General features: G+C 48.3%; 1 protein-coding gene across 2 annotated transcripts; it reads right to left on the reverse strand.

The window, feature by feature from the left end:
- Positions 1-10651: 10651 nt before the first annotated feature.
- Positions 10652-45389, reverse strand: COPS3 (COP9 signalosome subunit 3). 2 transcript variants are annotated; one of them, XM_063934833.1, is made up of 12 exons: positions 45162-45389; positions 42054-42183; positions 41511-41623; positions 41367-41416; positions 40714-40806; positions 37547-37726; positions 37304-37444; positions 35563-35736; positions 35186-35272; positions 34232-34345; positions 33734-33814; positions 10652-10945 (listed from the first exon to the last, which is right to left on the reverse strand). In XM_063934833.1, exons 1-12 carry the CDS (start codon positions 45214-45216, stop codon positions 10892-10894), a joined length of 1272 nt encoding a protein of 423 aa, XP_063790903.1. In that variant the 5' UTR covers positions 45217-45389; the 3' UTR covers positions 10652-10891. The 2 variants fall into 2 exon arrangements, with proteins under 2 accessions (XP_063790903.1, XP_063790902.1); XM_063934832.1 differs by having other exon boundaries at positions 45147-45389.
- Positions 45390-72089: the final 26700 nt, after the last annotated feature.

Below are 72089 nucleotides of genomic sequence, written 5' to 3' on the forward strand. Positions count from 1 at the left end.
TGTAACAAGTCCAGACGTAGTGGGAGCGGCTAAAGATCACCTGCGAGTAGTCCGCGGAGATCTGAGAACCAAGCTCTCCGAGACCAATGAGGCGCCACTAGTATGACTGTGACGGACTCTCTTTGGATCCGTGTTAGCAACCGGGGAAGCAGCGGAAACGGTGGAAACAGATACACGAGGCTGTACGGCCACGCGATTGTGAGAGCATCCACCGCCACTGCCTTTGGATCTCTCGTTCTGGACACATACTGGGGCGTTTGTTGATTGTGGCGAGATGCCATCAGGTCCACCTGAGGGTAACCCCACCTCTGGACCAACATGTGAAACACTTCTGGATTTAATGCCCATTCTCCTGGATGAAAAGCCCGACGGCTGAGATAATCCGCCTCCCAGTTGTCCACTCTCGGAATGAACACTGCCGACAATATCACCTGGTGGTATTCTGGGCAATTGAGGATTCAAGCTACTTCCATGCGGCTTCTCGTTCCTCCTTGTTTGTGTATGCGACTGCCGTCGCGTTGTCTGACTGCACCTGGACAGTCTGAGCGCGAAGCATGTGTACTGCTTGTCGTAGTGCATTGTAAATTGCGCGGAGTTCCAGGACATTTATATATACAGCAATCTGTTGTGATCCGCCCAGAGACCCTGGAGCTGACAATTTTGAACTACAGCTCCCCAACCTCTGAGACTCGCGTCCGTCGTTAGAATTATCCAATTCCAGCCGCCGGCTGCGGTTAAATTGTGTACCTTGAGCCACCAGAGTAGAGACACCCTTGCCTTTGGCGACAACCTCACCCTGTGGTGAATCTGCAGATGCGAGGCCGACCACTGTGCGAGCACATCCAGTTGAAATGGACGTGAGTGAAATCTTCCGAACTGAAGCGCTTCGAAAGCCGCCACCATTGTTCCTAATAGGCGAATACACAAATGTACCGAGAGTGTGCGTGGCTTGAGCACTCATTGTACCAGATGGCGAATAATCTATACTTTCTGTTGTGGTAGGTAAATTCTTTGATTTACCGTATCGAGAATCATACCTAGGAATTGAAGTAGTTGAGACGGAATTAGATGTGATTTCTTGAAGTTGACACTCCAACCGTGGTGAACCATTACATTGTACTTTTGCAGCGCCTGTTGGAGGAGCATCTGTTGAGACGGCGCTTTTATGAGCAGATCGTCTAAGTACGGAACGATTGTCACTCCCAGGGATCTGAGATGAGCTATCATCACAGACATCACTTTGGTGAATACCCGAGGCGCTGACGAGAGGCCAAACGGTAGAGCCTGAACCTGGTAATGGTTGTGGCGCATTGCAAAACGCAAGAACCTCTGATGAGGTGACCAAATCAGAATGTGTAAGTACGCATCCTTGAGATCTAGCGCAATCATGCATTCTTGTGGCTCTAAATCTGCAATTACTGACCTCAGAGATTCCATCTTTAATCTGTAGTAAGTGACTTACTGATTGAGACTCTGACGGAGCCATCCGGCTTCGGTACCCCAAACAAACTGGAATAATAACCCTACCCTTGTTGGTGTACCAGGCCTGGAATTAAAACTGCTGAATCCAGCAGAGACTGAATGGCAATTTGCCGAACCGCCTTCTTGTCGTCCGACAGAGGCAGGTCTGTCTTGAAAAAACGCAGTGGCGGGAGACAGCTTTCTTTTAACACTAAATTGCGGATACATACATCAGTGGGTGTCTGGAATCCCGGCAAATGTAACGTCTGAAGGCGCGCTCCCACTATTGGAACTCCGAGATGACCTGGGAGCCCGTCAAGCCACTGGCTTGTCGGTGACCTTAGCGCCCTGACGTTACAAGGCGTGGCTGTTTCTCTACCACAGCCTTGAGAAGACTGAAGTCTAAAGGATCTGAACGTCGGGCCAGAGTATTTCCGTCTCGGTACCAGTGGAGGCAATGGCAGGAAACTAGACTTCCCCCCCTCGTGGCCCGAGAAAAGCATTTGTCCAATTTAGGACCAAACAACTTCTGGCCACCGTATTCTTTGGACCTCTGACTCCGCTTGCCAAGAACGCAGCCAGAGTACTTGTCATGATGTAACTAGCGACGATGAAAAGCAAGAAGTGAGCCGACAGCCGGCAGCCGAAGCTGTACACAGATACTCAGCAGCTTCTCAGATTTGATTAGCGATAAGTATAACGTGATCGTCATGTAGAGCAGACTTGACTTCTGTTATCCATACAAATAGCGCCTTAGTGACCCAAATGCCCTTCTATCTTACGTCTGAAGGGTCTTTATAAGGTTTGACACAGACGAATCCACCAATGGTGGATTTTCCAATGTAGATGTCACTGTGTGGAAACGGGTAAGTAGACTTAAATCTGTGAGGTAAAGAACCGGTTATGCGGTTCTTTCGTGTTTCTACTAACATCTTATTAAGATATTCCTAAAGAACCCCATTGGAGATCTCTGTCATTTAGTAAATACGACTTTATTATATGTCAGAGGCTCCTTAGTCTCTGTAAACTTCAGAGACTGACGCACTGGCCTGATGAGATTATCAATGTCTGGGCTGTCAAAAGCTGCACTATCTGACTGCTGGTCTAATTTGCCCTCCTCACCCTTATTTAGCGTCTGGCATAGAATTGTCAGACTGCAACAAAGCAGAAACGGGTAAATTATAAGACAAATTAAATTTATCCCTTGTACCCAAAGTGAAGTTGGACCTTTGCAAAGGCTGAGACTCCTCCGTTAGATCTGGCGGTCTCACCCGAGACTCCGATCTTGCCGCTCGTGTCGAGCGGCGGCCAATTCTAATTGCAACCCAGCCATTACATTTGCTTAACATAGGATCTGGGAATGAAACCGGCTTCCGGAGTGGAAACCTACAAAACATACCGAACATGTGGTAGATTTATGTACAGACATTGCAGTAAAACTTATTTTTAGTCTTTGCTGGTGCCTTACTCATTATGCAGACAGACAACACAATAGACAAAGACAGACACTTGCACGACTCAGTAAAATTGTTACTTAAGGTGTGTAAATATATATATATATATATATATATATATATATATATATATATATATATATATATATATATATATATACATATACACATACACATGGCCGAAGTGCAGTTCACATGGCCAGCCTATATGAAACCTGAACCAAAAATTCCCACTAACACCCCTGCGCCTCCGGTGGAGTAGAGATGTAGGACAGGAACGTTCTGGAATTACAAACAGGAAGAAACAGGAAGCATGGTTAAAATGGCCCCCATGCCATGCTTACACTGATAATCACAGGACAGGTTACAATACAAGCCTCCTGAATGCAGTTTAATATAGGCTCAATAGTCTATTAATACAACCTATGGTGCATATGGCAGCCTGTCATACAGGCTATTCTTCCCATATAAGTTTTTTTCCCTTGCAGCAGCGCTGTAATCAGACTTGTCCCCCCCCCCCCTCCCCCTGTGCTCCCTGTAGCGCTGTGTCTCAGCGGGGAGCGTTGCCGGGAAGCTGATCTTGTCATTGCAGGGAGGCGGGGGACGCTTATGAAGATAGCAGCCGAGGGAACATTATGCAGACAGCGGAGTTCGGCTGGCCGGAGCGGCGCGTAGCGGCTTCCGGCGGCGCTAGCTGAGCTGCGGCGGTTCTCCCCCTCTTAGCGCTGGTACTTTGATGGACGTACAGCGCTGACGAAGCGGCTGGGCCAGGCGGACGGAGCGGTTGGGGCGGGCTGTATCAGCGGCGGGTGCGGGCGGCGTTATAACACGGACCCCACACAGCGGGGCGGCAGCGTGCGCTGACCGCCCCGTTCACCCCCAGCATACCTGGTCTCCTGTAGGGAGGGCTGCGACGGGGCTTCTTTCTGTAAGCTCCGTCCAGCTCTTGCAGCAGGCAGTGAGCTGCGTGTGGCTGTGAGGGTGCTCTTAGTGAGGACCGACACGCCATGCACTGCTCCGTGCAGCGACACTATCCCGGACCCATGTTTTTAGTAGAAACTGGGAAGGGATGTGTTTAAGTAGTAATAAAAAAGGTAAAAATTAAAAACAAAAAAATAAGATTTTACTTACCGATAAATCTATTTCTCGTAGTCCGTAGTGGATGCTGGGACTCCGTAAGGACCATGGGGAATAGCGGCTCCGCAGGAGACAGGGCACAAGAATAAAAGCTTTAGGATCAGGTGGTGTGCACTGGCTCCTCCCCCTATGACCCTCCTCCAAGCCTCAGTTAGGATACTGTGCCCGGACGAGCGTACATAATAAGGAAGGATATTGAATCCCGGGTAAGACTCATACCAGCCACACCAATCACACCGTACAACCTGTGATCTGAACCCAGTTAACAGTATGATAAAACGAAAGGGAGCCTCTGAAAAGATGGCTCACAACAATAATAACCCGAATTTTTGTAACAATAACTATATACAAGTATTGCAGACAATCCGCACTTGGGATGGGCGCCCAGCATCCACTACGGACTACGAGAAATAGATTTATCGGTAAGTAAAATCTTATTTTCTCTGACGTCCTAGTGGATGCTGGGACTCCATAAGGACCATGGTGATTATACCAAAGCTCCCAAACGGGCGGGAGAGTGCGGATGACTCTGCAGCACCGAATGAGAGAACTCCAGGTCCTCCTCAGCCAGGGTATCAAATTTGTAGAATTTAGCAAACGTGTTTGCCCCTGACCAAGTAGCTGCTCGGCAAAGTTGTAAAGCCGAGACCCCTCGGGCAGCCGCCCAAGATGAGCCCACTTTCCTTGTGGAATGGGCTTTTACCGATTTTGGCTGTGGCAGGCCTGCCACAGAATGTGCAAGCTGAATTGTACTACAAATCCAACGAGCAATCGTCTGCTTAGAAGCAGGAGCACCCAGTTTGTTGGGTGCATACAGGATAAACAGCGAGTCAGATTTTCTGACTCCAGCCGTCCTGGAAACATATTTTCAGGGCCCTGACAACGTCAAGCAACTCGAGTCCTCCAAGTCCCTAGTAGCCGCAGGTACCACAATAGGTTGGTTCATGTGAAATGCAGAAACCACCTTAGGTAGAAATTGAGGACGAGTCCTCAATTCTGCCCTGTCAGAATGAAAAATTAAGTAAGGGCTTTTATATGATAAAGCCGCCAATTCTGACACACGCCTGGCTGAAGCCAGGGCTAACAGCATCGTCACCTTCCATGTGAGATATTTTAAGTCCACAGTGGTGAGTGGTTCAAACCAATGTGACTTTAGGAAACTCAACACAACATTGAGATCCCAAGGTGCCACTGGAGGCACAAAAGGAGGCTGTATATGCAGTACCCCTTTTACAAATGTCTGAACTTCAGGCACTGAAGCCAGTCCATAGATAGTCCTGTTTGCAGGAAATGGAGGAAACGACCCAGTTGAAATTCCTCTGTAGGGGCCTTCTTGGCCTCACCCCACGCAACATATTTTCGCCAAATGCGGTGATAATGTTTTGCGGTTACGTTCTTCCTGGCCTTGACCAGGGTAGGGATGACTTCATCTGGAATGCCTTTTTCCTTCAGGATCCGGCGTTCAACCGCCATGCCGTCAAACGCAGCCGCGGTAAGTCTTGGAACAGACAAGGCCCCTGCTGGAGCAGGTCCTTTCTTAGAGGTAGAGGCCACGGGTCTTCCGTGAGCATCTCTTGAAGTTCCGGGTACCAAGTCCTTCTTGGCCAATCCGGAACCACGAGTATAGTTCTTACTCCTCTCCTTCTTATGATTCTCAGTACTTTTGGTATGAGAGGCAGAGGAGGGAACACATACACTGACTGGTACACCCACGGTGTTACCAGAGCGTCCACCGCTATTGCCTGAGGGTCCCTTGACCTGGCGCAATACCCGTCTAGTTTTTTGTTTAGACGGGACGCCATCATGAACACTGCTGACAGTGCTATCACATGATTTTCCGCCCAGCGAAGAATCCTTGCAGCTTCTGCCATTGCCCTCCTGCTTCTCGTGCCGCCCTGTCTGTTTACGTGGGCGACTGACGTAATGTTGTCCGATTGGATCAATACCGCCTGACCCTGAAGCAGGGGTTTCGCTTGACTTAGGGCATTGTAAATGGCCCTTAGTTCCAGAATGTTTATATGAAGAGATGTTTCCATGCTTGACCACAAGCCCTGGAAATTTCTTCCCTGTGTGACTGCTCCCCAGCCTCTCAGGCTGGCATCCGTGGTCACCAGGATCCAATCCTGAATGCCAAATCTGCGGCCCTCTAGTAGATGAGCACTCTGCAGCCACCACAGAAGAGACACCCTTGTCCTTGGCGACAGGGTTATCCGCTGATGCATCTGAAGATGCGATCCGGACCATTTGTCCAGTAGATCCCACTGAAACGTTCTTGCATGGAATCTTCCGAATGGAATCGCTTCGTAAGAAGCCACCATTTTTCCCAGGACCCTCGTGCACTGATGCACTGACACCTGGCCTGGTTTTAGGAGGTTCCTGACTAGCTCCGATAACTCCCTGGCCTTCTCCTCCGGGAGAAACACCTTCTTCTGGACTGTGTCCAGAATCATTCCTAGGAACAGTAGACGTGTCGTTGGAATCAGCTGCGATTTTGGAATATTCAGGATCCACCCGTGCTGACGTAACACTACCTGAGATAGTGCTACTCCGACTTCTAACTGTTCCCTGGACCTTGCCCTTATCAGGAGATCGTCCAAGTAAGGGATAATTAAGATGCCTTTTCTTCGAAGAAGAATCATCATTTCGGCCATTACCTTGGTAAAGACCCGAGGTGCTGTGGACAACCCAAACGGCAGCGTCTGAAACTGATAATGACAGTTTTGTACTACAAACCTGAGGTACCCTTGGTGAGAAGGGTAGATTGGGACGTGGAGATAAGCATCTTTGATGTCCAGAGACACCATATAGTCCCCTTCTTCCAGGTTCGCTATCACTGCTCTGAGTGACTCCATCTTGAATTTGAACCTTTTTATGTAAGTGTTCAAGGATTTCAGATTTAAAATTGGTCTCACCGAGCCGTCCGGCTTCGGTACCACAAACAGCGTGGAATAATACCCCTTTCCTTGTTGTAGGAGGGGTACCTTGATTATCACCTGCTGGGAATACAGCTTGTGAATGGCTTCCAAAACTGCCTCCCTGTCGGAGGGAGACTTTGGTAGAGCAGCCTTCAGGAACCGGCGAGGGGGAAACGCCTCGAATTCCAGTTTGTACCCCTGCGATACTACCTGTAGAATCCAGGGGTCCACTTGCGAGTGAGCCCACTGCGCGTTGAAATTCTTGAGACGGGCCCCCACCGTCTCTGAGTCTGCTTGTAAAGCCCCAGCGTCATGCTGAAGACTTGGCAGAAGCAGGGGAGGGCTTCTGCTCCTGGGAAGCGGCTGCATGGTGCAGTCTTTTTCCTCTTCCTCTGCCCCGGGGCAGAAATGAGTGGCCTTTTGCTCGCTTGTACTTATGGGAACGAAAGGACTGAGTTTGAAAAGACGGTGTCTTTTTCTGCTGATGTGAGGTGACCTGGGGTAAAAAGGTGGACTTTCCAGCCGTTGCCGTGGCCACCAGGTCCGATAGACCAGCCCCAAATAACTCCTCCCCTTTATACGGCAATACTTCCATATGTCGTTTGGAATCCGCATCCCCTGACCACTGTCGCGTCCATAATGCTCTTCTGGCAGAAATGGACATAGCACTTACTCTTGATGCCAGGGTGCAAATATCCCTCTGTGCATCACGCATATATAGTAATGCATCCTTCAAATGCTCTATAGTTAACAATATATTGTCCCTGTCCAGGGTATCAATATTTTCAGTCAGGGAATACGACCACGCGACTCCAGCACTGCACATCCAGGCTGAAGCGATTGCTGGTCGCAGTATAACACCAGTATGTGTGTATATACTTTTTAGGATATTTTCCAGCCTTCTATCAGCTGGTTCTTTGAGGGTGGCCGTATCAGGAGACGGTAACGCTACTTGTTTAGATAAACGTCTGAGCGCCTTATCTACCCTAGGGGGTGTTTCCCAACGCGTCCTAACCTCTGACGGGAAAGGATATAGTGCCAATAATTTATTAGAAATTAGCAGTTTTTTGTCGGGGGAAACCCACGCTTTATCACACACCTCATTTAATTCATCTGACTCAGGAAAAACTATTGGTAGTTTTTTCACACCCCACATAATACCCTTCTTTGTGGTACTTGTAGTGTCAAAAATGTTCAATGCCTCCTTCATTGCCGTGATCATGTAACGTGTGGCCCTACTGGACATTACGTTTGTCTCCTCACCGTCGACACTAGACTCAGTATCTGTGTCTGTGTCGACCCACTGAGGTAACGGGCGTTTTAGGGCCCCTAACGGTGTCTGAGACACCTGGACAGGCACTAATTGATTTGCCGGCTGTCTCATGTCGTCAACAGTTTTTTTGCAAAGTGCTGACATTATCACTTAATTCTTTTAATACGATCATCCAGTCAGGTGTCGACTCCCTAGGGGGTGACATCACTAACCCAGGCAATTGCTCCGCCTCCACATCATTTTCCTCCGCATACATGTCGACACACACGTACCGACACACAGCACACACACCGGGAATGCTCTGATAGAGGACAGGACCCCACTAGCCCTTTGGAGAGACAGAGGGAGAGTTTGCCAGCACACACCAAGCGCTATATATATATATATATATATATATATATATATACATACAGGGATAACCTTATTTAAGTGTTACTCCCTTTTATAGCTGCTGTTTTTATTATTAGCTGCCAATAGTGCCCCCCCTTCTCTTTTTTACCCTGATTCTGTAGCAGGTCTGCAGGGGAGAGTCAGGGAGCCGTCCTTCCAGCGAAGCTGTGAGGGAAAATGGCGCTTGTGTGCTGAGGAGATAGGCTCCGCCCCTTCACGACGTCCTTATCTCCCGCTCTTTTCTGGAAAAATGGCAGGGGTTAAATACATCCATATAGCCCAGGAGCTATATGTGATGTATTTCTTTTTGCCAACCTAAGGTATATCTGTTATATTGCGTCTCAGGGCGCTCCCCCCCCCCAGCGCCCTGCACCCTCAGTGACCGGAGTGTGAAGTGTGCTGAGAGCAATGGCGCACAGCTGCAGTGCTGTGCGCTACCTTAGTTGAAGACAGGACCGTCTTCTGCCGCCGATTTCACCGGACCTCTTCGCTCTTCTGGCTCTGTAAGGGGGCCGGCAGCGCGCCTCCGGGACCCATCCAGGCTGAACCTGTGATCGTCCCTCTGGAGCTAATGTCCAGTAGCCTAAGAAGCCCAATCCACTCTGCACGCAGGTGAGTTCGCTTCTTCTCCCCTTAGTCCCACGATGCAGTGAGCCTGTTGCCAGCAGGACTCACAAAATAAAAAACCTAAAATAAACTTTTATTCTAAGCAGCTCAGGAGAGCCACCTAGCCTGCACCCTTCTCGTTCGGGCACAAAAATCTAACTGAGGCTTGGAGGAGGGTCATAGGGGGAGGAGCCAGTGCACACCACCTGATCCTAAAGCTTTTATTCTTGTGCCCTGTCTCCTGCGGAGCCGCTATTCCCCATGGTCCTTACGGAGTCCCAGCATCCACTAGGACGTCAGAGAAATATTCAAAGAAAAGTGTGGATCCCCACACAAGCCTCTGTTAGTGCATGAGCACAGAAAAAACACTGAGGTACTCTGGGATATGTAGGGGTGGAGAGTTCTAAATTTAAATATTCAGTGCCCTGTTTCTTGCGGAAGCCGTCCATATCCCAAGAGTACTCCAGTGACCCCTAGTGGATGAAAAAGAAAAGTACAGAAGGAACAACCTGCTGTCACATAGGGCCTAATTCAGAGTGGATCGCAGCAGCAAATTTGATAGCAGTTGGGTAAAACCACGTGCACTACAGGGGGGGGGGGGGGGATATATAACATGGGCAGAGAGAGTTAGATTTGGGTGGGGTGTGTTTAATCTGAAATCTAAATTGCAGTGTAAAAATAAAGCAGCCAGTATTTACCCTGCACAGAAACAATATAACCCACCCAAATCTAACTCTCTCTGCACACGTTATTTAGAGCAGTTTAAAGCGGCCGGTAGTCTAACTGTAAACATGCAGCTTTATCAGTATCCTCACAGTTATAATGCTGACACACTTGTGTTGCCGTATAACTAATGCTTTAATTACCCTAACAGTGTCGGCACTGAGGTGCCAGGATTAAGGTGCCGACCAGAAAATGGTCTACAACAGGCATGTCAAACCCGTGGCCCTCTGTTGTGAAACTACAAGTCCCAGCATGCTTTGCCAGCATACCTTCCACTGATTAGCTGGTAAAGCATGCTGGGACTTGTAGTTTCACAACAGCTGGATGACTATGAGTTTGACATACCTGGTCTACAATGTTGTCGCCATAACGTACAACACCCCATTTCATAACACAGAAACTGTTACAATATATACTAAAAGTAAAAGCTTTATAAATGGTAATCCAGAAAGTCCTATTTAGTGCCTACTCCTCCAGCCTCCTCTCTAATCCTACGGTCGCAGTGTTCCCCAGCACGAAAGAGGAAGTCCACGCTTTAAATATTTCTCCACAATATAGTTCAGTTCTCAGTGTGCCATAGTGATCCCATGGTTTAACTTAAATGAAAGTCCTACATCTGGACTGTCTTATTTATGTGTACAAGAATCTCACATGAAAGAGCTTCTGCTATAAATGAAGTGGTTTTCCAGAGACAAATTCACAACATACTTTATTTTGTATAGGTTGTTTTTCCATTCCGGAGTATAACTGAACGCATACAGGACTGAGAGAAAACTTCATAAATATTGGTTTTCATTTTTTTTAGTTAAAATGTCCAGGCAGAGAGTTGGTGTTTCTCCCAGTTTTTTATTGAAGATGTGTTTTATCAGAAAGTTCTGCATTGCTGACAATCCACATTGTGAACCTCAGGGGTGCAGGGTCCTCTCCCCCCTTCAGGAGTAGCTGGACGGCTTGCTTCCTGAGTCGTCATCTTGGGAACCCATGCTCTGCAACACACAATAGTGCCGGTTACACACAGGAGGATCTGTTACTTGCAACATGTAAACTGTGTGCTGATGCCTCTTTATAGAAGTACTAGTTAACACATAGGGGTATATTTACTAAGGTCCCGATTTTGACCGAGATGCCGTTTTTTCATCAAAGTGTCATCTCGGTAATTTACTAAACTCAAATCACGGCAGTGATGAGGGCATTCGTAATTTTTGGGTAGTCCATGAAAATAATTACGAATGAATACACCATCGGTCAAAACGCGGCTGTTTAAGTATGAATCTCGGTCATTTACTAAGAAGTGCAAAGCAAAAAAAAATAAAACACTGCCGTGAAAAATTACAACTCGTAAAAAAGTGCTAAAAAAAAAAAAACAGACCTGCTTTTTTAATCCGTGATTGTATAGGCATGCAGGGATCCATGAGATCCGTGCATGTATATCAGTGGGAAGGGGTGGGAAAGTGGTTATTTTCTTAAAAAATATTGCGTGGGGTCCCTCCCTCCTAAGCATAACCAGCCTCGGGCTCTTTGAGCCGATCCTGGTTGCAGAAATATGGGGAAAAAATTGACAGGGGTTCCCCCATATTTAAGCAACCAGCATCGGGCTCTGCGCCTGGTCCTGGTTCCAAAAATACGGGGGACAAAAAGAGTAGGGGTCCCCCGTATTTTTAAAACCAGCACCAGGCTCCACTAGCTGGACAGATAATGCCACAGACGGGGGTCACTTTTATATAGTGCCCTGCGGCCGTGGCATCAAAAATCCAACTAGTCACCCCTGGCCGGGGTACCCTGGGGGAGTGGGGACCCATTCAATCAAGGGGTCCCCCCCCCCAGCCACCCAAGGGCCAGGGGTGAAGCCCGAGGCTGTCCCCCCCATCCAATTGGCTGCGGATGGGGGGCTGATATCTTTTCATTTTCACAAAAGGCTATTGTTTTTAGTAGCAGTACTACAAGGCCCAGCAAGCCTCCCCCGCATGCTGGTACTTGGAGAACCACAAGTACCAGCATGCGGCGGAAAAACGGGCCCGCTGGTACCTGTAATACTACTACTAAAAAAATACCCAAAAAAAGACAAGACACACACACACCTTGAAAGTAAAGATTTATTACATACATCCACACAAACATACAAACATACTTACCTATGGCCCCACGCAGGTCGGTCCTCTTCTCCAGTAGAATCCAAGGGGTACCTGTTGAATAAATTATACTCACCAGCTCCAGGGTCCCAGGCTCCTCGTAGCATCCATTTGTAATCCACGTACTTGATTAAAATAAAAAAACAGAGAGCCGAGCCACGCACTGAAAGGGGACCCATGTTTGCACATGGGTCCCCTTTCCCCGAATGCCAGCAACCCACTCTGACTTCTGTCTAAGTGGGTTTCTTCAGCCAATCAGGGAGCGCCACGTTGTGGCACCCTCCTGATCGGCTGTGTGCTCCTGTACTGACTGACAGGCAGCACGCGGCAGTGTTACAATGTAGCGCCTATGCGCTCCATTGTAACCAATGGTGGGAACTTTCTGCCCTGCGGTTGACCGAAAGTGACCTCACCGCTGAGCAGAAAGTTCCCACCATTGGTTACAATGGAGCGCATAGGCGCTACATTGTAACACTGCCGCGTGCTGCCTGTCAGTCAGTACAGTGGCACACAGCCGATCAGGAGGGTGCCACAACGTGGCGCTCCCTGATTGGCTGAAGAAACCCACTTAGACAGAAGTCAGAGTGAGTTGCTGGCATTCGGGGAAAGGGGACCCATGTGCAAACATGGGTCCCCTTTCAGTGCGTGGCTCGGCTCTCCGTTTTTTTATTTTAATCAAGTACGTGGATTACAAATGGATGCTACGAGGAGCCTGGGACCCTGGAGCTGGTGAGTATAATTTATTCAACAGGTACCCCTTGGATTCTACTGGAGAAGAGGACCGACCTGCGTGGGGCCATAGGTAAGTATGTTTGTATGTTTGTGTGGATGTATGTAATAAATCTTTACTTTCAAGGTGTGTGTGTCTTGTCTTTTTTGGGGTATTTTTTTAGTAGTAGTACTACAGGTACCAGCGGGCCCGTTTTTCCGCCGCATGCTGGTACTTGTGGTTCTCCAAGTACCAGCATGCGGGGAGGCTTGCTGGGCCTTGTAGTACTGCTACTAAAAACAATATCTTTTCATTTTCACAAAAGGCTATCAGCCCCCCATCCGCAGCCAATTGGATGGGGGGGGACAGCCTCGGGCTTCACCCCTGGCCCTTGGGTGGCTGGGGGGGGGGGGGGGCGGACCCCTTGATTGAATGGGTCCCCACTCCCCCAGGGTACCCCGGCCAGGGGTGACTAGTTGGATTTTTGATGCCACGGCCGCAGGGCACTATATAAAAAAGTGACCCCCGGCTGTGGCATTATCTGTCCAGCTAGTGGAGCCCGGTGCTGGTTTTAAAAATACGGGGGACCCCTACTCTTTTTGTCCCCCGTATTTTTGGAACCAGGACCAGGCGCAGAGCCCGATGCTGGTTGCTTAAATATGGGGGAACCCCTGTCAATTTTTTCCCCATATTTCTGCAACCAGGATCGGCTCAAAGAGCCAGAGGCTGGTTATGCTTAGGAGGGGGGACCCCACGCAATTTTTTTAAAAGTTTAACAGTGTTTATTTAAAAAAAATAAGAATTTACTTACCGATAATTCTATTTCTCGTAGTCCTTAGTGGATGCTGGGAACTCCGTAAGGACCATGGGGAATAGCGGCTCCGCAGGAGACTGGGCACAAAAGTAAAAGCTTTAGGACTACCTGGTGTGCACTGGCTCCTCCCCCTATGACCCTCCTCCAAGCCTCAGTTAGGATACTGTGCCCGGACGAGCGTACACAATAAGGAAGGATATTGAATCCCGGGTAAGACTCATACCAGCCACACCAATCACACCGTACAACCTGTGATCTGAACCCAGTTAACAGCATGATAACAGAGGAGCCTCTGAAAAGATGGCTCACAACAATAATAACCCGATTTTTGTAACAATAACTATGTACAAGTATTGCAGACAATCCGCACTTGGGATGGGCGCCCAGCATCCACTACGGACTACGAGAAATAGAATTATCGGTAAGTAAATTCTTATTTTCTCTGACGTCCTAGTGGATGCTGGGAACTCCGTAAGGACCATGGGGATTATACCAAAGCTCCCAAACGGGCGGGAGAGTGCGGATGACTCTGCAGCACCGAATGAGAGAACTCCAGGTCCTCCTCAGCCAGGGTATCAAATTTGTAGAATTTAGCAAACGTGTTTGCCCCTGACCAAGTAGCTGCTCGGCAAAGTTGTAAAGCCGAGACCCCTCGGGCAGCCGCCCAAGATGAGCCCACTTTCCTTGTGGAATGGGCTTTTACAGATTTTGGCTGTGGCAGGCCTGCCACAGAATGTGCAAGCTGAATTGTACTACGAATCCAACGAGCAATAGTCTGCTTAGAAGCAGGAGCACCCAGCTTGTTGGGTGCATACAGGATAAACAGCGAGTCAGATTTTCTGACTCCAGCCGTCCTGGAAACATATATTTTCAGGGCCCTGACTACGTCCAGCAACTTGAAGTCCTCCAAGTCCCTAGTAGCCGCAGGTACCACAATAGGCTGGTTCAAGTGAAACGCTGAAACCACCTTAGGGAGAAATTGAGGACGAGTCCTCAATTCTGCCCTGTCCGTATGAAAAATTAGATAAGGGCTTTTATAGGATAAAGCCGCCAATTCTGAGACACGCCTGGCTGAAGCCAGGGCTAACAGCATTACCACTTTCCATGTGAGATATTTTAAGTCCACAGTGGTGAGTGGTTCAAACCAATGTGATTTTAGGAACCCCAAAACTACATTGAGATCCCAAGGTGCCACTGGAGGCACAAAAGGAGGCTGTATATGCAGTACCCCCTTGACAAACGTCTGAACTTCAGGAACTGAAGCCAGTTCTTTCTGGAAGAAAATCGACAGGGCCGAAATTTGAACCTTAATGGACCCTAATTTTAGGCCCATAGACAGTCCTGTTTGCAGGAAATGCAGGAAACGACCCAGTTGAAATTCCTCTGTAGGGGCCTTCCTGGCCTCACACCACGCAACATATTTACGCCAAATACGGTGATAATGTTGCACGGTTACATCCTTCCTGGCTTTGATCAGGGTAGGGATGACTTCATCCGGAATGCCTTTTTCCTTCAGGATCCGGCGTTCAACCGCCATGCCGTCAAACGCAGCCGCGGTAAGTCTTGGAACAGACAGGGTCCCTGCTGGAGCAGGTCCTTTCTTAGAGGTAGAGGCCACGGGTCCTCCGTGAGCATCTCTTGAAGTTCCGGGTACCAAGTCCTTCTTGGCCAATCCGGAGCCACGGGTATAGTCCTTACTCCTCTCCTTCTTATGATTCTCAGTACCTTGGGTATGAGAGGCAGAGGAGGGAACACATACACTGACTGGTACACCCACGGTGTTACCAGAGCGTCCACAGCTATTGCCTGAGGGTCCCTTGACCTGGCGCAATATCTGTCCAGTTTTTTGTTGAGGCGGGACGCCATCATGTCCACCTTTGGTTTTTCCCAACGGTTCACAATCATGTGGAAGACTTCTGGGTGAAGTCCCCACTCCCCCGGGTGGAGGTCGTGTCTGCTGAGGAAGTCTGCTTCCCAGTTGTCCACTCCCGGAATGAACACTGCTGACAGTGCTATCACATGATTTTCCGCCCAGCGAAGAATCCTTGCAACTTCTGCCATTGCCCTCCTGCTTCTTGTGCCGCCCTGTCTGTTTACGTGGGCGACTGCCGTGATGTTGTCCGACTGGATCAACACCGGCTGACCCTGAAGCAGAGGCCTTGCTTGACTTAGGGCATTGTAAATGGCCCTTAGTTCCAGGATATTTATGTGAAATGACGTTTCCATGCTTGACCACAAGCCCTGGAAATTTCTTCCCTGTGTGACTGCTCCCCAGCCTCTCAGGCTGGCATCCGTGGTCACCAGGACCCAGTCCTGAATGCCGAATCTGCGGCCCTCTAGAAGATGAGCACTCTGCAACCACCACAGGAGAGACACCCTTGTCCTTGGAGACAGGGTTATCCGCTGATGCATCTGAAGATGCGATCCGGACCATTTGTCCAGCAGATCCCACTGAAAAGTTCTTGCGTGGAATCTGCCGAATGGAATTGCTTCGTAAGAAGCCACCATTTTTCCCAGGACCCTTGTGCATTGATGCACTGACACTTGGCCTGGTTTTAGGAGGTTCCTGACTAGCTCGGATAACTCCCTGGCTTTCTCCTCCGGGAGAAACACCTTTTTCTGGACTGTGTCCAGAATCATCCCTAGGAACAGCAGACGTGTCGTCGGAATCAGCTGCGATTTTGGAATATTTAGAATCCACCCGTGCTGTCGTAGTACTACTTGAGATAGTGCTACTCCGACTTCTAACTGTTTCCTGGACCTTGCCCTTATCAGGAGATCGTCCAAGTAAGGGATAATTAAGACGCCTTTTCTTCGAAGAAGAATCATCATTTCGGCCATTACCTTGGTAAAGACCCGGGGTGCCGTGGACAATCCAAACGGCAGCGTCTGAAACTGATAGTGACAGTTCTGTACCACAAACCTGAGGTACCCTTGGTGAGAAGGGCAAATTGGGACATGGAGGTAAGCATCCTTGATGTCCAGAGACACCATATAGTCCCCTTCTTCCAGGTTCGCTATCACTGCTCTGAGTGACTCCATCTTGAATTTGAACCTTTGTACGTAAGTGTTCAAGGATTTCAGATTTAAAATAGGTCTCACCGAGCCGTCCGGCTTCGGTACCACAAACAGCGTGGAATAATACCCCTTTCCCTGTTGTAGGAGGGGTACCTTGATTATCACCTGCTGGGAATACAGCTTGTGAATGGCTTCCAATACCGCCTCCCTGTCGGAGGGAGACGTTGGTAAAGCAGACTTCAGGAACCGGCGAGGGGGAGACGTCTCGAATTCCAATTTGTACCCCTGAGATACTACCTGCAGGATCCAGGGGTCCACTTGCGAGTGAGCCCACTGCGCGCTGAAATTCTTGAGACGACCCCCCACCGTACCTGAGTCCGCTTGTAAGGCCCCAGCGTCATGCTGAGGACTTGGCAGAAGCGGGGGAGGGCTTCTGTTCCTGGGAAGAGGCTGCCTGCTGCAGTCTTTTTCCCCTTCCTCTGCCCCGGGGCAGATATGAGTGGCCTTTTGCCCGCTTGCCCTTATGGGGACGAAAGGACTGAGCCTGAAAAGACGGTGTCTTTTTCTGCTGAGAGGTGACCTGGGGTAAAAAGGTGGATTTCCCAGCCGTTGCCGTGGCCACCAGGTCCGATAGACCGACCCCAAATAACTCCTCCCCTTTATACGGCAATACTTCCATATGCCGTTTGGAATCCGCATCACCTGACCACTGTCGCGTCCATAACCCTCTTCTGGCAGAAATGGACAGCGCACTTACTCTTGATGCCAGAGTGCAAATATCCCTCTGTGCATCTCGCATATATAGAAATGCATCCTTTAAATGCTCTATAGTCAGTAATATACTGTCCCTGTCCAGGGTATCAATATTTTCAGTCAGGGAATCCGACCAAGCCACCCCAGCACTGCACATCCAGGCTGAGGCGATTGCTGGTCGCAGTATAACACCAGTATGTGTTTATATACTTTTTAGGGTATTTTCCAGCTTCCTATCAGCTGGCTCCTTGAGGGCGGCCGTATCAGGAGACGGTAACGCCACTTGTTTTGATAAGCGTGTGAGCGCCTTATCTACCCTAGGGGGTGTTTCCCAACGCGCCCTAACCTCTGGCGGGAAAGGGTATAATGCCAATAATTTTTTAGAAATTAGCAGTTTTTTATCGGGGGAAACCCACGCTTCATCACACACTTCATTTAATTCATCTGATTCAGGAAAAACTACGGGTAGTTTTTTCACACCCCACATAATACCCTTTTTTGTGGTACTTGTAGTATCAGAAATGTTCAAAACCTCCTTCATTGCCGTGATCATGTAACGTGTGGCCCTACTGGAAAATACGTTTGTTTCCTCACCGTCGACACTGGAGTCAGTGTCCGTGTCTGGGTCTGTGTCGACCATCTGAGGTAACGGGCGCTTTAGAGCCCCTGACGGTGTTTTAGACGCCTGGACAGATACTAACTGATTTGCCGGCTGTCTCATGTCGTCAACAGTCCTTTGTAAAGTGCTGACGCTATCACGTAATTCCTTCCATAAGACCATCCAGTCAGGTGTCGACTCCCTAGGGGGTGACATCACTATTACAGGCAATTGCTCCGCCTCCATACCATTTTCCTCCTCATACCTGTCGACACAACGTACCGACACACAGCACACACACAGGGAATGCTCTGATAGAGGACAGGACCCCACTAGCCCTTTGGGGAGACAGAGGGAGAGTTTGCCAGCACACACCAGAGCGCTATATATATATACAGGGATAACCTTATATAAGTGTTTTTCCCTTATATAGCTGCTGTATTGATTTATCTGCCAAATTAGTGCCCCCCCTCTCTTGTTTTACCCTGTTTCTGTAGTGCAGGACTGCAGGGGAGAGCCAGGGAGCTTCCCTCCAACGGAGCTGTGAGGGAAAATGGCGCTTGTGTGCTGAGGAGATAGGCCGCCGAGAAGGGGGCGGAGCCTTTCTCCCGCTTTTTTAAGGAAAAACTGGCAGGGGTTAAATGCATCCATATAGCCCAGGAGCTATATGTGATGTATTTTTTGCCATCTAAGGTGTTTTTATTGCGTCTCAGGGCGCCCCCCCCCAGCGCCCTGCACCCTCAGTGACCGGAGTGTGAAGTGTGCTGAGAGCAATGGCGCACAGCTGCGGTGCTGTGCGCTACCTTATTGAAGACAGGACGTCTTCTGCCGCCGATTTCCCGGACCTCTTCAGTCTTCTGGCTCTGTAAGGGGGCCGGCGGCGCGGCTCTGGGACCCATCCATGGCTGGGCCTGTGATCGTCCCTCTGGAGCTAATGTCCAGTAGCCTAAGAAGCCCAATCCACTCTGCACGCAGGTGAGTTCGCTTCTTCTCCCCTTAGTCCCTCGGTGCAGTGAACCTGTTGCCAGCAGGACTCACTGAAAATAAAAAACCTATACTTAAACTTTTTCACTAAGCAGCTCAGGAGAGCCACCTAGTGTGCACCCTTCTCGTTCGGGCACAAAAATCTAACTGAGGCTTGGAGGAGGGTCATAGGGGGAGGAGCCAGTGCACACCAGGTAGTCCTAAAGCTTTTACTTTTGTGCCCAGTCTCCTGCGGAGCCGCTATTCCCCATGGTCCTTACGGAGTTCCCAGCATCCACTAGGACGTCAGAGAAAAAAAAAAAAAATGAACCCCAGCACGGATCACACAGATCCGGCCGAGATTCATTTTGAAAAAGTCGGCAGTGTTTTGCTAATCACTGCCGTAAAAAACAGAAAAAAAACACGAATGACATCGGAAAACCCGAAAAGGCAAAATACGGCAGCTTAGTAAATTAGTCGTAATCAATTCAAAAAGTTGCAATTTTACACTGTCGATGTCATTCGTGATTGATCTTTGACCTTTTTCGGAGAAATATACGAATTTTAGTAAATATACCCCATAAAGTCTGGGGCAGATGTATTAAGCATGGAGAAGTGATAAAGCAGAGATAAGTGCAAGGTGATAACGCACCAGCCAATCAGCTCCAATATGTAAACTGACATGAGCTGATTGGCTGGTGCGTTATCACCTTCCACTTATCACTGCTTTATCACTTCTCCAAGCTTAATACATCTGCCCCGTTCCTTAGGATGTTACAAGCTATATGTGGCATTAAGTAAAAATCCAGAGAAATGCAACTTTAGACTGTATACCAAAATGAAACAGAAGTGATGCCAATTGTATAAGGTGGCACAGATCTCCAGTTACTGCTGCTTTTCTCAAGTTCCATTTATAGGCAAGTGACAACCTTGGAAAAGGTAGTGGGATGAATCACAGAAGTCAGGGACGTGGTATAAGAGTTCCACATTCACTATGGGTCTAGATCAGAAGTTCTCAAACTTGGTCCTCGTGGGCCCACACAGTGCATGTTTTGCAGGTAACCCAGCAGGTGCACAGGTGTATTAATTACTCACTGACACATTTTAAAAGGTCCACAGGTGGAGCTAATTATTTCACTTGTGATTCTGTGAGGAGACCTGCAAAACATGCACTGTGTGTGCCCCCGAGGACCAAGTTTGAGAACCTCTGGTCTAGATACTGAGTTAAGAATACAGTAAGAAAGAGCAAGTAACTTTGCACCTTGGTAAAACCCTATTGCCCTGCAGGTGGGGCATATGCAACATGTGCAGAGAGATTTAGATCTGGGAAGGACGCGTTCATAATCAAATTTAAATTGCAGCGTAAAGCTAAAGCTGACCAGCATTTGTGAGCTACACGTAAATGCAGCCTGCATTTACTCTGCATGCAAGAAAAATGTATTTGCATTTCCTGCACTGCAGTATTGTGTGTCCAGGTGCACAGTTACTCTTTCTATATTCCCTACTCAAAATCAGGCCTGTGTCCACATTCAGAATGTGGACACATGAATGATTGGGGGGTAGTTGGTTGGTTAGCCATAGCCCCACGGCTAACTAGCCGCGCCACCCCAGGCGGGTTAGGGAAGGGGACAGGGGATGGGTAAGATAATTTCCCTTTCACCAGTCAGCATTCTGAAGGTCGGGATACCGGTGTCGGCCATGTGACCGCCAGCATCACAACCACCGGTCAGATGTATCACACCCACATAATGTTCAGGAAATTGTGAATGTGAACAATATGGGGGGAATTCAAAAAGAGGATTTTGGTACTTACCGATAAATCCATTTCTCAGAATCCTCTAGGGCAGTGGTTCTCAAACTCGGTCCTCAGGACCCCACACAGTGCATGTTTTGCAGGTAACCCAGCAAGTGCACAGGTGTATTAATTACTCACCGACACATTTTAAAAGGTCCACAGGTGAAGCTAATTATTTCACTTGAGATTCTGTGAGGATACCTGCAAAACATGCACTGTGTGGGGTCCTGAGGACCGAGTTTGAGTACCTGTGCTCTAGGGGACACTGGAGCTTCCTTAGACATTAGGGGTGTGAAGCTTGCAACCGGAGGTGTGGCACAATCTAAAATTAGTATTGTCTGCACAGCCGGCTCCTCCCCCTTCACATCCCTCCTCCCTCAGTTTTGAAAATTTGACTGAGAGAATAGGACATGATACTATAGCACCTGGTGAGGAACCGAACTGTACAACAAATCAAGCAGCATCCAAGAAACTTCTTTAACCGAAAAACTAACACTTTTTGAACGAACTGTTTGAACAAGAACCATAAACTCTGCAGGTCGACAGCACCGAGGCGGGCGTCCAGTGTCCCCTAGAGGATTCAGAGAAATGGATTTATCGGTAAGTACCAAAATCCTCTTTTCTCTTTCATCCACTAGGGGACACTGGAGCTTCCTTAGACATTAGGGGACGTCCCAAAGTTATCCCCCAGGGAGGGAGTGCTGTCAGTAACCTGCCAAACCAAACGTCCGAACTGGGAATCTTCGGTCGCAAAGGTATCAAACTTGTAAAATCTTGCGGACGTGTGGGCTGAGGACCACGTCGCCGCACTGCAAAGTTGAGAAGTGGAAAAACTTCTGGCAGCTGCCCAGGAGGCACCCACTAATCGGGTGGTATGAGCACCCGTCTGAACCAGAACCTGTTTGCCACAGGAATGAAAAGCTTGCCGAATGGCAAGTCGAATCTATCTGGACAAAGACTGCTTAGATGCTGGCCAACCCTTCTTAGGCCCATCATAAAGAAAAAACAAATGGTCCGACTTTCTGAAGGACGACGTAACTTGTACGTATACCTGTAAAGCTCGGACAACACGTACCCATCTGCGAGACCCTGGAAAGATGGAACCACAAATGGCTGGTTTACGTGAAACCCCGAAACAACTTTAGGCAGGAAATCCGCTCTTGTACGGAGTTCAGCCCTATTCTCATGAAAAGTTAAAATAAAAAGGAGGGCTTCATACACGATAAGGCTCCCAACTCAGAAACCCGCCTGGCCGAAACCAAGGCAAGCAATAACGAGTCCTTCCAAGAGAGATATCACAGGTCTGTTCTTGCTAACAGCTCAAAAGTAGGTGATTAAAATTTTTTTTTTTTTACTAAATCTTAACACCAAATTTAAGTCCCCTGGTGCAATAGGAGGACGAAAAAGGGGGCTGCATACTCAGAACCCCCTGTAAATAGGTTTGAACCTCCGGCAAGTACGCTTACCGCTGTTGAAAATAAGATTTTACTTACCGATAAATCTATTTCTCGGAGTCCGTAGTGGATGCTGGGGTTCCTGAAAGGACCATGGGGAATAGCGGCTCCGCAGGAGACAGGGCACAAAAAGTAAAGCTTTTTCCGATCAGGTGGTGTGCACTGGCTCCTCCCCCTATGACCCTCCTCCAGACTCCAGTTAGGTACTGTGCCCGGACGAGCGTACACAATAAGGGAGGATTTTGAATCCCGGGTAAGACTCATACCAGCCACACCAATCACACCGTACAACTTGTGATCTAAACCCAGTTAACAGTATGATAACAGCGGAGCCTCTGAAAGATGGCTTCCTTCAACAATAACCCGAATTAGTTAACAATAACTATGTACAATTTATGCAGATAATCCGCACTTGGGATGGGCGCCCAGCATCCACTACGGACTCCGAGAAATAGATTTATCGGTAAGTAAAATCTTATTTTCTCTATCGTCCTAGTGGATGCTGGGGTTCCTGAAAGGACCATGGGGATTATACCAAAGCTCCCAAACGGGCGGGAGAGTGCGGATGACTCTGCAGCACCGAATGAGAGAACTCCAGGTCCTCCTTAGCCAGAGTATCAAATTTGTAAAATTTTACAAACGTGTTCTCCCCTGACCACGTAGCTGCTCGGCAAAGTTGTAATGCCGAGACCCCTCGGGCAGCCGCCCAAGATGAGCCCACCTTCCTTGTGGAGTGGGCCTTTACAGATTTAGGCTGTGGCAGGCCTGCCACAGAATGTGCAAGTTGGATTGTGCTACAGATCCAACGAGCAATCGTCTGCTTAGACGCCGGAGCACCCATCTTGTTGGGTGCATACAATATAAACAACGAGTCAGATTTTCTGACTCCAGCTGTCCTTGCAATATATATTTTTAATGCTCTGACAACGTCCAGTAACTTGGAGTCCTCCAAGTCACTTGTAGCCGCAGGCACTACAATAGGCTGGTTCAGATGAAATGCTGACACCACCTTAGGGAGAAAATGCGGACGAGTCCGCAGTTCTGCCCTGTCCGAATGGAAAATCAGATATGGGCTTTTGTAAGATAAAGCTGCCAATTCTGACACTCTCCTGGCAGAAGCCAGGGCTAGAAGCATGGTCACTTTCCATGTGAGATATTTCAAATCCACCTTTTTTAGTGGTTCAAACCAATGAGATTTTAGGAAATCCAAAACCACATTGAGATCCCACGGTGCCACTGGAGGCACCACAGGAGGCTGTATATGCAGCACTCCCTTAACAAAGGTCTGGACTTCAGGGACTGAAGCCAATTCTTTTTGAAAGAAAATCGACAGGGCCGAAATTTGAACCTTAATAGATCCCAATTTGAGACCCATTGACAATCCTGATTGCAGGAAATGTAGGAATCGACCCAGTTGAAATTCCTCCGTCGGAGCACTCCGATCTTCGCACCACGCAACATATTTTCGCCAAATTCGGTGATAATGTTGCACGGTTACTTCCTTCCTTGCTTTAATCAAAGTAGGAATGACTTCTTCCGGCATGCCTTTTTCCTTTAGGATCCGGCGTTCAACCGCCATGCCGTCAAACGCAGCCGCGGTAAGTCTTGAAACAGACAGGGACCCTGCTGAAGCAAGTCCCTCCTTAGAGGTAGAGGCCACGGATCTTCCGTGATCATCTCTTGAAGTTCCGGGTACCAAGTCCTTCTTGGCCAATCCGGAACCACTAGTATCGTTCTTACGCCTCTTTGCCGTATAATTCTCAATACTTTTGGTATGAGAGGCAGAGGAGGAAACACATACACCGACTGGTACACCCAAGGCGTTACCAGCGCGTCCACAGCTATTGCCTGCGGATCTCTTGACCTGGCGCAATACCTGTCCAGTTTTTTGTTGAGGCGAGACGCCATCATGTCCACCATTGGTCTTTCCCAACGGGTTACCAGCATGTGGAAGACTTCTGGATGAAGTCCCCACTCTCCCGGGTGAAGATCGTGTCTGCTGAGGAAGTCTGCTTCCCAGTTGTCCACTCCCGGGATGAACACTGCTGACAGTGCTATCACATGATTCTCTGCCCAGCGAAGAATCCTTGCAGCTTCTGCCATTGCACTCCTGCTTCTTGTGCCGCCCTGTCTGTTCACATGGGCGACTGCCGTGATGTTGTCCGACTGGATCAACACCGGTTTTCCCTGAAGCAGAGGTTCTGCCTGGCTTAGAGCATTGTATATTGCTCTTAGTTCCAGAATGTTTATGTGAAGAGACGTTTCCAGGCTCGTCCATACTCCCTGGAAGTTTCTTCCTTGTGTGACTGCTCCCCAGCCTCTCAGGCTGGCGTCCGTGGTCACCAGGATCCAATCCTGTATGCCGAATCTGCGGCCCTCCAATAGATGAGCACTCTGCAACCACCACAGAAGAGACACCCTTGTCCTTGGAGACAGGGTTATCCGCAGGTGCATCTGAAGATGCGACCCTGACCATTTGTTCAACAGATCCCTTTGGAAAATTCTTGCGTGGAATCTGCCGAATGGAATTGCTTCGTAAGAAGCCACCATTTTTCCCAGGACTCTTGTGCATTGATGTACAGACACCTTTCCTGGTTTTAGGAGGTTCCTAACAAGCTCGGATAACTCCTTGGCTTTTTCCTCCGGGAGAAAAACCTTTTTCTGAACCGTGTCCAGAATCATCCCTAGGAACAGCAGACGAGTTGTCGGCATTAACTGGGATTTTGGAATATTCAGAATCCACCCGTGCTGTTTTAGCACTTCCTGAGACAGTGCTAATCCCATCTCTAGCTGTTCTCTGGACCTCGCCCTTATTAGGAGATCGTCCAAGTATGGGATAATTAATACGCCTTTTCTTCGAAGAAGAATCATCATCTCGGCCATTACCTTTGTAAAGATCCGAGGTGCCGTGGACAATCCGAACGGCAGCGTCTGAAACTGATAGTGACAGTTTTGTACAACGAACCTGAGGTACCCCTGGTGTGAGGGGTAAATTGGAACGTGGAGATACGCATCCTTGATGTCCAAGGATACCATAAAGTCCCCCTCTTCCAGGTTCGCTATCACTGCTCTGAGTGACTCCATTTTGAACTTGAACTTCTTTATGTACAGGTTCAAGGACTTCAGATTTAGAATAGGCCTTACCGAGCCATCCGGCTTCGGTACCACAAAAAGAGTGGAATAATACCCCTTCCCTTGTTGCAGAAGAGGTACCTTGACTATCACCTGCTGAGAGTACAGCTTGTGAATGGCTTCCAACACCGTCTCCCTTTCGGAGGGGGACGTTGGTAAAGCAGACTTCAGGAAACGGCGAGGTGGATCTGTCTCTAATTCCAACCTGTATCCCTGAGATATTATCTGCAGGATCCAGGGATCTACTTGCGAGTGAGCCCACTGCGCGCTGTAATTTTTGAGACGACCCCCCACGGTCCCCGAGTCCGCTTGAGAAGCCCCAGCGTCATGCTGAGGCTTTTGTAGAAGCCGGGGAGGGCTTCTGATCCTGGGAAGGAGCTGCGTGTTGCTGTCTCTTCCCTCGACCTTTGCCTCGTGGCAGATATGAATAGCCCTTTGCTCTCTTATTTTTAAAGGAACGAAAAGGCTGCGGTTGAAAAGTCGGTGCCTTTTTCTGTTGGGGAGTGACTTGAGGTAGAAAGGTGGATTTCCCGGCTGTAGCCGTGGCCACCAAATCTGATAGACCGACTCCAAATAACTCCTCCCCTTTATACGCCAAAACTTCCATATGCCGTTTTGAATCCGCATCGCCTGTCCACTGTCGCGTCCATAAAGCTCTTCTGGCCGAAATGGACATAGCACTTACCCGTGATGCCAGTGTGCATATATCCCTCTGTGCATCACGCATATAAAGAAATGCATCCTTTATTTGTTCTAACGACAGTAAAATATTGTCCCTGTCCAGGGTATCAATATTTTCAATCAGGGATTCTGACCAAACTACCCCCGCACTGCCCATCCAGGCAGTCGCTACAGCTGGTCGTAGTATAACACCTGCATGTGTGTATATACTTTTTTGGATATTTTCCATCCTCCTATCTGATGGATCTTTAAGTGCGGCCGTCTCAGGAGAGGGTAACGCCACTTGTTTAGATAAGCGTGTTAGCGCCTTGTCCACCCTAGGAGGTGTTTCCCAGCGCTCCCTAACCTCTGGCGGGAAAGGGTATAATGCCAATAATTTCTTTGAAATTATCAGCTTTTTATCAGGGGCAACCCACGCTTCATTACACACGTCATTTAGTTCTTCTGATTCAGGAAAAACTATAGGTAGTTTTTTCATACCCCACATAATACCCTGTTTAGTGGTACCTGTAGTATCAGCTAAATGTAACACCTCCTTCATTGCCAAAATCATATAACGTGTGGCCCTACTGGAAAATACGGTTGATTCGTCACCGTCACCACTGGAGTCATCGCCTGTGTCTGGGTCTGTGTCGACCGACTGAGGCAAAGGGCGTTTCACAGCCCCTGACGGTGTTTGAGTCGCCTGGACAGGCACTAATTGATTGTCCGGCCGTCTCATGTCGTCAAACGACTGCTTTAGCGTGTTGACACTATCCCGTAGTTCCATAAATAAAGGCATCCATTCTGGTGTCGACTCCCTAGGGGGTGACATCCTCATATTTGGCAATTGCTCCGCCTCCACACCAATATCGTCCTCATACATGTCGACACACACGTACCGACACACAGCAGACACACAGGGAATGCTCCTAACGAAGACAGGACCCACTAGCCCTTTGGGGAGACAGAGGGAGAGTTTGCCAGCACACACCAAAAGCGCTATATATATATCAGGGATAGCCTTATAATAAGTGCTCCCTTATAGCTGCTTTGTTATATCAAAATATCGCCATAAATGTGCCCCCCCCTCTCTGTTTTACCCTGTTTCTGTAGTGCAGTGCAGGGGAGAGACTTGGGAGCCGTCCTGACCAGCGGAGCTGTGAGAGGAAATGGCGCCGTGTGCTGAGGAGATAGGCCCCGCCCCTTTTCCGGCGGGCTCGTCTCCCGCTATTTAGAAAAATTAGGCAGGGGTTAAATATCTCCATATAGCCTCTAGGGCTATATGTGAGGTATTTTTAGCCTTTATAGGTACTCATTTGCCTCCCAGGGCGCCCCCCTCCCAGCGCCCTGCACCCTCAGTGACTGCCGTGTGAAGTGTGCTGAGAGGAAAATGGCGCACAGCTGCAGTGCTGTGCGCTACCTTTAGAAGACTGCAGGAGTCTTCAGCCGCCGATTCTGGACCTCTTCTGATTTCAGCATCTGCAAGGGGGCCGGCGGCGTGGCTCCGGTGACCATCCAGGCTGTACCTGTGATCGTCCCTCTGGAGCTTGATGTCCAGTAGCCAAGAAACCAATCCATCCTGCACGCAGGTGAGTTGACTCCTTCTCCCCTCAGTCCCTCGCTGCAGTGATCCTGTTGCCAGCAGGAATCACTGTAAAATAAAAAACCTAGCTAAACTTTCTCTAAGCAGCTCTTTAGGAGAGCCACCTAGATTGCACCCTTCTCGGCCGGGCACAAAAATCTAACTGGAGTCTGGAGGAGGGTCATAGGGGGAGGAGCCAGTGCACACCACCTGATCGGAAAAAGCTTTACTTTTTGTGCCCTGTCTCCTGCGGAGCCGCTATTCCCCATGGTCCTTTCAGGAACCCCAGCATCCACTAGGACGATAGAGAAATAGGGTGGAGAGCCAAAATTTTGAACCTTCAGCGAGCCCAGCCTCAGTTCTAAAACTAGACCGGCCCGAATGAAGAGTAGAAGTCTGGATAAACGGAAGTTCGCCCAATGCCACCCACGTTCTTGACACCAGTCCATGCACCTCTTCCAAATCCTGTAGTAGTGCATGGCTGTAACCGGTTTCCTAGCGCCAATCATCGTAAGAATGGCCGTTCGTGGTATTCCTCTGTTCCGTAAGATCTGGGTTTCAATAGCCACGCCGTTAAACGCAGCCTGGTCAGGACTGGGTAATGGAACTGTCCCTGAGACAGCAGGTCCTATCTCTGAGATAACCGCCAAGGATCTTCTGCGAGTAATCGTCGCAGGTCTGAATACCAACTCCTGCGGGTTCAATCTGGTGCGATTAGAATCGTCCACACTCGCTCTTGTTTCAACCTTATCAGAACTCTGGGTATGTGGGGGAAGGGTGGAAAAATTTAAACCCTCCTGTAACACCAAGGAAGTGTTAATGCGTCCACTCCTTCTGTTGCTGTATCTCTTGTCCTGGACACATATCTGGTCAGCTGCTGGTTTAGCCAAGACGCCATGAGGTCCACTGGAGGTAGGCCCCATCTCCTCACCACCATGTTGAAAATCTGTGGATGTAGGCACCACTCTCCCAGCTGCATGTCCTGGCGACTGAGATAATCCGCTTTCCAGTTCTCCACACCTGGAATGAACACAGCCGAGAGGATGACGTTTCACCGTACTGCCCACAACAAGATCCTTGTGGCTTCCTTTAACGCCATCCTGCTCTTTGGTCCACCTGACGGTTTATGTAAGCCGCCGTCGTGACATTGTCTGTCTGTATTTCTAAGTGTTGACCCCTGACTAGGTCTTCGGCTAAGAGAAGCGCATTGTACACAGCTCTCAGTTCTAGAATGTTTATGGGTAGTCTGCTCTCCTGTAACGTCCATCTGTCCTGAAACTGATGTTCCTCTAAGACGGCACCCCAACCTCCGAGATTGGCGTCTGTTGTCAGGATCCTCTCTGCGAGATTCTTGTGTAACGACCACCATATCAAGGAGACTCGTACGTTCGGTTGGAGTCGGAGTCTCCGATGAATAACGCCAGTGCGAACCTGCTCTCTGAGCAATGAGGCTTATCTGTAATGGTCGGGAGTGACGTCTGCCGGACTGGAGAGTTTCGAACAACGCCACCCTCTTCCCTAGAAGGTGTACTCAGAAGTGCAGAGCAACCATCGGTGTCTTTAGTACCTGAGCCACTAACTGCTGTATGTCCTGGATCTTTTTTTATTTTTATTTCTGTTTCATTTTATTTTCACCGTGTCCACGATGAGACCTAGGAACTGAATCCGTTGAGTTTGAATGAGGTTGGATTTCTTGGAATTTCACTATCCACCCGTGTTGAATGAGAAACCGGGGAGATGTCTGAGCATCCTTTATCAGCTTCTCTTGAGAGGAGGCCTTGATCAGAAGATCGTCTAGATAAGGTATTATCGTGACCCCTAATAGCCTCAGCCTGCAACCCTGACCGCCATGATCTTCGTGAAGATCCTTGGGACTGATGATAGGTCGAGTGGTAGAACCCTGAATTGGTAACGATCCCTCACCGGTGCAACCTTAGGTAAGCGTGGTGGGGAAACCAAATAGGGATATGTAGGTATGCATGCAATAACCGACTGGATGGATTCCCTTTGAATTTGTAAACCCTTAGAGACTGGTTTAAAACTTTTAAATTGAGGAACTGCCTGACCGTCCCGTCCGGTTTTGGCACGACCAAAAGACTGGAATAGAACCCCGTCCTCTCCTGGAGGCGGGAACTGGAACAATGACCTCTGACCGCAGCAATTTCTGAATTGCCGTCAGTAGTGTTGTTAATCCAACCTTCTGGTGAGGTTGCAAACCTTCCAGACATGTGCCCACCAGAGGGGACATCAAGTGAGCTGGGAGATCGTCATGCCACGGTCTTGTCAGCAGGGTTCACCTGCGTTCCGGGTGTTGCCTGTGAGCGGCCTCTACCTCTGCCCCCACGTGCCCGTGTACCGAAACCACTTCCTCGGGCTCGAAAGGCCTGAGATCTGAATGAATTAAACATTGGACCCGAATAACCTCTCTTAACCTGTGGAGTGGTTGTCGTATACGGAGTAGTTAGGAAGGTGGACTTCCCTGCCGTAGCCTTGTGCAATCTCTTTGCCCAAGGCTGGACCGAAAAACATGTCAACCCCAAAGGGAATGGATTCCACCGTCTTCTTGGTGTCAGTGCGCAATGCAATTCTGCTAGCATCCTTTGAGGTCTGACACAAGAATGAAACAGAGTCTCGAATATGTTCCGCCAGTTGGGTAATATCTTCCAAGCTATTTTCCTCCTTAATAGCCCATGTTCCCATGGCCTTGTTAACCCAAACACAGATGAGCGTAGGTCTCTGTGCCGCACCTGCTGCTACAAAAGCCCTTCCTTTAAAGTCGTTACATTAGGAATCGGTAAGATTGTCTTTTTTGACAACCTTCCGAAGGAGGCATCCACTACCGGCGGAGTCTCCCATTTATCCATTACCCCCTTGGGTAAAAGGGTACGTTACTTGAATCAGGTTGTTTCCAAGCCTCCTCCCTTTGAGCTTGGAGAGATTTAGGAATGGGAAAATTGTTGAACGCGGGTTTTGGGATTCGAATAAGTCGAATTCCTCAGGCTCCTTAACCTCTTCTCCCTTAAAGTTTAGGATGTCTTCCACCGCGTAAATTAATGAATCAAGACCCGATATTGCCGAATCCTCTTTTTGAGAATCAGCGTCTAAATTAGATTCAACCAACTCACCTCCCGAATCCATAAAAAGACCCTCCTTCTCCTATGATATTGGTGCAACTGGAAGAGGTCTTCTAACTGCCTTGCGCACATTCGGTTCTGTATGTGCGGGCGGCGTTAACTTGATGAGAAATTCTTCTCTTGGAGAAACCCGCAGACCATTTCGCCATTTCCTTGGATATTCTGTCTGCAAGGGTATCTTTCCATGACCTAGGCGGAGCACTGCTCCCTGGTGCATGCTTTAGACAGATTGTTTGAACCCCCAACCGGGGTACTACGCAGCGCTTTCACCCTTTAAACTAGGAAGAGAAAGCCTGTAATCATTGACGGAAGCAAAGGGATCGGATCCAGCTGGCAAATTTTACCCGTCTTAATATAGAAAGGGAAAATTGCCAAAGGGAAAAAATAAAAATAAAAAAAAAATATATATATATATTTTAATACCAGCCGACTCTGCTGGGGCTGCCCAACTTGCTTCCGGGATATTTTCCACAGGATCTTTGAATAGAAGTCCTTTGAAAATATAAATATTTTTAGTCAGAATTATTTCTTAGGAGATCCTCTATACTAACTTACACCAGCAGAGGGAGCCCTCTCAATAATGTAATGTACTGGTGTCAATCTTATGTGATGACCTGAAATAGTGGGAGGGCTAAGCCCTGCCCCTCAGATCGGCGCCTATCTGTTAGTTAAGATGGCCGCCACTGAAATTTTATGGATAGTTCATTAAGTTTTACCCATATCCCATAAGACTGTCTGAGGTGGTGCCTGAACCTGGGTCTCTGGTGTGAGTATTCGGGGGATTAGTGTGTTGAGCCACACTATCTCCACTGCTGATTCTAACTGTGCAAACGTACTGCCGGGCGCCCACGCTGCCGCGCTGATGATCTCCCCGCCGCCGCATATTAGAGGCGGCTCAGCCGGCCAGGAAGCGATACTCTGCAGCAGCCGGGTGAAGTGAATACAGGCTTCCGCACTCCCAGCACCACGATAACACGAGATCGTGTTTTCGGGAGTGTTGCTGGTCCCTGTGCTGCATAGTGCTCTGGTCCCCACTCTGCGCAATATCCTACCCTGCCCACCCGTGGCTGAAGAACTGCGGCGGCTTGGCAGTGAGTGCGCTGCGGGACCTCTCCTACGTTCTGTCGGGGGAAACGCGGGAGGGCTAGCCGAACTCCACAGAGTGTGTCAGCCTCTTACTGCGGCTTCTCCTGCCGGCGTGCGCTACGGGACCCTGTCCACTTGGACCCTTAGTGGCGCTGGGTGTCTCCATCTGATGCTTCAGTCAGCATTAGTACACGGGGGGGGGCTAAGTTACCAACTAAACTAGGACTCTTAAACACCAGTACTCACTGTGAGGATCTCCTGTCAGGAGATGCAGATCCCTTCACAGGGGATCTTTGTCTCCTGAACCACTGGCTTTGTCTCCCTTTTCATAGGGAGCCGCTTCCATGATTAAACAGTTTTCTGATTTCAGTCGAGATGCAGGTCCCTTCAATAGGGATCTTTGTCTCTCACAGATCCGTGGCTTTTGTCTCCCTTTCCAATAGGGTGACGCAGCCCATATCAAGACAAAAGGAGATGAAAAATAAATAAATAAATAAAATCTTTTAGTCAGGAGCTCAAAGCTCCATGTGCTACCTCCTAGCACAATTTTCAAAACTGAGGGAGGAGGGATGTGAAGGGGGAGGAGCCGGCTGTGCAGACAATACTAATTTTAGATTGTGCCACACCTCCGGTTGCAAGCTTCACACCCCTAATGTCTAAGGAAGCTCCAATGTCCCCTAGTGGATGAAAGAGAAAGTTATCTATCCGATCTCCTGTCTAAAGTGACGGGGTTGTGTCTAGATTCTCTTCGCGCTAAGGACCTTTCCCATAACCCCCTGGGTCCATGTCACAATCTATTTGGAATAGTAAAGTGTGGCGAGCGAAGCGGAGCGAGACACCGAGCCCGATGCGTGGCGAGCGGTCCAATGCTGCATAGAAAAAAAAAATACCCTAAACGAACGGAGAACGAAGGAAACATTTAGGAGCTGTAAGGGCGGAAGTTGTCTCCTGCCCACTCGTTTTGTCACGTCCAGGTCCTTTGCACGAAGGCAACATAGACACAACCAAAGTGACGGTAGATCGCAGGGGACGGTATTCATTTAATGCCCCATATCAAGGCTGGTCGAGCCCATTAGTGAAGGGTTAGCCGCGTACAGCGACTAATCTACTAGGCGCGATCGGGAAAAGTGCAGTTTGGGACCCAAACGGGTTTACTTTTCACACATTTCAGCTCGCCACCCCTAGTGGGTGTGAGCTGAAATGTAGACGCCAGCAGCCGATCGTGCCCGAACGGAGCTTTATATGAATATCTCCGTTCGGTACAATCTAGTGGCTGTCGGCATCTAAAAGATTTCAATTCTGCCCTATGACTGTACACTGATTTCAGTAATAAAGTTATGGGCAGAAGCAACATGTCCTACATATACCAATCATTCTCCTTATTTAAGCCAAGTAGTTTGTAGAACTACAAATCTCAGAATGCCAAGCGAGAGAATGATAGCGATAGATATTTATGCTAAGGGACAGATTGAAACACCCCCCCCCCGTCCGCAATCGCGCCCGTCGGCAGTAATCTAATGTTGTAATGTGGCTGCCGACAGGTGCAACAAGTTTATTTGAGCTCACTACCCCCGGGGATGGGAGCTGAAATGTGCGTATAGAGACCCGTTTGATCTCCCAAACAGGTCGTGCCCATTACTTTAGCCGGGTATAGGAGCTTTGCGCGCCTAAACCAGAGTGTAATGGGCGTATTTGAATATCACCCCTCGATCTCCCGTCACTTTAGACAAGAGACCGGGGTGCGATAAGATTTGAATTCTCCCCTAAGTGTTTACATGGTATATGCCATAACAGTACCCTATTTACATGAAAGACAAAAAAATTATAGGGGAACGTAAATGATGTTGGCCACCTGGTATAACCTATCCATACCCATTTGGTGCTCAGGGTAAATGGTAGAGCTAGACACACACAGATACAGTAAATTAATCCACTAATAATTACCTTTTGAACAAACTGTGGGTTCACTGTGATTTCTTGATCCATTGCTTTTAACCGGTCGTCAAGATCTATACAGCGCAGCATCTGGTGAGGACACGAACAATACGCAGTGATTACCATAAACAGGCTGTGTGTGTTCTACAAGGACTGGCAGCCAGTAGCAAAGCAATATCTAGGAACATAGCCCCGAGTCTGACCGCTGTGTTATTATAATGGAAGGAATTAGGGACCAAACAACGGATCACCATATCCATTACATGTCACACTTCTAATGTAATCCAGCAAAACTACACTGCTCAATGAAACATTTTATACACACACACACACACACACACACACACACACACACACACACACACACACAAAACACTGTACAATGTGCTAAATCTCACTCTTATAACACAGTAGGTTTACATATCATAGGCCTTCTGTTTTACTCCCATAAAGATTAATGAAGACCCATGGTCGCCCCAGACCAAGGCACAGAAATGACCCACTTACCTCCTGGTCGATATTGTGAAGCATCGCAGGATTGTTGTATTTCTCTGGATTATCATGAAAGCAAACCATCCCGTCTTTCTGATTAATACTTGCAAAGATTTCTCCATCTTCTATCTGTAGGTCAGCGGACAAAATGTGGTTACAATAAAAGCTTATATATACTCACAATGATTTATATAACTCCTTTTTCTTACCAACTTGGCACTTTATAGAGATCAAGCTGGCAAGCAGAATATCTCAAAGCAGACAGTCTGCATCCAAGGCCAGAATGCAATATCCAATGTCTTGCAATCATTTGAGCACTTTGATTCACTCCCCCCTCACCCCCATTCAAACCATTCTGGTCCGACACCCCCCCCCTCCCCCCCCCCAAATCCAACCGCCACGCTGCTCCTAACTCCCTCTTCACTACTCACAAAAGGTGCTGGGAGCAGCTGTAAGGAAAGCCATGCAAGGCTTAAGGGTTCCGTACATCTATTGAAACAATTCCCAGTTCTGCAGATGCCTGGTTTGGGTGATTGGCAAAATAAAACGTGTTGGATAATCCCGATTTGCCAACTCCGACCTAAAATTGATCGGAATCAGCGAGTCAGGAATTTTGAACATGCCGGAATTTGCCGATCCCCCCCCCCCCCGAGAAATGGCAATCAGGGTCACCCGATCGGCATCCCGAATACACCTTACATGTATGGCCTGCATTACAAGGATCACCATATAAACCCAGTCGCTGTTATAAAAAAATGAAACCGTTATAAGAGTCATACAGTATGCGACTCAAATCAGGAACATCACGCCTTGCTAAAGTACGTGATGGCAGTCTGCGACCTTGCATAACCCAGCTATGCTATTCTCCCCATGACTGTAACATTACATGTTTCCCCATAGGGAATACGACTAGTCCTTCACGGTCAGCAATCAGCAGCACCAGGGGGATTACAGGGGGCAGTTTCTTACCATATAGAGAACATATTTTTCAGCCTCCTGCGCGCCAGATAACTGCACTCGGCTGGCCATGTCTTGTAATGAGAGGGTGAGAAATGTCTGTAAGAGAAACACAAGCCGTTTATAAGCAGAGCTTCTCCTCCCAGCGTCCTTTACGTAGACCAGACTGCAGAACAATCAATTATCTTTTCCATACATAATGTCTGGATGGGAGTACATGGAAATGGTGATGTCTGTACATTAGTCTCCAGCTTGTAAGACATTTACTGGCACTAGCCCTGAACCATTGCGGATATAAAGGTATATATGCAAGTGTGTGCAAGCCCCACAGGCTTCGTTACCCCTGGCAACATGTGCAATCAAAGGACAGATGGGAAAAGGTCTCTTACTTTGGTGAGTCTCTGAATATTCTTTTTGTAGAGGGAGGACAGACATTGTTTCACCAGCCCCATGTTATTGTCTCTGGTGAATGTCTCGCTGTGTTTGTTCACCAGGTTCCGCAGCTCTGACGGGTTGTTAGTCGCGTAGACTTGTGCTAGCTCGTGGTATGCATTGCTAAGAGGCTGGAAATCAGACACATATAAAGTTCTACATTAACCTGCAGTATATAAGAGAAGTGTCACAATTTAGAAGTGGGGTGAATTCTCAGGTTAGATTTTCTCGAAATGTGCAGTTCAACAAATAAGTTCCATCTTACGTCTCCAGATATAAAAAGGAGCGGTAATTGCTCTGCACCCCTTACACAGGGCCTAATTCAGAGATGTATGCAAACCCGATGGTTTCTGTAGAAATACAATGTTTGGGGGTCTGCACATGTGCAGAATGGGTCTTACGATACCGCTCCCAGCCCCGACTGACATGCTGCGGCGTTTGGGCGTCAGCCGGCAATATTCTTCAAACGGGGGCATGTGACCGCCGTTTGGAAGGCGTGACGGGTCCAGGGTCTGCGTCATCGGGCGCAGATTTACTGGACCCTGGTGTCCGGATCAGACAGCCATCCTGAGTAAGCTATAGCTTATACAGGCTGACCGCTGCTTGGAAACATCGCAAATTGTGACAGTCAGGATGGTGATCCGATGCTGCGTCACACTCTACTCTTGCAAACGCATGCGCTCGGAATTGCACAGCAGCTTCTTTGCAGCTGTGCAATTCCATCCAAACATGAATTAGGTCCACAGAACGAAATAGGCAGCTGTAATGTGGGTTGGACCAATACACTGGCCTCACTGAGGCACTTATCCAATCCCCATTAACAATGGCTAAGCCCACAAGATGCCAGCCTTCCTGAGTTGTCACAGGCCCTCCCCCATGAATTTCTAATTCATTTATATCAGAACCCCGCAGGGAGGGGCCTTGACACCCCGGTAGAAGGCAGGCCACAGCAGGTAGACCCACCCAATTGCTGGATGTATCCTGGTAGGTTTTACTTTGCTTATTATGGCCGATCTTGCAATTTCACCCAAAACGAAATTTTAGGTGTAATTAAACTTTTAATGGGTGATTAAATTCAGCGTCGCAGCACATTGCGTCCATCCGCAAAACAAGTTATTCCAGAGGTGCGCAGGAAAACATGCAATGTTGAAGGGGGTGTGGTATGGAAGGTAGATAGTAATTAGGTCAACAGTGACTAGGTCGACAGGTGAAAAGGTCGACACGAGTTTTTGTTTTTTTGTGTCGTTTTCTTCGCAGAGTGACCCGGAATCCCAATTAGTGCACCGTGTCCCCTTGCATGGCTTGCTTAGCTCGCCATGCTACCGCTGCGCTCGGCACAGATTACCGTTACCAATTGTAGTCCACGTGGATCGTTAAGTATGAAAAGGTTTAAAAAAAAAAAATCATGAAAAACTCATGTCGACCTTTTGATCTGTCGACCTACAAACCCTGTCGACCAATAGTGGCCGACCTAGAGACCGGATCCCGGTACAGTCACTGCTTAGCAGCACATCGCCAATAATTACATAGCCCCCAAAGTGTATGTTAGACTAACGACCGTAAAACATCAGATTAGTTACTATGGAAACCTGTCCTCTTTCTGCCATTTTGATAGACTGGCAAATAGTACAATGCCAAAAAGGACGCACTGTGTGTTAAAGAAAGAGAAACGCAAACACACACCTTGTGCTCACTCACCTTAATGAATCTACTGACAATCTGTGAGGTATATTTAGGCAGCGGCTGAACTTTTCCTAGAAGTATCAGCGAAACCAGGATATATTTTTTGTAGGACTCCAGCATGATGTGACTTACAGCCATGGCTGGCGTTGTGATGGCCTGGAACAGAGAGGAAACAATGGAGTTTATATTGAGTGACCCTTCACAGATACACTGATGGGTGCGGACATTTGTAGTCACTTAGCGAGAGAACATTTGTACCTGCTCATAAAAATAAAGTGCCCTCTCGAAGTTCTTTAGCCCCGTGTAGATCATCCCTCCGTAATAATAATAACATAGGAAGGGCCTTGCATCGTAAGCACCATTCTCTTTACATATGTCCATCATGTCTACATCTAAATAAGCCAGCGCCGGCTTGAAACATTTCGCTAATAAGCAGAGCTGCCAGGATGAGAGAAAAAGAAAGTTACACACCCAAAGTTACGCGTTACATTCTGCGTCCTTTGCACTTTAGACAACTTGGAGGAGCTTAAAAAAAAAAAAAATGATTTTTTTTTTTTTTTTTTCAAACAGGGGACAACGTTACTGGCTGGAGAACATTAGGTCATTAGCAATAAAAAGGCTGCCTGCACAGAGGGGAAGATTTATCATGCCTAAATAGGACAAATTGAGGCATTGCCCACAGTAACCAATCAGATTTTAGCTGTCATGTTTCTTGTAAATTCTATAAACTGATAGCTAAAATCTGTTTGGTTGTTTAGTATAATGAGGATAAGTGGCATTTGTGAGCCATTGAATCTGACCTGCGATGGTGGAATCCTCCCACACAAGTCTACAAAGGGGTGTGACCACATAGTTATTGAAGGGACAGATACGCGCCGGAGGCCGCGCAGCAAAGATATAGGGGTGTGGCTTCATAGGGAAAGGGGCGTGACCACAGTATAGTACCAATTCACATTACAACGCACAATAGTGTCCGTCATTCACATTACACCACACAGTAGTACCCCGTATTCACATTATGCAATGTTAAAGCCCCTTACACGCATTACATCCCAGTAGAGCAGAGCCCCTTATACATAATACACCATGTAAAGCCCATTTTATGCATGTTACGCCAGGTAGAGCCCCTTACACACGTTACGCCAGGTAGAGCCCCTTACACAAGTTGCGCCAGGTAGAGTCTCTTTATAGAGAGAGAGTATGCGTGTGTGTCCTCACTCACCAGGTCAGACAGCGGCAGTAGGTCCCCCGCCTCCCGACCATCTCTGAAGCCACTTCATACCTCACTTCCGCCCAACGTGAAGCTGGGTGGAAGTCAGTAGCGGGAAGAGGCCAGCGGGGGGCGGACAGCTAGCCTGCACCTAAAACCGCTACTGTCCGCAGCTTTAGGGCCTATGAGCTACACTTCACGAGATGTAGGTCCGGCAGGGTTCCCCAGGAACCCTCTGCCGGAAATGGCCCCTTTGCTTGGCGGTAAGGCCGACTGTGCAGAAGCCCTAGAAGTGTATTCAGCACATCACAGGGACGGGCTCCTGTCCATGCCTGTGCCGGGTGATACATTCAACCGATGTGATTGCATTCTGTAATGCGATCCTGGGTGCTATCATCACCCCCAGGTTGCATTGCAAATGCGATCATTGATAAATGGCACCATAGTCTTCCTTGTTTAGTACACAACTGAATAAGTATATGGGGGGTCATTCCGACCCGTTCGCACGCAGCAATTCTTCGCTGCGGTGCAAACGGGTCGGAAATGCACACACGCGGCGTTGCCTGGTGACTATCGTCGCCGGGCAACGACGCCGCCAACGACAAATGTGATCGCAGCGGCGATCGCAAGAAGATGGACAGGCGGGAGGCGTTCCTGGGCGGATACTCACCGTTTCCAGTCGTTTTCGGGAAGTGGTAAGAGAAACGCAGGCATGTCCAGGAGAACGGAGGGCGGGTGTCTGACGTCACAGCCGGGACCTTCATCGCTGGATTCGTCGCATAGGGTAAGCATGTCCAGGGCTGGTCTTGTTTTGAGTGAAACTTTTTTAGCATAGCAGGGCTGCACAAGCGAACGCAGCCCTGCTATGCTAAAATACACTCCCCCATAGGCAGAGATTAGTTGATCGCACCAGCAGCAAAAAGCTGCTTGGTGCAATCAACCCGGAATGACCCCCATAGACAGTTAATATAGTTAAATGTCCGGGGCGGGTAGGCTTACCTGTAGTTGCCTTTAACTGATTCTTTACGATAAAAAAGCAGTAGTGTCTGCTTCCCAGGTGCTGCTGTATCAGGGTGCCTTCCTGGGAGCAGGTGGTGGTCATGGGTTCAGTATGGTATGCCGGCGGTCGGGCTCCCGGCGACGGCTTACCGACAGTGTGGCGAGCGCAAATGGGCCCCTTGCGGGCACGGTGGCGCACCACGCTATTTTATTCTCCCTCCAGGGGGGTCGTGTACCCCCATGAGTGAGAATAAGTGTCGGTATGCCGGCGCCGGTATACTGTGCGCCGGGATCCCGTCTGTCGGCATACTGAAGACCACCCGTGGTCATACCCCTGCTAACAGCGGTTGGCTGAGCTCCAGGAGGAATGTGGAGGGAGCTTCTCTACATGTCTTCCGGCTGCCAGACTTGTAGTGCTTTCTGCAGCCCATAGCTGCGCTGTGTGTTGTCCCCGCATAGGTTCCTCTAACTCTGGCTATGCAGTCGGCGGCATCTCCCTTTATCTACTGTAGCTGTAGCTTCCGGCAAGGAGGAGGCAGAGAGGGGGAGCTGTTCATCATGCTGCCAGCGCCGCTGCCTGTCATACAGTGACAGGCAAAGGCTGCGGCAGCCGGCAGCAACATGCAAGGTAGTGGTAAGGAGGCAAGGAGGGGGAGCGGCTCTCCTTTCTGACGGCGCCGCTGCCTGTAACACAGAATGACCGGCTCAGCGGCAAAGGGCAGCAATAGCGCACATCAGCAAGGTCTGTAACGCATGGAGAGCACCTATCCTGCACAGCGCATCCCTGCATTGCAGACCTTGCTGAGCGGGTAGCGCCGGCACTGCCCCCTCTCCTTCCCTGGCAGCAGCAGCTGCAGCTTTTCCCCACAGCCCAGCACACGCTGTTGTGTGCTGATCTGCAATGTAGGCACTTATAATACAATTGTTTCTTTTTCCCCTTTCTTAGAGTGCATGACCACGCCTCCTGTGATTAGGCCACACCCCCTGAAAAGTACCTGGGCCCAGCCAGAAGGCTACAGGCCATACCAATCTCCAGCCCTAAGAAAACAGCCCAGCTGTTACGGAGGCAGCCAGGACAGGAGGCCATTTAAACTAAAGGCTGACTCTGCGCTTCCTCAATTCAAACGTCCATATGGACAGTATGAGATTCGTCAGTAAACAAGTAATTAAAGCTGTGACGTAATTACGTTTCCCTTCCATGCACGAGATGGGTTACCTGGCAGAGATCAGCGTGGATTGAGGTGAGCTGATTTGTGTTCATCTGCATCTTGTCTATGGCTTGCCTGAGAACACAGATTCCTCGCAGAGGCTGCCAGGGAAAACAAACACAAACCAAACACAGATCAGATTTTATCACACACATACTAACAGCAAAAATGACGTTATTCTTAGTCGCATGTAAGCTAGACATAATTGTGGCCGCCCCCAGTGATCAGACACCCAAGTGAACATCTGCCTGTATGCGGCCACACAACCCCCTCCACCTGTGAGATGAGCCCGCGTCGCCGTTACCTGCATTTACAAGAGATCAGACTGAAGCTGGACAGATCTCTGCATACACTCACCTAAGATTAGCTCGCAACTCTATCCACATGCTACTGGGTACTTCTACATGCAAATACCCCGTTACCACCCAATAACGCCCGTTCACCGTAATGAGAAGAGACTGGAATGAGTAGGCACTGAATCGCTTGTTTGAGAAAAACCACAAGATCTGACAGCACGCGCAATTGTATGAAACTCAATCGGGTCCAAAATACCTAGACCCGTACCGCCCTTATCGATACTACATTCTATACTGGACAGAGCCACACGTCCATCTGTAGAGACCAGCGCTCACACTCCACTACAGTATAAACAGTCACTCACCTGTTTTCTCTCCACCAGGGCATTTGTTAGCTGATGGCACAGACCAGCAACTGAATAAGAAGAAAAGGGCCGGTGTGAAATGCACCATATTCCATACACGAGAATAAAAACCTATAGCGTAAATCGCTGTGAAATAATACTCACATGTGTCTGTTGCGTAGCGAATGTGCTCTCCGTTGCAAGTGCTGATAAAGAGCTGGACTTGAGAAAACAAGGTCTCAAAGTCAGGAATATTGGGCATGGAAAACTTCACAAACCTACAGAGACACAAAGAATACATTCCCTCAGGAAGCAGAACAGAGAGCGGACGGACGGTTATACCCCTCTAAAAGAGCCACGTAAACCACTGATCTAAGTCTAACTAGTAACTCCATATTTGTACATGTGATGTTAAGCACCCACCCATAATGGAAAATAAGACAATAAACACATCTGATTTGTGACATCTCTGCCCTAAAGACCAGCATGCATGTAATTTGCCACTCAAAGGCGTTGTGCTCAAGTCTATAGAGCGTATCTCATCTTGTCAGAGAAATCAGCATGGCAGCCTCTACCAAAGAGAAGATCTTTTCCATGTTCATTCTGTTTCTCGTGATGGAAACCTGACTGTTAGGCCTAAATCGTTACTGGCATCATTCTACTAACCCTCTGGTAAAGCAATGAGAGGAGCGAGACATGTATACTTACAGAACCGCAAGGACCCCCAGAGAATGCTCTTGAACATCCAGCGCCCCCAGGACAGTATCCAAGTGAGAGAGATTTTTGGCGAGCAGCTCCCCACTCTTGTTGATGAGCTCACACAGCTGAGTCATTTGCCCTGTAACATATACCAGAGAGGGTCTTCCGTGGGATAATTATGGACCACTTCAAATACCACAATTCAATTTTTTAAAAGGTTAGGACACTAAGAGCGATATTCAATTCATCCCTAGATCTCCAGTCTAAAGTGACGGGAGATCGCGGGACGCAATTCAGATGTTTGTGGGGTTTTTTTAGTGCTGATCCTGCCCATAAAAGGTCGGGTTTAGCCGCGTAAAGCAGCTAAACTCGACCAAAGTGCTGGGCACTATTGCAAAATGTGTAGTTTAGGCGTCCAAACAGGTCACTTTTCCCACATTTCAGCTCACCACCCCCAGGAGGTGTGAGCTGAAATGCAGGCAACGGCAGCCATCGCCCCCGAACGGAGCAACAATTGAATTGCTGCTCTGTTGGGTGCTATCTAGTGCAGTGCTGCACATCAAACCAAGCGTCCAACGCTAGCGTTCTGTATTATGAAGGATGGAAATTCATTAAAATCTCCCCATTGTCTACAAGCAATTCGGGCTGACGGGGATTCGTTCCTATGTCAGTGTGTACCTAGCCTGAACAGAAGCTTAGGACTGACACATTACAGTATTGTACAGACTGATAATGTATATCACCCTGAGCATTAGGACTCATGCAAGCTTCACTCACTAGATGCATATACTTACACATATACAAGAACTCTACCGTTTAGATCCATTACCACAAATACTACCTTATACTACTTAATGTACACATAGGAAAACATATAGCATGTGGGGATAAGTCTGAATCTATACAATAACGAGGTATGCTCTTTTGTGTACAATAAATAGTATATTGTGTAGTAAGCAGGAATTAATCTGTGAGATTTTAGAACCAAGAGTACAGTCCTGTATATGTAGTCTAAATAAAATACAGTGTATATTAACTGGAGATGAACCTGTGACTATAATAATGCCCATTCTAGTACACTGAAGTGACAGACTTGATGCTGTTTCTGGCGTGCCAAGGGCAGAAAACAGCATTGCGCAAGTAGTTTTGACAGATTTCTGCTGGCGGCCCAGGAGGGATGTGAGAAGAAATCCTCAACTCAGGCATAACAATGCGCCGTTTTGAATAGCTCCGGGAACGCCTTCCCGCGCTGTTCAATTCACGCTGAATTGAATCGAGCCAAATGAGTGTGGAAGAGAGACAAATGAACACTAGACTATAAAGTACTAAGGGTACAATGCTCTGAATACAATAAATAATATAATGTACAGTAACTGGGAATGGATCTGTGACTGCAGTACAAAGTGAACGGATGTGACTATAAAGAACAAATTATACAGTCCAGTGTATATAGTAAATAATATAGTATGTAGTAACTGGGGATAGATCAGCGACCATGTAGTACCAAGGGTGCAGTCCTGTACATATAGTAAATAACATAATGTATAATAACTGGGGATGGATCTGTGACTATACAGTACAGAGGATTCAGTATCCCCACATCACTGTATACAGAGTACCGTCACACCATTATTGTATAGAAGGGACGTTCGCTCCTCCTACCCCATAATGTATACACAGTACCTCCCCCAAATCACCGTATACACAGGACCGTCCCCCTTCCTCAACCGCTGTATACACAGTACAACAACGTCCCTCCCCATTGCTGTAGGCACAGGGCAGTACCTCCTATCCCCATTACTGAATGCGCAAGACATTTACACCCCCCCCCCCCCATTACTGAACACACAGGACACCACCCTCCTACTGCTGAACAGTACCTCCTTCACCCACTACTGAACGCACAGCACAGTACTTCCCCCGTCCCGTTACTGCACACATAGGACACTACCACCACCTCCCGTTACAGTACACGCAGGACACTACCACCCCTCCCGTTACAGTACACGCAGGACAGTACCACCCCCTCCCGTTACAGTACACGCAGGACAGTACCCCCTCCGGTTACAGTACACACAGGACAGTACCCCCCCCCCCCCGGTTACAGTACACGCAGGACAGTACCCCCTCCGGTTACAGTACACGCAGGACAGTACCCCCTCCGGTTACAGTACACCCTCCGGTTACAGTACACGCAGGACAGTACCCCCTCCGGTTACAGTACACGCAGGACAGTACCCCCTCCGGTTACAATACACGCAGGACAGTACCCCCTCCGGTTACAGTACACGTAGGACAGTACCCCCTCCGGTTACAGTACACGCAGGACAGTACCCCCTCAGGTTACAGTACACGCAGGACAGTACCCCCTCCCATTACAGTACACGCAGAATTGTACCCCCTCCCATTACAGTACACGCAGGACTGTACCCTCTCCCATTACAGTACACGCAGGACTGTACCCCCTCCCATTACAGTACACGCAGGACTGTACCCCCTCCCATTACAGTACACGCAGGACAGTACCCCCTCCCATTACAGTACACGCAGGATTGTACCCCCTCTCATTACAGTACACGCAGGATTGTACCCCCTCTCATTACAGTACACGCAGGACAGTACCCCCTCTCATTACAGTACACGCAGGACAGTACCCCCTCCCATTACAGTACACGCAGGACAGTACCCCCTCCCATTACAGTACACGCAGAATTGTACCCCCTCCCATTACAGTACACACAGGATTGTACCCCCTCCCATTACACGCAGGATTGTATCTCCTATTACAGTATACGCAGGATAGTACCTCCTTCCATTACAGTACACACAGGACAGTACCTCCTCCCAATGCAGTATACACAAGACAGTACCTCCTCCCATTACAGTATACAGGACAGTACCTCCTCCCATTGCAGTATACAAAAGACAGTACCTCCTCCCATTGCAGTATACACAGGACAGTAGCTCCCCCTTCCTATTACAGTACACACTGGATAGTAACCCCACCATCACTGCATACCCAGCAGCCTCCATTACTATACACCCATAGAGGTTGGACGCGACCCCGGCACACACCGGCCTCCAGCAGAGCCTCACACCCACCTCTCACGGCCTCACCTTGGGAGGACAGCTGCCTGACGCTGTTAACGAACTGCTCCAGAGCGGACGCCATGCTGCGGGTGTCTCCCGCCTCCCTCCGCGGAGAGCCGGTGCCGGGAGCGGAGCGGGGGAGAGAGCGGAGCACAGGCCGAGCTCACTCACTGAGCCAGATCTCGCGAGACCCCGGCTGAGCGCGCTTGCGTCATCATCTCGCGAGAGCGCTGTCAGGAAACCACGCGCAAGGCGTGCCTACTATCGCGAGAGCCGAATGCCCCTATAGCACATACACCGCGAGCGTACGCCCGCCGCCCAGAGCACAGCCGCACCTGTCACATGACCTTTTTGTCAACTCACGCCTGTCACATGGCCTTTCTGACACCCAGATAACGGAGCTGTATTGCGGAGCTACTTCCCCCTCATGATACCCACACCTGGCAATACTGTTTCCCCTGACATTCACACATCTGGCCGGTATCCGGTCTGTAGGTTGACAAGACTTAGGAGACAGTAACGTACCCTCCAACATTTTGAACATAAAAATCGGCTCAAATTACGAAATGGGGCGTGGTGACGGGTAAAGGGTGCTATACTTTCAATGGAAGTTTGGAGAGCCAAAAATCGGTACAGACCATAGAAAACAGGTACAGTTGGAGGGTATTATGCAGTAAGTAGGTCGACATGGTTTCCAGGCATAGTTGCCTACTCTCCCTCATTCTGCAGGAGACTACCTGAAATAGACGATGCTGAAGTTAGCTTCTTATTCGGCCAGCTTCTTATTCACTTCTTATTCAAGCTCTAGCTTCTTATTCACTTCTTATTCAAACTCCAGCTTCTTATTCAGATAATTCAGTTTTGCAAGGGTTAACTAGTCTTGGGCCACAAAATTGACACCTGAAATCAACAGAGGGTGGTCACTTACATATCACCCACTTGTATTTTGCTTGGCCCAACGCTGTTTTGGGCATGAAGTACACTGGCAAAGTGGGCACACACACCATATTTTGCCATTTTGAATAAGTAGCTATAGTTTTGCAAGGGTTAACTAGTCTTGGGCCACAAAATTGACACCTGAAATCAACAGAGGGTGGTCACTTACATATCACCCACTTGTATTTTGCTTGGCCCAACGCTGTTTTGGGCATGAAGTACACTGGCAAAGTGGGCACACACACCATATTTTGCCATTTTGAATAAGTAGCTATAGTTTTGCAAGGGTTAACTAGTTTTGGGCCACAAATTTGACACCTGAAATCAACAGAGGGTGGTCACTTACATATCACCCACTTGTATTTTGCTTGGCCCAGCACTGTTTTGGGCATGAAATACACTGGCAAAGTGGGCACACACACCATATTTTACCATTTTGAATAAGTAGCTGTAGTTTTGCAAGGGTTAACTAGTTTTGGGCCACAAATTTGACACCTGAAATCAACAGAGGGTGGTCACTTACATATCACCCACTTGTATTTTGCTTGGCCCAACGCTGTTTTGGGCATGAAATACACTGGCAAAGTGGGCACACACACCATATTTCTCTAACGTCATAAGTGGATGCTGGGGACTCCGTAAGGACCATGGGGAATAGCGGCTCCGCAGGAGACTGGGCACATCTAAAGAAAGCTTTAGGATTATCTGGTGTGCACTGGCTCCTCCCCCTATGACCCTCCTCCAAGCCTCAGTTAGATCTTTGTGCCCGAACGAGAAGGGTGCACACTAGGGGCTCTCCTGAGCTTCTTAGTGAAAGTTTTAGTTTAGGTTTTTTATTTTCAGTGAGACCTGCTGGCAACAGGCTCACTACATCGAGGGACTAAGGGGAGAAGAAGCGAACTCACCTGCGTGCAGAGTGGATTGGGCTTCTTAGGCTACTGGACATTAGCTCCAGAGGGACGATCACAGGCCCAGCCTGGATGGGTCCCAGAGCCGCGCCGCCGGCCCCCTTACAGAGCCAGAAGGCAGAAGAGGTCCGGAAAATCGGCGGCAGAAGACGTCCGGTCTTCAACAAGGTAGCGCACAGCACTGCAGCTGTGCGCCATTGCTCTCAGCACACTTCACACTCCGGTCACTGAGGGTGCAGGGCGCTGGGGGGGAGCGCTCTGAGACGCAATAAAAAACACCTTGGATGGCAAAAAAAATGCATCACATATAGCTCCTTGGCTATATGGATGCATTTAACCCCTGCCAAAATACATAAAAAAACGGGAGATAAGGCCGCCGATAAGGGGGCGGAACCTATCTCCTCAGCACACTGGCGCCATTTTCCCTCACAGCTCCGTTGGAGGGAAGCTCCCTGTCTCTCCCCTGCAGTCACTACACTACAGAAAGGGTTAAAAAAGAGAGGGGGGGCACTAATTACGCGCAGTATTAAAGATACAGCAGATATAAGGGGAAAAACACTTATATAAGGTTATCCCTGTATATATATAGCGCTCTGGTGTGTGCTGGCAAACTCTCCCTCTGTCTCCCCAAAGGGCTAGTGGGGTCCTGTCCTCTATCAGAGCATTCCCTGTGTGTGTGCTGTATGTCGGTACGTTTGTGTCGACATGTATGAGGAGAAAAATGATGTGGAGACGGAGCAGATTGCCTGTAATAGTGATGTCACCCTCTAGGGGGTCGACACCTGAGTGGATGAACTGTTGGAAGGAATTACGTGACAGTGTCAGCTCTGTATAAAAGACAGTGGTTGACATGAGACAGCCGGCTACTCAGCTTGTGCCTGTCCAGACGTCTCATAGGCCGTCAGGGGCTCTAAAGCGCCCGTTACCTCAGATGGCAGATATAGACGCCGACACGGATACTGACTCCAGTGTCGACGGTGAAGAGACAAATGTGACTTCCAGTAGGGCCACACGTTACATGATTGAGGCAATGAAAAATGTTTTACACATTTCTGATAATACGAGTACCACCAAAAAAAAAGGGGTATTATGTTCGGTGAGGAAAAACTACCTGTAGTTTTCCTGAATCTGAGAAATTAAATGAGGTGTGTGATGATGCGTGGTTTCCCCCCGATAACAACTGATAATTTCTAAAATGTTATTGGCATTATATCCTTTCCCGCCAGAGGTTAGGGTGCGTTGGGAAACACCTCCTAGGGTGGATAAAGCGCTCACACGCTTGTAAGGGCTCTACCCTCTCCTGAGATGGCCGCCCTTAAGGATCCTGCTGATAGAAAGCAGGAGGGTATCCTAAAATGTATTTACACACATACTGGTGTTATACTGCGACCAGCAATCGCCTCAGCCTGGATGTGCAGTGCTGGGTTGGCGTGGTCGGATTCCCTGACTGAAAATATTGATACCCTAGATAGGGACAGTATATTTTTGCCTATAGAGCATTTAAAAGATGCATTTCTATATATGCGTGATGCACAGCGGAATATTTGCCGACTGGCATCAAGTCTAAGTGCGTTGTCCATTTCTACCAGTAGAGGGTTATGGACACGTCAGTGGTCAGGTGAGGCGTATTCCAAACGGCATTTGGTAGTATTGCCTTATTAAAGGGAGGAGTTATTTGGGGTCGGTCTTTCAGACCTGGTGGCCACGGCAACAGCTGGGAAATCCACGTTTGTACCCCAGGTCGCCTCTCAACATGAGAAGACGCCGTATTATCAGGCGCAGTCTTTTCGTGGACAAGCGGGCAAAAGGTTCCTCATTTCTGCCCCGTGACAGAGGGAGAGGAAAAAGGCTGCAGAAATCAGCCAGTTCCCAGGAACAGAAACCCTCTCCCGCCTCTGCCAAGCCCTCAGTATGACGCTGGGGCTTTACAAGCAGAATCAGGCACGGTGGGGGGCCCGTCTCAATGAATTTCAGCGCGCAGTGGGCTCACTCGCAAGTAGACCCCTGGATCCTTCAGGTGATATCTCAGGGGTACAAATTAGAATTCGAGACGTCTCCCCCTCGCCGTTTCCTAAAGTCGGCTTTACCGATGTCTCCTTCTGACAGGGAGACAGTTTTGGAAGCCATTCACAAGCTGTATTCCCAGCAGGTGATAATCAAGGTACCCCTCCTGCAACAGGGAACGGGGTATTATTCCACACTGTTGTGGTACCGAAGCCGGACGGCTCGGTGAGACCGATTCTAAATCTAAAATCTTTGAACACTTACATACAGAGGTTCAAATTCAAGATTGAGTCACTCAGAGCAGTGATTGCGAACCTGGAAGAAGGGGACTACATGATGTCTCGGGACATCAAGGATGCTTACCTTCATGTCAAAATTTACCCTTCTCATCAAGGGTACCTCAGGTTTATGGTACAGAACTGTCACTATCAGTTCAGACGCTGCCGTATGGATGGTCCACGGCACCCCGGGTCTTTACCAAGGTAATGGCCGAAATGATGATATTCCTTCGAAGGAAGGGAATTTTAGTTATCCTTTACTTGGACGATTCCCTGATAAGGGTAAGATCCAGGGAACAGTTGGAGGTCGGTGTAGCACTATCTCAGGTAGTGTTGCGGCAGCACGATTGGATTCTCAATATTCCAAAATCGCAGCTGGTTCCGACGACTTGGCTTCTGTTCCTAGGGATGATCCTGGACACAGTCCAGAAAAAGGTGTTTCTCCCGGAGGAGAAAGCCAGGGAGTTATCCGAGCTAGTCAGGAACCTCCTAAAACCGAGCCAAGTCTCAGTGCATCAATGCACAAGGGTTCTGGGTAAAATGGTGGCTTCCTACGAAGCAATCCCATTCGGCAGATTCCACGCAAGAACTTTCCAGTGGGACCTGCTGGACAAATGGTCCGGGTCGAATCTTCAGATGCATCAGCGGATAACCCTGTCACCAAGGACAAGGGTGTCCCTCCTGTGGTGGTTGCAGAGTGCTCATCTTCTAGAGGGCCGCAGATTCGGCATTCAGGACTGGGTCCTGGTGACCACGGATGCCAGCCTGCGAGGCTGGGGAGCAGTCACACAGGGAAGGAATATCCAGGGCTTATGGTCAAGCCTGGAGACATCACTTCACATAAATATCCTGAAGCTAAGGGCCATTTACAATGCTCTAAGCTTAGCAAGACCTCTGCTTCAAGGTCAGCCGGTGTTGATCCAGTCGGACAACATCACGGCAGTCACCCACGTAAACAGACAGGGTGGCACAAGAAGCAGGAGGGCAATGGCAGAAGCTGCAAGGATTCTTCGCTGGTCGGAAAATCATGTGATAGCACTGTCAGCAGTATTCATTCCGGGAGTGGACAACTGGGAAGCAGACTTCCTCAGCACGACCTCCACCCGGGAGAGTGGGGACTTCACCCAGAAGTCTTCCACATGATTATAAACCGTTGGGAAAAACTCGACAGGTATTGCGCCAGGTCAAGGTACCCTCAGGCAATAGCTGTAGACGCTCTGGTAACACCGTGGGTGTACCAGTCAGTGTATGTGTTCCCTCCTCTGCCTCTCATACCCAAGGTACTGAGATTGATAAGATGGAGAGGAGTAAGCACTATATTCGTGGCTCCGGATTGGCCAAGAAGGACTTGGTAACCGGAACTTCAAGAGATGCTCACGGAGGATCCGTGGCCTCTACCTCTAAGAAGGGACCTGCTCCAGCAAGGACCCTGTCTGTTCCAAGACTTACCGCGGCTGCGTTTGACGGCATGGCGGTTGAACGCCGGATCCTGAAGGAAAAAAAGACATTCCGGATGAAGTCATCCCTATCCTGGTCAAAGCCAGGAAGGATGTAACCGCAAAACATTATCACCGCATTTGGCGAAAATATGTTGCGTGGTACGAGGCCAGTAAGGCCCGACGGAGGAAATTCAACTGGGTCGATTCCTACATTTCCTGCAAACAGGAGTGTCTATGGGCCTGAAATTGGGGTCCATTAAGGTTCAAATTTCGGCCCTGTCAATTTTCTTCCAAAAAGAACTAGCTTCAGTCCCTGAAGTTCAGACGTTTGTAAAAGGGGTACTGCATATACAGCCTCCTTTTGTGCCTCCAGTGGCACTTGGGATCTCAATGTAGTTTTTGGGTTCCAAAAGTCACATTGGTTTGAACCACTTAAATCTGTGGAGTTAAAATATCTCACAGGGAAAGTGGTCATGCTGTTTGCCCTGGCCTGGGCCAGGCGCGTGTCAGAATTGGCGGCTTTATCCTGTAAAAGCCCTTATCTGATTTTCCATTCGGACAGGGCGGAATTGAGGACTCGTCCTCAGTTTCTCCCTAAGGTGGTTTCAGCGTTTCACCTGAACCAACCTATTGTGGTGCCTGCGGCTACTAGGGACTTGGAGGACTCCAAGTTGCTAGACGTTGTCAGGGCCCTGAAAATATATGTTTCCAGGATGGCTGGAGTCAGGAAAACTGACTCGCTGTTTATCCTGTATGCACCCAACAAGCTGGGTGCTCCTGCTTCTAAGCAGACTATTGCTCGTTGGATTTGTAGTACAATTCAGCTTGCACATTCGGTGGCAGGCCTGCCACAGCCAAAAATCTGTAAATGCCCACTCCACAAGGAAGGTGGGCTCATCTTGGGCGGCTGCCCGAGGGGTCTCGGCTTTACAACTTTGCCGAGCAGCTACTTGGTCAGGAGCAAATACGTTTGTAAAATTCTACAAAATTGATACCCTGGCTGAGGAGGACCTGGAGTTCTCTCATTTGGTGCTGCAGAGTCATCCGCACTCTCCCGCCCGTTTGGGAGCTTTGGTATAATCCCCATGGTCCTTACGGAGTCCCCAGCATCCACTTAGGACGTTAGAGAAAATAAGAATTTACTTACCGATAATTCTATTTCTCGTAGTCCGTAGTGGATGCTGGGCGCCCATCCCAAGTGCGGATTGTCTGCAATACTGGTACATAGTTATTGTTACCAAAAAATCGGGTTATTGCTGTAGTGAGCCATCTTTTCTAGAGGCTCCTCTGTTATCATGCTGTTAACTGGTGATAAAGCTGAATATTTATCTTACTTAAAACCCTCTAAAAGGTGGAAGAACACAGTACGCTATTGGCGTATGGTATACCGTAAGGGTACGCACGTTGCGTGACAATCGCTTAGCCGTAGTCGAGACGCTCGAGCGTCACGTTCGCTTACGGCCAAGAGATCACAGGCAGGCACGCTATAGGCTGCCGACTAGATAAAGCCAAATATTTATCCTATATAACACACTATAAAGAGGTTAAGAAACACTGTACGCAACTGGCGCACGAGGTACCGTAAGGGTACGCTCTTAGCGTAGCGGACGCTGTATCGGGAGCGAGCCGCTCGAGCGACACAAACGCTCGCGAGAATACGCTGTTGGTATCGGGCACACTATAGGTGAGCGACTACCGTAATGCTACGCTATCAGCGTAGCGGACGCTCGAGACCACGAGGAGGTCACGAGCGGCGCAGACGCTCACAAGATAACAATCAGTAGACCTTGAATGTAACACACAGAAATTATATTCTTATACTGTAAACCTTGTACTGAAACACTGTAGCGATATAACGCTGCTTAACCTTGTTTACACTAAAGCTGTTTGAGCGATAGAGACGCTCCTATTACCCACTGCAATATAATGAACACACAATACCGGTCTAAGGGTCTAACGCCTTTTAAGGAAATGAATGAACGTTCAAAAAGAATAATACAATACAAGTCATACACTACCAATATAACATAGACTACCTAACCAGATAACTACACATGAAATACAATAGCAGTACAACAACAATATAAGAGAAACGAGAGAGAAAGAAGAGAGAGAGAGAGAGAGATATATGGCTCACAATAACAAGAAAGACAATATGATTGCGGAGAAAACTTACGCTCAAGGGAAACAATCGCATGCGCCTCTGGATATCCAGCTCCCGATTATCAGCAATGAGAACCGTTGAAGAGAATAGAGAGCTGGCCCAGATCGGCTTGTCCTTTTATACCCTACACATAATACAGTACAATGGTCCCTATATTCTTATTGTTCATTGGACACAGGAACTCGTCTTCGCATTATAACAAAAGGTCATAGGTTGATTCATACAGGTGGGCTGTGACTATTTCCAACTGCTCAGGTGGGTGGGAAACTAGGTTTCCCGCCGCATGGATAATAAAGTGCAAATAATAGTAAATGTCCATAAACTTCTTATGTCCATAACTATTCGCACGAGCGATTAATCCGCTTCAAACCAACACCGGAATATTGCTAATTAAATACTCTTCCGATGGATACTAAACACCACTGTATAACCCTTGTCTGACCCTTCGTATCAAACAAAGAGGGATCTCTCTGTCTACGAACATGCTATATTAACTAAACTTTCAGATTCTATCAAAGGGACCATAATCTACAAAATACATTATATGGTGAAAATATGTAACGATTGAGTCGCACGCTAGGCGCACATAAACTCTACCGTAAATGCGCATACCGCGCGCCTGCGGGTGCACGTAACAGCGGGTATGCGTACGCACGGGAGAGCGCACGCATGCGCAGCGGGGACACATATAAGGTGCAAATATGGCAGTGTGCATCATGATATTTTTCTGACTTTGACAGTCCACCCTTTGGCAGTCACCAATAACTGCCACTTTCTAAAACATTTCAAAACGAGAAAAATATATGTCATGTGTTAATATTTCTATGGTTGGGTAGGGGAGGAGAGGAGAAGGTAGGAAAAGGGTATGACCTAGTGAGATAGCAGAAGCATGTGTGTATGAATCCATGTTTGGAGGGGTCATGTATCATCGTGCCGTACGTGTTTTAAATCAAGCTTCGAGGTATTGCGAAGTATACATTTGAATTCCTTCTTATCCCGTGGTACGGGTCTGTGGATGGGCTGTCAAACTTTACCGAGCTCTCTTCGGCTTTTGATTGCAACAAAATGGGGGAGCACATTTTAGTTGATGATACATGAATGGGGGAATATGTGATTGCTGATATCTGTGCCTGTATTCCCTATCGACTATGTGTGTGCTTTACCTGAAGGTTGTAGAGATGAAGATAAGAAACAATTATGGTAAATGCGGTGGTATTCTATGTCAGGTTAATGAACATTTGTCGGTTGAAGTCTTGTCTGGTGTCTGTTGAATGCAGTCTTCTTTGGGCTTTTGCCAAAAAGTGCGGGCAAAAAGCTTTGTCAATGTCCATAGACTTACAAAAGTGTTGGGCTAGCGTAAATTTAAAATTTCTAGGGAAACTGGGGGTCTATGGCATAGTTCATCAATTATCTGTGTACAAGGTTGTCAAAACTTCTTCTTTAATCCATCTGTTGTCTGTATACTGGGTCATCAAATTTCTCTTCCATGCGGGTCTTTTTACCTTGGAGAAAAACGAGAAACAGGTGAAAGAAACGGACCGTAGAATCACATTTTCATCACATCATTGTCTCTAACGTTGGGTCATAAATCAAATCCATTGGAATTCTAATGTCCTCACTCCTTAAACTCATCACCTTAGTACTTCGTTTACACTTCGTTAAAGCCTGAACGCATCTAAATATCAAACCAATCGATATGACAATACCCAAGATACATAGAAGAAACTTCCCTACATCCATTATGACTCCTTGAGCCCATTCTCCTAAACCAGAGAACCAATTTCGCGGGTTCAACCATGACACCCAACTGGTCAGCTCATTACCCACAGCAGCAAGGGTGAGATTGTGTCTCCTGCGGAATTCCCACTTTAATTGGAGAATGTCGTCCATCTTTTGGTCTATGACCTCGACCGGGTCCTCGGTGCTATTCGTGATATAAGTGCAGCATTTTACGCCGTACTGTGTTGCCAGTGTGACACAATATCCACCTGTCACTGCCGTGAGATAATTGAGAATCATCCTATGCTGAACCAGTTCTGTTTTATAAGCTTGGAGCTCCCTTCCAGTATACCTGAATGTGTCATCATACATTTCAGTGATATTGTCTAATAAATTTGCAAGCGCAGATATATATTTATAATTTATCACTCCTCTGGCGGTACGAGTGATATCTAACGCGATTAGGAATTGAATCCCGGTGGATTCACTGATCAGGTCAGAGGCCGGATGCTCTGTTCTCTCTATCAGGTGCCTTTTAACTACGTGCTCGTAATGGGTGTGAGTATAAGGAGCTTGGACCCTGCGGTGAATATCTTTCATTTTAGTATGTGATACAGTCATTACCTCAGGCAGTACTTTTCCAATATAACACAATCCTTCAGAGTTTGGGGCAAGCCACTTATACGCCTTCCTCCCGCATATGAAATATGCATCATCGGGGAGAACATATGGAACGGAGTAGGACATAACCATATTACACATCTTCCATGTGAAATCTCCTAACCCTAATTCTCCCATCTGTCTAGTACACGTATCTGTTTGTATGATATGTGCACAGTATCCTGGTGATACCTCTCCAACTCTCATGGACCTACTTCCTAGGGTATACCTATATCGGAAATATTTTCCACTACCAGCTATGTGGCGTATAAGTTCTGTATCTGTTGGCATTCTATCGGCTCTGTATGAAAAGGTCATGGTTTGGTTATTCCATGACACTTCCCAATTTCCCGGCTTTCGGGGATTGGAAATGTTAAAACATACTAGGGATCTATCCACATGATATTGGTGGAGCTTCAAACTAGGAGGACTGGAGATATTAAACCTCCTGTCCACCGGCCTCCCACCACTTAGCTCAAGTACCTCCCCTACCGTTAAAGGGAATGGTACTAAGCCTGATTTACTATGGCCTTGAGGTACTTGAGAGCATACCCAACAATCTGTCTGATTTAACACTTTACCCACTAAGGAGTGATAGTCACTCAATGGATGCCGGTCCATGTGGATATTAAAACTAGATTGGCATTTCTTGATACACCCATCCTCAACTACACTGTCACAGAGCCTACAGATACAGTTCTCTTCAGCTAACAATCCTTCACAATTTCTTCTATTGTCAATGCTACCAGATCGTTTTCTGATACTCGCCTTTACTCGGTGATTATGTTGTTCTTGGAAATCTACGCCTCCATCTCTGTCATCAGAACCCATTCCAGAACCTCTCTCGACCTCCATGGTACTCTCGCCGGAACAGACTGCTCTGGTCAACATCATGGTCAACAGGAAAATCCGGATCACAGTCTCTTGGGGCAAGTCCATCTTATAGCAGGAAATGGAGAAGAATGAGAAGGGGGAAAGAAATAATTGAGGGAGATGGGATGGGAAGTGGAGAAAAACAATAAAAGGGAACAGGGGATCGACAGCTGCCTCTGATCTTATTATTTTCAATGCTCAGGTGCCGTCTCAGTCCTCCTGAAATAGACACTCCAGTGATACAACTTCCTCTACCGTCTGTTCTTTATCACGGGACCTCTCTGGATCAGCAACCTTCTTACAATGAGACGAATGAACCCAAGTCTCTCTCTCGGCAACCTTCAACGCTGTTGTGCTAATCAATAAGACTTGGTATGGTCCTTCCCATCTGTCAATAAGGCAACCTGAGCGTAGAAAATTCCGTATCATTACATAATCCCCAGGTTCAATGTCATGACAATTTCTATCTGGCAAATCAGGAATCACTAACTTCAGATTGTCATTTTGATTCCTTAGCTGTTTACTCATGTTAACCAGGTATTTTACAGTCACTTCATTGTTACACTTCAAATCATCCTGAGGGTTAATCATAACATGCGGTTGTCGACCAAACAAGATTTCAAAGGGGGACAGATTAAGAGGGGACCTGGGAGTGGTTCTGATGCTGTATAGTACAATGGGTAAAGCTTCTGGCCATGTCAATCCTGTTTCTGCCATAACTTTGCTCAGTTTATTTTTAATAGTGCTGTTCACTCTTTCCACCTTCGCACTCGCCTGGGGGCGATATGGAGTGTGCAGCTTACTATCAATTCCCATCAACTTACACATTCCTTGAAAGACATCACCTGTAAAATGGGTACCCCTATCACTTTCAATTATTCTAGGGATACCATATCTACACACAAATTCCTGCACAATTTTCTTAGCAGTAAACATAGCGGTATTTGTGGCCGCAGGAAATGCTTCGACCCAATTTGAGAACACATCTATACAAACAAGTACATACTTCAAATTTCGACAAGGGGGTAATTGTATAAAGTCAATCTGTATTACCTGAAAAGGGCCGCCTGTAGGTGGGATATGAGATGGTTCTGTTGGTATTGCCTTTCCGATATTCTTCCTCAAACAGGTAAGGCATGACATTGCTCTCTTACCTGCATGAGATGAAAATCCTGGGGCGCACCAATATGCTCTTACCAACTTGCACATTCCCTCCTTGCCCAGATGAGTCAGCCCGTGTGCTGCCTCAGCTAAACATGGAAGGTATGCTCTGGGGGCCACTGGTTTACCGTGTCCATCCGTCCAGAGTCCTGAGGACTCCTGGCCATATCCTTTTGCCTTCCAGACTGCCTTTTCCTGTGTGGAACACAAATTTTGCATCTCACACAACTTCTGTGTGTTGATGGTATTGAATACCATCAATTGTGTGGTGTCTGTCTGTCTGGGGGTACCAGCTGCTAACTTAGCAGCTTCGTCTGCTTGGCTGTTACCAAGTGATACTGGGTCCTGGCTATATGTGTGTGCTTTACACTTGATAACAGCCACTCTGTCGGGTTCCTGTATCGCTGTTAGAAGCCTTTTGATGTGAGCTGCATGCGCTATCGGTGTACCAGCTGCCGTCATGAAATTTCTGAGGCGCCATAGGGCTCCGAAATCATGGACTACCCCGAAGGCGTATCTAGAATCGGTGTAGATATTGGCTGACTTGCCCTTAGCCAATTCACATGCTCTGGTTAGGGCGACCAGTTCAGCAACCTGGGCTGAGTGAGGTGGGCCTAGCGGTTCTGCTTCTATGGTGCCTTGGTCATCTACGACTGCGTATCCAGTACACAAGTCTCCCGAGTCTGACTGTCTGTGACAACTACCGTCAGTGTAGAAAGTAAGATCTACATCTTCCAGTGGGTTGTCACTGATGTCAGGCCTTGCCGTGAAATTTTGGGTCAAATATTCCATACAATCATGTGTGTCATCCTTTGTATTAAATCCTCCTTCCCCACCACTCTCATCCTCCACCCTTTGTGCCTGTCCAGGCACACCTGGGAGATATGTTGCAGGATTTAATGCACTGCATCTCCTTATGGTGATGTTTACGGGGGCCATTAGTGCCAATTCCCATCTTGTAAACCGCGCTGATGAGACGTGCCTGGTTTGGGCAGAATTTAGCAAGGCTGACACTGCATGTGGTGTATGAATTGTGAGGTTGTGACCTAGCACTACATCTTCGCTTTTTGTTACTAGCAATGCTATCGCAGCAACGCTTCGCAAGCATGTGGGGAGGGATCGCGCTACCGTATCTAGCTGAGCGCTGTAGTATGCTACCGGCCTGCTGGCATCACCGTGCTTCTGGGTTAGGACGCCTGCCGCGCAACCAGCACTTTCTGTTCCGTACAGCTCAAAGGGTTTCCCATAGTCTGGCATACCTAATGCTGGCGCCTGCGTTAGGCACTGTTTAAGTCTCTCAAATGCCATCTCGGATTCGTCTGTATGCGAAATCCGATCAGGTTTGTTTGATGAGACCATCTCCTGCAAAGGTAATGCTAGAATGGAAAAACCTGGGATCCAGTTACGGCAATACCCACACATTCCTAAAAACGTTCTGATCTGTTGCTGGGTTTGTGGCAGAGTTATGTCTCTAATTGCTTGAATTCTATCAGCGGTCAGGTGTCTCAGTCCTTGTGTTAGACAGTGTCCCAGATATTTTACTTTAGGCTGGCATAATTGTAGTTTGTCTTTGGAAACCTTGTGTCCTGTGTCTGAAAGATGAAACAGGAGCTGTTTCGTATCCTTCAGGGACGCTTCCAGTGAATCTGAACACAGTAGTAAATCGTCTACGTACTGTATCAATATTGATCCACTCTCTGGTTGGAAAGACTGTAAACAATCATGCAAAGCCTGGGAAAATATACTTGGACTGTCTATGAAACCTTGTGGTAATCGAGTCCATGTGTATTGGACTCCTCTGTATGTAAATGCAAACAAATATTGGCTGTCAGGATGCAGAGGTACCGAGAAGAAAGCGGAGCAGAGGTCAATAACAGTGAAAAATTTCGCAGTGGGAGGGATCTGCATAAGGATGACAGCTGGATTTGGCACTACGGGGAACTGACTCTCAACTATTTTGTTAATCCCCCTTAGATCCTGCACTAGCCTGTAACCCCTCCCCCCACTCTTTTTCACAGGGAAGATGGGACTATTGGCAGTGCTGGATGTTCTTACCAAAATGCTCTGTTGTAGCAAGCGCTCTATTACTGGGTAAACTCCTAACTCCACCTCTGGCTTCAGAGGGTATTGTGGGATTTTTGGAGCTATCCTACCATCTTTTACTTGCACAACTACTGGAGCTACGTTTGCCATTAATCCAGTGTCTTGTCCATCTTTAGTCCAAAGTGACTCTGGTATTTGGGATGTCATTTCTTCTACTTGGGATGGAGTCCTATTTGTCATAACGGTATGTGTCATTAATTTTGATGGGGAGTCTAACATGTCTCGCACTTCCTGAGCGTGATTCTCAGGTATGTCTAAGAATACACCTTCAGGAGTGCAATAAATGACGCACCCCATTTTACACAATAAATCTCTTCCCAGGAGATTAGTCGGTGCCGATGCCGCCAGCAAAAAGGAATGCTTGGTATGCAAAGGCCCTATTGTAATCTCTGCTGGTTTGCTAACAGGGTAGTGCTGGACTACTCCCGTTACTCCCATGGCTGGAATTGTCTTACCAGTGGTTCTCATGCCCACTGTCGAATTTATCACTGATTTGGCCGCCCCCGTATCTACAAGGAAATTTAATGATTTACCAGCTACATCAATTGTGACCTCGGGTTCACTTCCAAGGCTTGCAATCAATTTCACTGGCTGCAGATTACAGGTATGGCCACACCCCTATTGGGTATGGTGACCTCCCTGAATCGCGCTGGCAGCAACTACTTGAGAAGGGGGTAACTGGGAACTACCCGAGACCTGCCAGTCTCTTTTTGGGGGATACCTTTTTGTTTCCCCTGCATGTGGCTCATAACTCCGTTTCTGCGGACCCTGATCCCAATTTCGTGTGTCATGTCGTTGTCTAGGGGGTTGATATGATTTTTGTATGTTTTTCACTTTACAGTCTCGTGCAAAATGTCCCTCTCTATGACAGGAATAACAAGTTACCACATTTGACTTACCCACAGGGTTTGGAGATTTATACAAAGGTTGCCTTGTGGTCAGGGCCTGTATACTTACGGCCATTAACTTATCACTTTGTGACTCTCTGTGTCTGGTGATATTGCGATCATGATCAACAGCGGCCTCTCTCAAAGTAGCCACCGACAGACCTCGCCAACATGGTTGCGTGGTCTGTACTCTTGTCTTTAATGCTTCTTTTAAACCATCCATTAACACAGATACTGCTACTTCTCTATGATTTACATTTGTTTTGATGTCTTCAATGCCTGTGTATTTAGCCATTTCTAGTAATGCCCTGTGAAAATAGTCAGCAGCTGTTTCTGACTCCTTTTGTTTAATGGAGAAAATCTTGTTCCATTTGACAACAGCTGGGAAATACTCTTTTAACTGTAAATTTATTCTCTTTACAATGTCTTGGTTGTACACATCCATAAGGGGTACATCCTCATCTAATTTACAGTCAGCTAAGAATTGTGCTGAGTCGACATTGGAGGGTAAACATGCCCTCAGCAATATCTGCCAGTCTTTGTTATTGGGCTCTACAGTATTCCCTAGATCTCTGATGTATTTCTGACTAGCAACTAGATCTTTTCTAGGATCAGGGAATTCAGACACTATTGATCTTAATTCCATTCGGGAAAATGGACAGTGCATGGCAATGTTTCTGACAGGAGTGACTCCTGAAGTGTCCGTTTTCCCATTTGGCACTGCTATTACCCTAACGGGATTAAGTCTACTTACATCGTTCTGAATAGATTCTACAGCTTGTGGTGAAATGGTTTCAGCATAGTGTATGGTGCCGTACTTACCCGTTGATACGACCTCACCTGTCCCTCCGCTAGGGGCCTTTGATACTAATCTTATGGGTTGGGCCGTGCCCACTGCTGTTTCTGATATGGTGGCTGCTAGAGAGAGCGCCGATATTGTTGCCGATTCGTCCTCTTGATCACACTCCTGGGGAAAGTTTAAAACAGGGTACAACTTGCACGGGTTATATTAACTAAACTTTCAGATTCTATCAAAGGGACCATAATCTACAAAATACATTATATGGTGAAAATATGTAACGATTGAGTCGCACGCTAGGCGCACATAAACTCTACCGTAAATGCGCATACCGTGCGCCTGCGGGTGCACGTAACAGCGGGTATGCGTACGCACGGGAGAGCGCACGCATGCGCAGCGGGGACACATATGAGGTGCAAATATGGCAGTGTGCATCATGATATTTTTCTGACTTTGACACTGGGTTCAGATCACAAGTTGTACGGTGTGATTGGTGTGGCTGGTATGAGTCTTACCCGGGATTCAAGATCCTTCCTTATTGTGTACGCTCGTCCGGGCACAGTATCCTAACTGAGGCTTGGAGGAGGGTCATAGGGGGAGGAGCCAGTGCACACCAGATAATCCTAAAGCTTTCTTTAGATGTGCCCAGTCTCCTGCGGAGCCGCTATTCCCCATGGTCCTTACGGAGTCCCCAGCATCCACTACGGACTACGAGAAATAGAATTATCGGTAAGTAAATTCTTATTTTTACCATTTTGAATAAGTAGCTGCAGTTTTGCAAGGGTTAACTAGTCTTGGGCCACAAATTTGACACCTGAAATCAACAGAGGGTGGTCACTTACATATCACCCACTTGTATTTTGTGTGGCCCAACGCTGTTTTGGGCATGAAATACACTGGCAAAGTGGGCACACACACACCATATTTTGCCATTTTGAATAAGTAGCTATAGTTTTGCAAGGGTTAACTAGTTTTGGGCCACAAATTTGACACCTGAAATCAACAGAGGGTGGTCACTTACATATCACCCACTTGTATTTTGCTTGGCCCAGCACTGTTTTGGGCATGAAATACACTGGCAAAGTGGGCACACACACCATATTTTACCATTTTGAATAAGTAGCTGTAGTTTTGCAAGGGTTAACTAGTCTTGGGCCACAAATTTGACACCTGAAATCAACAGAGGGTGGTCACTTACATTTCTCTATCGTCCTAAGTGGATGCTGGGGTTCCTGAAAGGACCATGGGGAATAGCGGCTCCGCAGGAGACAGGGCACAAAAGTAAAGCTTTTACAGGTCAGGTGGTGTGTACTGGCTCCTCCCCCTATGACCCTCCTCCAGACTCCAGTTAGATTTTTGTGCCCGGCCGAGAAGGGTGCAATTCTAGGTGGCTCTCATAAAGAGCTGCTTAGAGAGTTTAGCTTAGGTTTTTTATTTTACAGTGATTCCTGCTGGCAACAGGATCACTGCAACGAGGGACAGAGGGGAGAAGAAGTGAACTCACCTGCGTGCAGGATGGATTGGCTTCTTGGCTACTGGACATGAAGCTCCAGAGGGACGATCACAGGTACAGCCTGGATGGTCACCGGAGCCACGCCGCCGGCCCCCTCACAGATGCTGAAGCAAGAAGAGGTCCAGAATCGGCGGCTGAAGACTCCTGCAATCTTCTTAAGGTAGCGCACAGCACTGCAGCTGTGCGCCATTTTCCTCTCAGCACACTTCACACGGCAGTCACTGAGGGTGCAGGGCGCTGGGGGGGGGCGCCCTGGGAGGCAAATGAAAACCTTTAAAAAGGCTAAAAATACCTCACATATAGCCCCAGAGGCTATATGGAGATATTTACCCCTGCCTAAATGTACTAAATAGCGGGAGACGAGCCCGCCGAAAAAGGGGCGGGGCCTATCTCCTCAGCACACGGCGCCATTTTCTGTCACAGCTCCGCTGGTCAGGAAGGCTCCCAGGTCTCTCCCCTGCACTGCACTACAGAAACAGGGTATAACAGAGAGGGGGGGCAAAATAAATGGCAATATATTAATATAAAAGCAGCTATAAGGGAGCACTTAATCATAAGGCTATCCCTGTCATATATAGCGCTTTTTGGTGTGTGCTGGCAGACTCTCCCTCTGTCTCCCCAAAGGGCTAGTGGGTCCTGTCTTCGTATAGAGCATTCCCTGTGTGTCTGCTGTGTGTCGGTACGTGTGTGTCGACATGTATGAGGACGTTATTGGTGTGGAGGCGGAGCAATTGCCAAATATGAGGATGTCACCTCCTAGGGGGTCGACACCAGAATGGATGCCTTTATTTGTGGAATTACGGGATAGCGTCAACTCGCTTAAGCAGTCGTTTGCCGACATGAGGCGGCCGGACACTCAATTAGTGCCTGTCCAGGCGCCTCAAATACCGTCAGGGGCTGTAAAACGCCCCTTGCCTCAGTCGGTCGACACAGACCCAGACACAGGCACTGATTCCGGTGGTGAAGGTGACGAATTAACCGTATTTTCCAGTAGGGCCACACGTTATATGATTTTGGCAATAAAGGAGATGTTACATTTAGCTGATACTACAGGTACCACTAAACAGGGTATTATGTGGGGTGTGAAAAAACTACCAGTAGTTTTTACCGAATCAGAAGAATTAAATGACGTGTGTGATGAAGCGTGGGGTGCCCCGATAAAAAAACTGCTAATTTCAAAGAAGTTATTGGCTTTATACCCTTTCCCGCCAGAGGTTAGGGAGCGCTGGGAAACACCTCCTAGGGTGGACAAAGCGCTAACACGCTTATCAAAACAAGTGGCGTTACCCTCTCCTGAGACGGCCGCACTTAAAGATCCATCAGATAGGAGGATGGAAAATATCCAAAAAGGTATATACACACATGCAGGTGTTATACTACGACCAGATATTGCGACTGCCTGGATGTGCAGTGCTGGGGTAGTTTGGTCAGAGTCCCTGATCGAAAATATTGATACCCTGGACAGGGACAATATTTTACTGTCGTTAGAACAAATAAAGGATGCATTTCTTTATATGCGTGATGCACAGAGAGATATCTGCACACTGGCATCACGGGTAAGTGCTATGTCCATTTCGGCCAGAAGAGCTTTATGGACACGACAGTGGACAGGCGATGCGTAGAGGAGTTATTTGGGGTCGGTCTATCGGATTTGGTGGCCACGGCTACGGCCGGGAAATCCACCTTTCTACCTCAAGTCACTCCCCAACAGAAAAAGGCACCGACCTTTCAACCGCAGCCCTTTCGTTCCTTTAAAAATAAGAGAGCAAAGGGCTATTCATATCTGCCACGAGGCAGAGGACGAGGGAAGAGACAGCAACAGGCAGCTCCTTCCCAGGAACAGAAGCCCTCCCCGGCTTCTACAAAAGCCTCAGCATGACGCTGGGGCTTCGCAAGCGGACTCGGGGGCGGTAGGCGGTCGTCTCAAGAATTACAGCGCGCAGTGGGCTCACTCGCAGGTAAATCCCTGGATCCTGCAGATAATATCTCAGGGGTACAGGTTGAAATTAGAGACAGAGCCACCTCGCCGTTTCCTGAAGTCTGCTTTACCAACGTCCCCCTCAGAAAGGGAGACGGTTTTGGAAGCCATTCACAAGCTGTATTCTCAGCAGGTGATAGTCAAGGTACCTCTTCTACAACAAGGGAAGGGGTATTATTCCACTCTTTTTGTGGTACCGAAGCCGGATGGCTCGGTAAGGCCTATTCTAAATCTGAAGTCCTTGAACCTGTACATAAAGAAGTTCAAGTTCAAGATGGAGTCACTCAGAGCAGTGATAGCGAACCTGGAAGAAGGGGACTTTATGGTATCCTTGGACATCAAGGATGCGTATCTCCACGTTCCAATTACCCCTCACACCAGGGGTACCTCAGGTTCGTTGTACAAAACTGTCACTATCAGTTTCAGACGCTGCCGTTTGGTTTGTCCACGGCATCTCGGGTCTTTACAAAGGTAATGGCCGAGATAATATTTCTTCTTCGAAGAAAAGGCGTATTAATTATCCCATACTTGGACGATCTCCTAATAAGGGCAAGGTCCAGAGAACAGCTAGAGATGGGTTTAGCACTATCTCAAGAGGTGCTAAAGCAGCACGGATGGATTCTGAATATTCCAAAATCCCAATTAATGCCGACAACTCGTCTGCTGTTCCTGGGGATGATTCTGGACACAGTTCAGAAAAAGGTTTTTCTTCCCGAAGAAAAAGCCAAGGAGTTATCTGACCTGGTCAGGAACCTCCTAAAACCAGGAAAGGTGTCTGTACATCAATGCACAAGAGTCCTGGAAAAAAATGGTAGCTTCTTACGAAGCAATCCCTTTCGGCAGATTCCATGCAAAGGGATCTGTTGGACAAATGGTCAGGGTCGCATCTTCAGATGCACCTGCGGATAACCCTGTCGCCGAGGACAAGGGTATCCCTTCTGTGGTGGTTGCAGGAGGCTCATCTATTGGAGGGCCGCAGATTCGGCATGCAGGATTGGATCCTGGTGACCACGGATGCCAGCCTGAGAGGCTGGGGAGCAGTCACACAGGGAAGAAATTTCCAGGGAGTGTGGTCGAGCCTGAAAACGTCTCTTCACATAAGCATTCTGGAACTAAGAGCAATCTACAATGCTCTAAGCCAGGCGAAACCTCTGCTTCAAGGAAGACCGGTGTTGATCCAGTCGGACAACATCACGGCAGTCGCCCATGTAAACAGACAGGGCGGCACAAGAAGCAGGAGGGCAATGGCAGAAGCTGCCAGGATCCTTCGCTGGGCGGAGAATCACGTGATAGCACTGTCAGCAGTATTCATCCCGGGCGTGGACAACTGGGAAGCAGACTTCCTCAGCAGACACGACCTTCACCCGGGAGAGTGGGGACTTCATCCAGAAGTTTTCCACATGCTATTAAACCGTTGGGTAAAACCAATGGTGGACATGATGGCGTCTCGCCTCAACAAGACACTGGACAGGTATTGCGCCAGGTCAAGAGATCCGCAGGCAATAGCTGTGGACGCGCTGGTAACACATTGGGTGTACCAGTCGGTATAGGTGTTTCCTCCTCTGCCTCTCATACCAAAGGTTTTGAGGATTATACGGCAAAGAGGAGTAAGACTAGTGGCTCCGGATTGGCCAAGAAGGACTTGGTACCCGGAACTTCAAGAGATGGTCACGGACGATCCGTGGCCTCTACTTCTGAGAAGGGACCTGCTTCAGCAGGGTCCTTGTCTTTTTCAAGACTTACCGCGGCTGCGTTTGACGGCATGGCGTTTGAATGCCAGATCCTAAAAGGAAAAGGCATTCCAGAAGAAGTCATTCCTACCTTGATAAAGGCAAGGAAGGAAGTCACCGCGAAGCATTATCGCCGTATTTGGCGAAAATATGTTGCGTGGTGCGAGCAGCGGAGTGCTCCGATGGAGGAATTTCAACTGGGTCGTTTTCCTACATTTCCTGCAATCAGGATTGTCTATGGGTCTCAAATTGGGATCTATTAAGGTTCAAATTTCGGCCCTATCAATATTCTTCCAAAAAGAATTGGCCTCAGTCCCTGAGGTCCAGATTTTTATCAAAGGAGTACTGCATATACAGCCTCCTGTGGTGCCTAAGGTGGCACCGTGGGATCTAAATGTAGTTTTAGATTTCCTCAAATCCAATTGGTTTGAACCACTAAAGAATGTGGATTTGAAATATCTCACATGGAAAGTGACTATGTTACTGGCCCTGGCTTCGGCCGGGAGAGTATCTGAACTGGCGGCTTTGTCTTATAAAAGCCCTTATTTAATTTTCCATTCGACATAGGGCAGAGCTGCGGACGCGTCCGCATTTTCTCCCTAAGGTGGTATCAGCGTTTCACCTGAACCAGCCTATTGTAGTGCCTGCGGCTACAGACGACTTGAAGGACTCCAAGTTGTTGGACGTTGTCAGAGCCTTAAAAATATACATTTAAAGGACGGCTGGAGTCAGAAAATCTGACTCGCTGTTTATACTGTATGCACCCAACAAGTTGGGTGCACCTGCTTCTAAGCAGTCGATTGCTCGTTGGATTTGTAACAAAATTCAACTTGTACATTCTGTGGCAGGCCTGCCACAGCCTAAATCTGTTAAGGCCCATTCCGCAAGGAAGGTGGGCTCATCTTGGGCGGCTGCCCGAGGGGTCTCGGCATTACAACTCTGCCGAGCAGCTACGTGGTCAGGGGAGAACACGTTTGTAAATTTTTACAAATTTGATACCCTGGCAAAGGAGGACCTGGAGTTCTCTCATTCGGTGCTGCAGAGTCATCCGCACTCTCCCGCCCGTTTGGGAGCTTTGGTATAATCCCCATGGTCCTTTCAGGAACCCCAGCATCCACTTAGGACGATAGAGAAAATAAGAATTTACTTACCGATAATTCTATTTCTCGGAGTCCGTAGTGGATGCTGGGCGCCCATCCCAAGTGCGGATTATCTGCAATACTTGTACATAGTTATTGTTAACTAATTCGGGTTATTGTTTAGGAAGCCATCTTTCAGAGGCTCCTCTGTTATCATACTGTTAACTGGGTTTAGATCACAAGTTGTACGGTGTGATTGGTGTGGCTGGTATGAGTCTTACCCGGGATTCAAAATCCTCCCTTATTGTGTACGCTCGTCCGGGCACAGTACCTAACTGGAGTCTGGAGGAGGGTCATAGGGGGAGGAGCCAGTACACACCACCTGACCTGTAAAAGCTTTACTTTTGTGCCCTGTCTCCTGCGGAGCCGCTATTCCCCATGGTCCTTTCAGGAACCCCAGCATCCACTACGGACTCCGAGAAATAGAATTATCGGTAAGTAAATTCTTATTATCACCCACTTGTATTTTGTTTGGCCCAACGCTGTTTTGGGCATGAAATACACTGGCAAAGTGGGCACACACACCATATTTTACCATTTTGAATAAGTAGCTGTAGTTTTGCAAGGGTTAACTAGTTTTGGGCCACAAATTTCACAGCTGAAATCAACAGAGGGTGGTCACTTACATATCACCCACTTGTATTTTGTTTGGCCCAACGCTGTTTTGGGCATGAAATACACTGGCAAAGTGGGCACACACACCATATTTTGCCATTTTGAATAAGTAGCTGTAGTTTTGCAAGGGTTTACTAGTCTTGGGCCACAAATTTGACACCTGAAATCAACAGAGGGTGGTCACTTACATATCACCCACTTGTATTTTGCCTGGCCCAACGCTGTTTTGGGCATGAAATACACTGCCAAAGTGGGCACATACACCATATTTTACCATTTTGAATAAGTAGCTGTAGTTTTGCAAGGGTTAACTAGTCTTGGGCCACAAATTTGACACCTGAAATCAACAGAGGGTGGTCACTTACATATCACCCACTTGTATTTTGCTTGGCTCAACGCTGTTTTGGGCATGAAATACACTGCCAAAGTGGGCACATACACCATATTTTACCATTTTGAATAAGTAGCTGTAGTTTTGCAAGGGTTAACTAGTCTTGGGCCACAAATCTGACACCTGAGACTGGAGGAGGCTGCACAGGAGAGAGCTCTTAGGCCCTGGTCCTTTTCTGAAGCCTGCAGTGTTTCCCCTGGGAGCCTCCCAGGGGAGGATGGATCCTCCTGGGGAGGACGATGATGGCGAGTCCCGGGCTGCTGGGCCCGAAGGAGGCCCCGGGATTTCTGGCCTGCATACAGCCATGGAAGTTCCAGCATTGGGAGATTCGGTCAGTGTGGCAGCCCCAGTGATTGTGGACCCTGTGAAGAAACAGGATCCCCAACTGGTGACCCCCAAACCACGGGACTCTGGCTCTCCAGGTGAGGAAAACCGGGGGGGGGGGGGGGGGGGGTGATATGGCGAAGGTACCTGCCTGTGGTGAAGCGGGGGATGCTGTGGTCTTTGATAGCAGCTCAGAATCCTCTGTGGATGAATATGTGAATATGAGCCTGGAAGAGTTAAAAATGGAGCAGTCTCGTTTAACCTCTCGTCTTTCCCTCAAGAGAAGGAAACGAAATACTTGTAGCAGTCGTGAGAGAGCTCTTCTAAAGGATGAGATATGGGTGCTAAGTACTAGCCTGGCTGCAGTAAAGGAAAGAATGAAAGTGTTATGTAATCTGGCTCTTTCTCAGGAGAAAGAAGTATTGATAAAGTCCTTACCTGAGCAGGATTGTGGGGGCAGTAGCAGGTCGGTCCCAGCAGTTTCAGTGGCTGCGTCGGCATTGTGTCGTCAGGTTCTGTCTCAAGGGAAAAAGGAGTTGCAGGAATCTCTGCCTGAACAGGATGGCGGTGGCGGCCTGGTCCTGGCAAGTTCAGTAGCGGCATCAGAGCCTCCAGTGGAGTGTATGGAGGTGGGAGTCCAGCCTATGGAGAAGGAAGTGGCTGTCGGGAGCTGTGATGGAAGTGATTTTTCTAAGATCGTGCATGATGCTGCAGATATCGTGGAAAGGCCAATGATGGCAGTATCTGGTGGCTTCCAAACGGGGGAGGCGTCTCTCCTGGAGGGAGTGCTGGGTGGTGACGGTGCGGGGGGCGTGGCGGTTGCTGGGGTCTTGGCGGATGCTGGGACTCTTGTGACTGTCACTGCTCCCTGTGGACTTGTCCCCGAAACGCTCGCCTCTAAAGTTGCAAGTGTGGGTGCGGCGCGGGCCGTGGTTGATGCTGAGGCTGGCCATCCCTGTAAGCCTGCGGTGGCTGGCTCTGGCTTAGTCGCCGTGGTGGCTGAGGGAGGCGGGGCCAAAGACGCATCAGGTATGACATCGCAGGTGACATCATTACCCACTTCGATGGGTGTTTCAAAGTATGAAGCCATGCCGAAAGAGGGGCAGAGATTGGCTCAAGGACTGCCAGCTGTAGATAAGAGCAAATTAACCCCTGAAGAATTTATGTTAGTAGAAACTGTATATGGTAACATGGATATGCCAGTGAGGGCTCTAGCAGCTGTGAATTTGTTTCAGGCGAACCAGGTCAGGATGACTGGTGGGGTGGGGAATGTGGGAATAGGGGCTTGTAGTGGTCTGGCACCTGAAGGGCTCCCTGTAACTCCCTCTGAGGTTAGGCCGGGTGCTGGTTCATATGCTAATTCTTTGGCTGCTCCTGGTCGGCCAAGTGCTGGTCCTCAGTTCGGGGTGAGTGGGGGTCAGCCCATAAAAAGAAGAAATGTGGTACAGTTCAAATGGGTAGGGGATGGGGAGGCTCCTTCAAAGTCGGAGTTCTTAGGTATGATCTTCTCACTGGGGTTTGAGGCTGCAGATCTTTTTGCATGCATTCACCCAGTGAGAACTCCAGATTTCGACCTGAGCTTCCTCTCCCTGAATGGCCTGCAGGCCTTTGGCTCACGTTGGGAGAAAAACAAGATGAAGGAACCATATTGTTTTTTCAAATCCCATACCATCACGAGGCAGGACAGGGTTAAGATCACTGTGTTGGTGCGTAACGAATCACTGCCCCCTGCTGATATTATATATTGTTTGTACAGTACTCTCTCCTTTGGTAAAGTTTGATCATACAAGGGGGGTCTGGGGTGGTGCCTATTCGGTCTTTGTGAGGTTACACCAGGTAGGGGCTGAGACTAGACACATACCTTCCGCCGCTTACATTGGCCGTGATCGACTCCAGTGTTTTTACCCTGGGCAACCCAGAACCTGTCATAAGTGTGGTGACTTCCGTCACCTCAGTAGCGATTGTGGGGTGATTAAATGTGCTTTGTGTGGCCAGTTGGGGCATGGGTCCCGGGAATGCAGCAAGGTCAGGTGTAATCTTTGCGGTACAGTTGGTCATCCCTACAGTCGATGCCCTAAGGCTTCGCATAATTATAGTGCAGGGGTGGAAGAAGTGGTGCCGGAGGTTGGTCCTGGTCGAGAAAGTAGCGTACCGGTTACTGTGCAGCATCAGGACATCTCGAAGAGAATAGAAGATGGTGGGAAAGAGAAGGTTCAGCCTGAAAAGGGGGAGGCATCCTTTCAGATCGTCAATAAAGGGAGGAGGAGGAAGCCTAAAAAAAAGGAGGCAGATTTTATTTGCTCAAATAGGTTCGATGTCCTGTCTTCTTCTGATGATGAAGAAGAGGGGGAGGTGGTCATGGTTGGGGGCAAAGAATTAGTTTTTGTCCCAAATGTCTCAAAAAATAGAAAGCCAAAGCAGGCCTCTAAGCTGTCAGTTGCTGGGAAGGAGGTTGTAGCTAAGGATAAACAGGGAAAAATGGGACAAGGTAAAGCCCAAAGCAAAACTAAGCACTTGGAAAGAAATGGTTCTCAGGGGGAGCTGGAGTGGGACCCTGTGGGGATTGAGTTGAGCCAGGCTGTAGGATCCCTGTTAGACGTGGTTGAAGTAGCTCAGTGTCCAGAAGGGGAAGTCCCTCATTCTTCAGATGAGGTGTTGGTGGTTGATGAAACTCCTGGGTCCCCTGGTGTGGGTGGTCCCGGAGGCGGCTCCTTTATTAGTACCCCAAAGACTCCTGATCCGGATCCTCCCCCGGACGAGGTGGTAAAGGTGGAGGGGTGTGTTGTTGGGGAGGGGATTGGTAGGAAGGGGTCCGAGAGTCTACTTAGTGAGACTGTGGTCCCTGTTGCTGATAGTGTGAGTGAGGAGGAGGGGGAGGAGGAAGAGATCTCCCTGTCTGATGAGGATGCTATCCCTTTTGGGGTGGCATGTAAAAGAGTTGGATCCTCGGATGAGGACTCTAAAAGACAAGCAAAGAAAAAGTGAATGGGATCCTACTTCTATAATCCAAGAAACATGGATCCCCAACCTCTGCGATGTGCCACCATTAATGTGGCTTCCGTGTTTTCCGAACGTGCTCGTTTCTTGGCCTTTGAATTTTTCAACACGGTTGATGTTGATTTTTTATTTTTGCAGGAGACCAGGATAGGTGACCTGGCCACACTTCATCGGGCCAAGGGTCAGTGGAGGCGTGGGCCTTCCTTCTGGTCTCTTGCGGCCGAGCCGTACGGTGGGTTGGCAGTGCTTTTTACTGATATGGTAAACGTGCACAGGATTATAGAATTACAGGTAGGTAGGTGCATGGTTTTAGATGTCAACCTGAGAGGACATGACC

The sequence above is a fragment of the Pseudophryne corroboree genome, chromosome 7 (assembly GCF_028390025.1).
Source record: "Pseudophryne corroboree isolate aPseCor3 chromosome 7, aPseCor3.hap2, whole genome shotgun sequence".
In the NCBI taxonomy this organism is placed as follows: Eukaryota; Metazoa; Chordata; class Amphibia; order Anura; family Myobatrachidae; genus Pseudophryne; species Pseudophryne corroboree.

Excerpts from the sequence above, each read along its gene's own strand:
- COPS3 (XM_063934832.1), bottom strand. The coding sequence starts at position 45,216 with ATGGCGTCCGCTCTGGAGCAGTTCGTTAACAGCGTCAGGCAGCTGTCC. Across the intron at positions 41,417-41,510 it reads TCGCTACGCAACAGACACAT|TTGCTGGTCTGTGCCATCAG; the intron begins GTGAGTATTATT and ends CTTCTTATTCAG. Across the intron at positions 37,727-40,713 it reads TCCACGCTGATCTCTGCCAG|CTCTGCTTATTAGCGAAATG; the intron begins GTAACCCATCTC and ends TCATCCTGGCAG.